Source organism: Oncorhynchus mykiss, chromosome 20 (assembly GCF_013265735.2).
Source record: "Oncorhynchus mykiss isolate Arlee chromosome 20, USDA_OmykA_1.1, whole genome shotgun sequence".
Taxonomy (NCBI): Eukaryota; Metazoa; Chordata; class Actinopteri; order Salmoniformes; family Salmonidae; genus Oncorhynchus; species Oncorhynchus mykiss.
In genome coordinates this window covers 5,626,349-5,698,437 of record NC_048584.1, presented here as the reverse complement: position 1 = coordinate 5,698,437, position 72,089 = coordinate 5,626,349, and the positions used below count along the sequence as shown (strand labels likewise).

The window sequence follows — 72,089 nt, the reverse complement described above, 5'->3', positions numbered from 1 at the left end:
GTGGCCATGCATTAACATAACCTTCCACCATTGCTCCCACATAGAAAATATCTGTGTTGTGAAATGACCCTAAACGCTGGCAGTAGTCTACTTATAAGGTCTGACTAATCAATCCACCAACCGTCAGCGAGATGGATCATGAAGACAAATGTGATCAAACTGAGGTCACAGATCAACATCTTCGTTGCTGCGTTGACCAAATGCCTGGAGGGACCAGGGGAATTTTGGGCCCCCAGGGACCCCAGGAACCAGAACTGGAGGCCAGCCAGAGACAGATGTAAAGAGAGAGATCAATGGAGGATTAATGTTACAGCATGTAAAGGGTGCACTCGCACGACATGGGAGAATGTAAGCTCTTCTGTCACTAAGACTAGTGAGACCAGGGTTACTTTAATCTCAGATATGTCCGAAACATGCCACTATGCAACACACTGACCTAAAAAACCTGTTCATAGATAATGTGTCCAAGCATTTGGAAGGGTTACAAATATACTTAAATGATACAGTGTATTTCCTGAGCGCTCTGGAGCAGGTTTTCATCTCTGTACTTTGCTCCGTTCATCTTTGCCTCGATCCTGACTAGTCTCCCAGTCCCTGCTGCTAAATAACATCCCCACAGCATGATGCTGCCACCACCATGCTTCGGAACGGTGCCTGGTTTCCTCCAGACGTGACGCTTCATCAGACCAGACAATCTTGTTTCTCATGGCCTGAGAGTCTTTATGTGCCTTTTGCCAAACTCCAAGTGGGCTGTCATATTTATTTTACTGAGGAGTGGCTTCTGTCTGGCCATTCTACCATAAAGGCCTTATTGGTGGAGTGCTGCAGAGATGGTTGTCCTTCTGGAAGGTTCTCCCATCTCCACAGAGGAATTCTAGATCTCTGTCAGAGGCCCTTCTCCCCCTCCCCTCAGTTTCATCTTATTTTCAATGATGGCCTAGGAACAGTGGGTTAACTGCCTGTTCAGGGGCAGAACGACAGATTTGTACCTTGTCAGCTCAGGGGTTTGAACTTGCAACCTTCCGGTTACTAGTCCAACGCTCTAACCACTGCCACCCTGCCGCCCCCCAAAAATTCCTACCAACGGGATATTAAAAACTGTAATATCTTATGTTTCACCGAGTTGTGGCTGAACGACATAGATAAGATACAGCTGGCCTTTTTTACGCTTCATCGGTAAGATAGAACAGCTGCCTCCGGTAAGACAAGGGGTGATGCTCTGTGTATATTTGTAAACAACAGCTGGTGCTGAAATCTAATATCTAATATTAAGGAAGTCTCAAGGTCTTACTCGCCTGAGGTAGAGTATCTCATGATAAGCTGTAGACCACACTATTTACCAAGATAGTTTTTATCGATAAACCACAAACCAATACTGGCACTAATACCGCACTCAATGAGCTGTATAAGGCCTTAAGCAAACAAGAAAACACTCACCCAGAGGCGGCACTACTAGCGGCCGGGGACATTAATGCAGGGAAACTTAACTCCATTTGACCTAATTTCTACCAGCATGTTAAATGTGCAACCAGAGCGGAAAAAACTCTAGATCACCTTTACTCCACACACAGAGACACGTACAAAGCTCTCCCTCACCCTCCATTTGGCAAATCTGACCATAATATGATCCTCCTGATTCCTGCTTACAAGCAAAGACTAAAGCAGGAAGTACCAGTGACTCGCTCAATAAACAAGTGGTCAGATGACGCAGATGCTAAGCTACAGGAGTGTTTTTCTAGCACAGACTGGAATATGTTCCGGGATTCTTACGATGGCATTGAGGAGTACAACACATAAGTCACTGGCTACATCAATAAGTGCATCGATGACGTCGCCCCAACAGTGACTGTACTTACATACCCCAACCAGAACCAATGGATTACAGGCAACAAGCTGCCGCTTTCAGGGAGCAAGACTCTAACCTGGACGCATATAAGAAATCCCGCTACGCCCTCCGACAAACCATCAAACAGGCAAAGCGTTAAAACAGGACTAAGACTGAATCGTACTACACCGGCTCTGACCCTCGTCGGATGTGGCAGGGCATGCAAACAATTGCAGACTACAAAGGGAAGCACAGCAGCGAGCTGCCCAGTGACACAAGCCTACCAGAGAAGCTAAATTACTTCTATGCTCGCTTCGAGGCAAGCAACACTGAAGAATGCATGAGAGTATCAGCTGTTCCGGACGGCTGTGTGATCACGCTCTCTTTAAAAAGGTACAAATTCAGGGAATAATTATTCATTTTGTGTTAGTCACATGTCTGTAGCCATGAAGTGCTTTGAAAAGCTGGTCATGGCTCACATCAACACCATCATCCTAGAAACCATAGGCCCACTCCAACTTGGATAACGCCCCAACAGATCCACAGATGTTGCAATCTCTGTTTTACTCCACACTGCCCTTTCACACCTAGACAAAAGGAACACCTACATGAGAATGCTATTTATTGACTATTTCTCAGAGTTCAACAACATAGTGCCCGCAAAGCTCATCACTAAGCTAAGGACCCTGGGACTAAACACCTCCCTCTGCAACCGGATCGTGGACTTCCTGATGGGCCGCCCCAAGATGTTAAGGGTAGGGTAATAACACATCTGCCACGCTGATCCTCAACACGGGGGCCGCTCATGGGTGCGTGTTCAGTCCCCTCCTGTACTCCCTGTGCACCCATGACTGCATGACCAGGCACGACTTCAACACCTTCATTAAGTTTGCCAACAACACAATAGTGGTGGGCCTGATCACCGACAACGATGAGACAGCCTGTAGGGAGGAGGTCAGAGACTTGGCGTTGTGGTGCCAGGATAACAACTTCTCACTCAACATGATCAAGACAAAGGAGATGATTGTGGACTACCGGAAACGGAGGACCGAGCACGCCCCCATTCTCATCAACGGGGCTGTGGTGGAGCAGGTTGAGAGCTTCAAGTTCCTTGGTGTCCACATCACCAACAAACTATCATGGTCCAAAGACACCAAGACCATCGCGAAGAGAGCACAACAAAGCATATTCCCCTCTGGAGAATGACAAGATTTGGCATGGCTCCTCAGATCCTCAAGAAGTTCTACAGCTGCACCATCGAGAGCATGGTTGCATCACTGCCTGGTAAGGCAACTGTTCGGCCTCTGACAGCAAGGCACTACAGAGGGTAGTGCGTACGGCCAGTACATCACTGAGGCCAAGCTTCCTGCCATCCAGGAAGTCTATACCAGGCGATGTAAGAGGAAGACCCTAAAAATTATCAAAGACTCCAGCCACCCTAGTCAAAGACTGTTCTCTCTGCTACTGCAGGGCAAGCGGTACCGGAGCGCCAACTCTAGGTCCAAAAGGCTTCTTAACAGCTTCTACCCCCAAGACAAAACACTTATTTTTTCTTAAAACTGCACTGTTGGTTAAGGGCTAAGGACTTGTAAGTAAGATTTTACACCTGTTGTATTTGACGCATGTGACAAATTCAATTTGATTAGAATTCCTTCGACCTCATGGTTTTTGACATGCACTGTCAACTGTGGGACCTTATATAGACAGGTGTTTGCCTTTCCAAATCATGTCCAATCAATTGAATTTACCACAGGTGGGCTCCAATCAAGTTGTATAAACATCTCAAGGATGATCAATGGAAACAGGATGCACCTGAGCTCAATTTTGAGTGTCATAGCAAAGGGTCTGAATACTTACAAAAATATGCTTTCAAATCAAATCAAATCAAATTTATTTATATAGCCCTTCGTACATCAGCTGATATCTCAAAGTGCTGTACAGAAACCCAGCCTAAAACCCCAAACAGCAATCAATGCAGGTGTAGAAGCACGGTGGCTAGGAAAAACTCCCTAGAAAGGCCAAAACCTAGGAAGAAACCTAGAGAGGAACCAGGCTATGTGGGGTGGCCAGTCCTCTTCTGGCTGTGCCGGGTGGAGATTATAACAAAACATGGCCAAGATGTTCAAATGTTCATAAATGACCAGCATGGTCTAATAATAATAAGGCAGAACAGTTGAAACTGGAGCAGCAGCACAGTCAGGTGGACTGGGGACAGCAAGGAGTCATCATGTCAGGTATTCCTGGGGCATGGTCCTAGGGCTCAGGTCCTTCGAGAGAGAGAAAGAAAGAGAGAATTAGAGAACGCACACTTAGATTCACACAGGACACCGAATAGGACAGGAGAAGTACTCCAGATATAACAAACTGACCCTAGCCCCCCGACACATAAGCTACTGCAGCATAAATACTGGAGGCTGAGACAGGATGGGTCAGGAGACACTGTGGCCCCATCCGAGGACACCCCCGGACAGGGCCAAACAGGAAGGATATAACCCCACCCCCTTTGCCAAAGCACAGCCCCCACACCACTAGAGGGATATCTTCAACCACCAACTTACCATCCTGAGACAAGGCTGAGTATAGCCCACAAAGACCTCCGCCAAGGCACAACCCAAGGGGGGGGGGGGCAACCCAGACAGGATGACCACATCAGTGAATCAACCCGCTCAGGTGACGCACCCCCTCCAGGGACGGCATGAGAGAGCCCCAGTAAGCCAGTGACTCAGCCCCTGTAATAGGGTTAGAGGCAGAGAATCCCAGTGGAAAGAGGGGAACCGGCCAGGCAGAGACAGCAAGGGCGGTTCGTTGCTCCAGAGCCTTTCCGTTCACCCTCCCACTCCTGGGCCAGACTACACTCAATCATATGACACACTGAAGAGATGAGTCTTCAGTAGAGACTTGAAGGTTGAGACCGAGTTTGCGTCTCTGACAGGAGCAAGCCCATGTAATGCTTTGTAAGTTAGCAGTAAAACCTTGAAATCAGCCCTTGCTTTGACAGGAAGCCAGTGTAGAGAGGCTAGCACTGGAGTAATATGATATTTTTTTTTGGTTCTAGTCAGGATGGCTGATAAGCACTAACTGAAGTTTATTTAGTGCTTTATCCGGGTAGCCGGAAAGTAGAGCATTGCAGTAGTCTAACCTAGAAGTGACAAAAGCATGGATACATTTTTCTGCATCTTTTTTGGACAGAAAGTTTCTGATTTTTGCAATGTTACGTAGATGGAAAAAAGCTGTCCTTGAAATGGTCTTGATATGTTCTTCAAAAGAGAGATCAGGGTCCAGAGTAACGCCGAGGTCCTTCACAGTTTTATTTGAGACGACTGTACAACCATTAAGATTAATTGTCAGATTCAACAGAAGATCTCTTTGTTTCTTGGGACCTAGAACAAGCATCTCTGTTTTGTCTGAGTTTAAAAGTAGAACGTTTGCAGCCATCCACTTCCTTATGTCTGAAACACATGCTTCTAGCAAGGGCAATTTTGGGGCTTCACCATGTTTCATTGAAATGTACAGCTGTGTGTCATCCGCATAGCAGTGAAAGTTAACATTATGTTTTCGAATAACATCCCCAAGAGGTAAAATATGTAGTGAAAACAATAGTGGTCCTAAAACGGAACCTTGAGGAACACCGAAATTTACAGTTGATTTGTCAGAGGACAAACCATTCACAGAGACAAACTGATATCTTTCCGACAGATAAGATCTAAACCAGGCCAGAACTTGTCCGTGTAGACCAATTTGGGTTGCCAATCTCTCCAAAAGAATGTGGTGATCGATGGTATCAAAAGCAGCACTAAGGTCTAGGAGCACGAGGACAGATGCAGAGCCTCGGTCCGATGCCATTAAAATGTCATTTACCACCTTCACAAGTGCCGTCTCAGTGCTATGATGGGGTCTAAAACCAGACTGAAGCATTTCGTATACATTGTTTGTCTTCAGGAAGGCAGTGAGTTGTTACGCAACAGCCTTTTCTAAAATGTTTGAGAGGAATGGAAGATTCGATATAGGCCGATAGTTTTTTATATTTTCTGGGTCAAGGTTTGGCTTTTTCAAGAGAGGCTTTATTACTGCCACTTTTAGTGAGTTTGGTACACATCCGGTGGATAGAGAGCCGTTTATTATGTTCAACATAGGAGGGCCAAGCACAGGAAGCAGCTCTTTCAGTAGTTTAGTTGGAATAGGGTCCAGTATGCAGCTTGAAGGTTTAGAGGCCATGATTATTTTCATCATTGTGTCAAGAGATATAGTACTAAAACACCTTAGCGTCTCTCATGATCCTAGGTCCTGGCAGAGTTGTGCAGACTCAGGACAACTGAGCTTTGAAGGAATACGCAGATTTAAGGAGGAGTCCGTAATTTGCTTTCTAATAATCATAATCTTTTCCTCAAAGAAGTTCATGAATTTATCACTGCTAAAGTGAAAGTCATCCTCTCTTGGGGAATGCTGCTTTTTAGTTAGCTTTGCGACAGTATCAAAAAGGAATTTCGGATTGTTCTTATTTTCCTCAATTAAGTTAGAAAAATAGGATGATCGAGCAGCAGTAAGGGCTCTTCGGTACTGCACAGTACTGTCTTTCCAAGCTAGTCGGAAGACTTCCAGTTTGGTGTGGCGCCATTTCCGTTCCAATTTTCTGGAAGCTTGCTTCAGAGCTCGGGTATTTTCTGTGTACCAGGGAGCTAGTTTCTTATGAGAAATGTTTTTAGTTTTTAGGGGTGCAACTGCATCTAGGGTATTGCGCAAGGTTAAATTGAGTTCCTCAGTTAGGTGGTTAACTGATTTTTGTCCTCTGGCGTCCTTGGGTAGACAGAGGGAATCTGGAAGGACATCAAGGAATCTTTGTGTTGTCTGTGAATTTATAGCACGACTTTTGATGATCCTTGGTTGGTGTCTGAGCAGATTATTTGTTGTAATTGCAAACGTAATAAAATGGTGGTCCGATAGTCCAGGATTATGAGGAAAAACATTAAGATCCACAACATTTATTCCATGGTACAAAACTAGGTCCAGCGTATGACTGTGACAGTAAGTGGGTCCAGAGACATGTTGGACAAAACCCACTGAGTCGATGATGGCTCCGAAAGCCTTTTGGAGTGGGTCTGTGGACTTTTCCATGTGAATATTAAAGTCACCAAAGATTAGAATATTATCTGCTATGACTACAAGGTCCGATAGGAATTCAGGAAACTCAGTGAGGAACGCTGTATATGGCCCAGGAGGCCTGTAAACAGTAGCTATAAAAAGTGATTGAGTAGGCTGCATAGATTTCATGACTAGAAGCTCAAAAGACGAAAACGTCATCATTTTTTTTTTTGTAAATTGAAATTTGCTATCGTAAATGTTAGCAACACCTCCGCCTTTGCGGGATGCACGGGGGATATGGTCACTAGTGTAGCCAGGAGGTGAGGCCTCATTTAACACAGTAAATTGATCAGGCTTAAGCCATGTTTCAGTCAGGCCAATCACATCAAGATTATGATCAGTGATTAGTTCATTGACTATAATTGCCTTTGAAGTAAGGGATCTAACATTAAGTAGCCCTATTTTGAGATGTGAGGTATCATGATCTCTTTCAATAATGACAGGAATGGAGGTGGTCTTTATCCTAGTGAGATTGCTAAGGCGAACACCGCCATGTTTAGTTTTGCCCAACCTAGGTCGAGGCACAGACACGGTCTCAATGGTGATAGCTGAGCTGACTACACTGACTGTGCTAGTGGCAGACTCCACTATGCTGGCAGGCTGGCTAACAGCCTGCTGCCTGGCCTGCACCCTATTTCATTGTGGAGCTAGAGGAGTTAGAGCCCTGTCTATGTTGGTAGATAAAATGAGAGCACCCCTCCAGCTAGGATGGAGTCCGTCACTCCTCAGCAGGTCAGGCTTGGTCCTGTTTGCGGGTGAGTCCCAGAAAGAGGGCCAATTATCTACAAATTCTATCTTTTGGGAGGGGCAGAAAACAGTTTTCAACCAGCGATTGAGTTGTGAGACTCTGCTGTAGAGCTCATCACTCCCCCTAACTGGGAGGGGGCCAGAGACAATTACTCGATGCCGACACATCTTTCTAGCTGATTTACACGCAGAAGCTATGTTGCGCTTGGTGATCTCTGACTGTTTCATCCTAACATCGTTGGTGCCGACGTGGATAACAATATCTCTATACTCTCTACACTCGCCAGTTTTAGCTTTAGCCAGCACCATCTTCAGATTAGCCTTAACGTCGGTAGCCCTGCCCCCCGGTAAACAGTGTATGATCGCTGGATGATTCGTTTTAAGTCTAATACTGCGGGTAATGGAGTCGCCAATGACTAGAGTTTTCAATTTGTCAGAGCTAATGGTGGGAAGCTTCGGCGTCTCAGATCCCGTAACGGGAGGAGTAGAGACCAGAGAAGACTCGGCCTCTGACTCCGACCCGCTGCTTAATGGGGAAAACCAGTTGAAAGTTTCTGTCGGCTGAATGAGCGACACCGGTTGAGCGTTCCTACAGCATTTCCTTCCAGAAACCGTGAGAAAATGTGCCGTGAGAAAATGTGCCCCCAAACTGCTAAGTCAGTCAACGGAGTGGACATGGCAAGTTCAAACAAACATATACAGTGCCTTCGTGCTGGGAACCAAACATATACAGTGCCTTCGTGCTGGGAACCAAACATATACAGTGCCTTCGTGCTGGGAACCAAACATATACAGTGCCTTCGTGCTGGGAACCAAACATAGCAGAATATTACAAGGAAAAAAGGTTGAATGTCTTCTATTTGTTCTTAATAGTTGGCAAAAGGTAAGTAAAAAAAATGAAACTACGGAAACCGTTCTTCAGATTCCAGCATGTTCCTAGCTGTACACCCTGTAGCTGAAAAGGCTTGAATTCAATAATGACCTATTAGCAGCAGTCTGAGCCCCTCGGCTGAGTGTCACCACTGCTCCGGCCTGCTCCCCTCGGCTGAGTGTCACCACTGCTCCGGCCTGCTCCCCTCGGCTGAGTGTCACCACTGCTCCGGCCTGCTCCCCTCGGCTGAGTGTCACCACTGCTCCGGCCTGCTCCCCTCGGCTGAGTGTCACCACTGCTCCGGCCTGCTCCCCTCAGCTGAGTGTCACCACTGCTCCGGCCTGCTCCCCTCGGCTGAGTGTCACCACTGCTCCGGCCTGCTCCCCTCGACTGAGTGTCACCACTGCTCCGGCCTGCTCCCTTGACACCCATGCCACGGTCCCTGCAAATCAGACCGGTTAACTACCATATGGAGGCTGCTCCCTTGACACCCATGCCACGGTCCCTGCAAATCAGACCGGTTAACTACCATACGGAGGCTGCTCCCTGCCACGTGACACGCGGGCCCCCAAAATATTGCCCGCAGCTGGAGAACCAAACACAACCCAAACACTGAGGCCCACTCACCAATTTGTGCCTTCCTGGCCCTACCCTTTATACATGTTTCTACTGCTTTTTGAGGCAACCAGAAAATATATTGTCAAATAACTACATATATATATATTTTTTTACAGTAGTTGTCATATCATCAGGTTTGGACCACTTTTTAGAGTGAGGAAGAGACCCATGACACCCAAGGGAATGGCTGCCCTTCTGTAGTCCAAGTTAGTATGTCCACACACGCCCCGGCCAGCAGTGGGCTTTGTTTCAAATGCTATGAAATAAGGAACAACACAACAACACAAAAATGGGACTGACTATGGGTGCCAGAGTGTGTGGTACAGTACTGTATAGCCAGCCACGCTCTCTGTGAGTCTGCCTATATCAAATCAAATCAAATCAAATTTATTTATATAGCCCTTCGTACATCAGCTGATATCTCAAAGTGCTGTACATAAACCCAGCCTAAAACCCCAAACAGCAAGCAATGCAGGTGTAGAAGCACGGTGGCTAGGAAAAACTCCCTAGAAAGGCCAAAACCTAGGAAGAAACCTAGAGAGGAACCAGGCTATGTGGGGTGGCCAGTCCTCTTCTGGCTGTGCCGGGTGGAGATTATAACAGAACATGGCCAAGATGTTCAAATGTTCATAAATGACCAGCATGGTCGAATAATAATAAGGCAGAACAGTTGAAACTGGAGCAGCAGCACAGCCAGGTGGACTGGGGACAGCAAGGAGTCATCATGTCAGGTAGTCCTGGGGCATGGTCCTAGGGCTCAGGTCCTCCGAGAGAGAGAAAGAGAGAAGGAGAGAATTAGAGAACGCACACTTAGATTCACACAGGACACCGAATAGGACAGGAGAAGTACTCCAGATATAACAAACTGACCCTAGCCCCCCGACACAAACTACTGCAGCATAAATACTGGAGGCTGAGACAGGAGGGGTCAGGAGACACTGTGGCCCCATCCGAGGACACCCCCGGACAGGGCCAAACAGGAAGGATATAACCCCACCCACTTTGCCAAAGCACAGCCCCCACAACACTAGAGGGATATCTTCAACCACCAACTTACCATCCTGAGACAAGGCTGAGTATAGCCCACAAAGACCTCCGCCACGGCACAACCCAAGGGGGGGGGGGGGGGGGGCGCCAACCCAGACAGGATGACCACATCAGTGACTCAGCCCACTCAGGTGACGCACCCCCTCCAGGGACGGCATGAGAGAGCCCCAGTAAAGCCAGTGACTCAGCCCCTGAATAGGGTTAGAGGCAGAGAATCCCAGTGGAAAGAGGGGAACCGGCCAGGCAGAGACAGCAAGGGCGGTTCGTTGCTCCAGAGCCTTTCCGTTCACCCTCCCACTCCTGGGCCAGACTACACTCAATCATATGACCCACTGAAGAGATGAGTCTTCAGTAGAGACTTAAAGGTTGAGACCGAGTTTGCGTCTCTGACATGGGTAGGCAGACCGTTCCATAAAAATTGAGCTCTATAGGAGAAAGCCCTGCCTCCAGCTGTTTGCTTAAAAATTCTAGGGACAATTAGGAGGCCTGCGTCTTGTGACCGTAGCGTACGTGTAGGTATGTACGGCAGGACCAAATCAGAGAGATAGGTAGGAGCAAGCCCATGTAATGCTTTGTAGGTTAGCAGTAAAACCTTGAAATCAGCCCTTGCTTTGACAGGAAGCCAGTGTAGAGAGGCTAGCACTGGAGTAATATGATCAAATTTTTTGGTTCTAGTCAGGATTCTAGCAGCCGTATTTAGCACTAACTGAAGTTTATTTAGTGCTTTATCCGGGTAGCCGGAAAGTAGAGCATTGCAGTAGTCTAACCTGGAAGTGACAAAAGCATGGATTAATTTTTCTGCATCATTTTTGGACAGAAAGTTTCTGATTTTTGCAATGTTACGTAGATGGAAAAAAGCTGTCCTTGAAATGGTCTTGATATGTTCTTCAAAAGAGAGATCAGGGTCCAGAGTAACGCCGAGGTCCTTCACAGTTTTATTTGAGACGACTGTACAACCATTAAGATTAATTGTCAGATTCAACAGAAGATCTCTTTGTTTCTTGGGACCTAGAACAAGCATCTCTGTTTTGTCCGAGTTTAAAAGTAGAAAGTTTGCAGCCATCCACTTCCTTATGTCTGAAACACATTCTTCTAGCAAGGGCAATTTTGGGGCTTCACCATGTTTAATTGAAATGTACAGCTGTGTGTCATCCGCATAGCAGTGAAAGTTAACATTATGTTTTCGAATGACATCCCCAAGAGGTAAAATATATAGTGAAAACAATAGTGGTCCTAAAACGGAACCTTGAGGAACACCGAAATTTACAGTTGATTTGTCAGAGGACAAACCATTCACAGAGACAAACTGATATCTTTCCGACAGATAAGATCTAAACCAGGCCAGAACTTGTCCGTGTAGACCAATTTGGGTTTCCAATCTCTCCAAAAGAATGTGGTGATCGATGGTATCAAAAGCAGCACTAAGGTCTAGGAGCACGAGGACAGATGCAGAGCCTCGGTCCGATGCCATTAAAATGTCATTTACCACCTTCACAAGTGCCGTCTCAGTGCTATGATGGGGTCTAAAACCAGACTGAAGCATTTCGTATACATTGTTTGTCTTCAGGAAGGCAGTGAGTTGTTGCGCAACAGCCTTTTCTAAAATTTTTGAGAGGAATGGAAGATTCGATATAGGCCGATAGTTTTTTATATTTTCTGGGTCAAGGTTTGGCTTTTTCAAGAGAGGCTTTATTACTGCCACTTTTAGTGAGTTTGGTACACATCCGGTGGATAGAGAGCCGTTTATTATGTTCAACATAGGAGGGCCAAGCACAGGAAGCAGCTCTTTCAGTAGTTTAGTTGGAATAGGGTCCAGTATGCAGCTTGAAGGTTTAGAGGCCATGATTATTTTCATCATTGTGTCAAGAGATATAGTACTAAAACACTTGAGCGTCTCTCTTGATCCTAGGTCCTGGCAGAGTTGTGCAGACTCAGGACAACTGAGCTTTGAAGGAATACGCAGATTTAAGGAGGAGTCCGTAATTTGCTTTCTAATAATCATAATCTTTTCCTCAAAGAAGTTCATGAATTTATCACTGCTAAAGTGAAAGTCATCCTCTCTTGGGGAATGCTGCTTTTTAGTTAGCTTTGCGACAGTATCAAAAAGGAATTTCGGATTGTTCTTATTTTCCTCAATTAAGTTAGAAAAATAGGATGATCGAGCAGCAGTAAGGGCTCTTCGGTACTGCACAGTACTGTCTTTCCAAGCTAGTCGGAAGACTTCCAGTTTGGTGTGGCGCCATTTCCGTTCCAATTTTCTGGAAGCTTGCTTCAGAGCTCGGGTATTTTCTGTGTACCAGGGAGCTAGTTTCTTATGAGAAATGTTTTTAGTTTTTAGGGGTGCAACTGCATCTAGGGTATTGCGCAAGGTTAAATTGAGTTCCTCAGTTAAGTGGTTAACTGATTTTTGTCCTCTGGCGTCCTTGGGTAGACAGAGGGAATCTGGAAGGACATCAAGGAATCTTTGTGTTGTCTGTGAATTTATAGCACGACTTTTGATGATCCTTGGTTGGGGTCTGAGCAGATTATTTGTTGCAATTGCAAACGTAATAAAATGGTGGTCCGATAGTCCAGGATTATGAGGAAAAACATTAAGATCCACAACATTTATTCCATGGGACAAAACTAGGTCCAGCGTATGACTGTGACAGTGAGTGGGTCCAGAGACATGTTGGACAAAACCCACTGAGTCGATGATGGCTCCGAAAGCCTTTTGGAGTGGGTCTGTGGACTTTTCCATGTGAATATTAAAGTCACCAAAGATTAGAATATTATCCGCTATGACTACAAGGTCCGATAGGAATTCAGGAACTCAGTGAGGAACGCTGTATATGGCCCAGGAGGCCTGTAAACAGTAGCTATAAAAAGTGATTGAGTAGGCTGCATAGATTTCATGACTAGAAGCTCAAAAGACGAAAACGTCATTTTTTTTTTTGTAAATTGAAATTTGCTATCGTAAATGTTAGCAACACCTCCGCCTTTGCGGGATGCACGGGGGATATGGTCACTAGTGTAGCCAGGAGGTGAGGCCTCATTTAACACAGTAAATTCATCAGGCTTAAGCCATGTTTCAGTCAGGCCAATCACATCAAGATTATGATCAGTGATTAGTTCATTGACTATAATTGCCTTTGAAGTAAGGGATCTAACATTAAGTAGCCCTATTTTGAGATGTGAGGTATCATGATCTCTTTCAATAATGACAGGAATGGAGGTGGTCTTTATCCTAGTGAGATTGCTAAGGCGAACACCGCCATGTTTAGTTTTGCCCAACCCAGGTCGAGGCACAGACACGGTCTCAATGGTGATAGCTGAGCTGACTACACTGACTGTGCTAACAGCCTGCTGCCTGGCCTGCACCCTATTTCATTGTGGAGCTAGAGGAGTTAGAGCCCTATCTATGTTGGTAGATAAAATGAGAGCACCCCTCCAGCTAGGATGGAGTCCGTCACTCCTCAGCAGGTCAGGCTTGGTCCTGTTTGTGGGTGAGTCCCAGAAAGAGGGCCAATTATCTACAAATTCTATCTTTTGGGAGGGGCAGAAAACAGTTTTCAACCAGCGATTGAGTTGTGAGACTCTGCTGTAGAGCTCATCACTCCCCCTAACTGGGAGGGGGCCAGAGACAATTACTCGATGCCGACACATCTTTCTAGCTGATTTACACGCAGAAGCTATGTTGCGCTTGGTGATCTCTGACTGTTTCATCCTAACATCGTTGGTGCCGACGTGGATAACAATATCTCTATACTCTCTACACTCGCCAGTTTTAGCTTTAGCCAGCACCATCTTCAGATTAGCCTTAACGTCGGTAGCCCTGCCCCCCGGTAAACAGTGTATGATCGCTGGATGATTCTCAAGTCTAATACTGCGGGTAATGGAGTCGCCAATGACTAGAGTTTTCAATTTGTCAGAGCTAATGGTGGGAAGCTTCGGCGTCTCAGACCCCGTAACGGGAGGAGTAGAGACCAGAGAAGACTCGGCCTCTGACTCCGACCCGCTGCTTAATGGGGAAAACCGGTTGAAAGTTTCTGTCGGCTGAATGAGCGACACCGGTTGAGCGTTCCTACAGCATTTCCTTCCAGAAACCGTGAGAAAGTTGTCCGGCTGCGGGGACTGTGCCAGGGGATTTATACTACTATCTGTACTTACTGGTGGCACAGACGCGGTCTCATCCTTTCCTACACTGAAATTACCCTTGCCTAGCGATTGCGTCTGAAGCTGGGCTTGTAGCACAGCTATCCTCGCCGTAAGGCGAGTACAGCGACTGCAATTAGAAGGCATCATGTTAATGTTACTACTTAGCTTCGGATGTTGGAGGTCCTTTCGAACCGTGTACAGATAAAGCGTCCGGAGTGAAAAAGTTGAGTAGGAAAAAACAAAAATATGAACGGTAATTAAAAAGTAAAAACCGTAAATTTGTCAGGTAGCAAAACAGGTTGGCAACAAAACGCACAGCAACTCAAAAACAAGTCTGCAAGTCGTGACCGGAAATGACGTAGATAGATCCCCTCTCATCTGAGCTCAAACACACCAATCTCCAATGTTTCTTGCACAGTGCTCCTGCAAACAGATGGTGAATACTAAAAATATATATAGCTAAGTTAAGCCGCACATCACACTCCCCAGTGGCTGTGGCCCTGGTATGGCCTTTTGGTGACAGTTAAACAATGGGCAGTCGGGTTGAAGGGGCTGCTGTCAAGCTGGGAAGGCTCTCTGGTCTCAAATATTCTTACTATTAGTTATTGAGATTATAATTATTTAACCAGGTAAGTCAGTTAAGAACAAATTCTTCTTTTCAATGACAGCCTAGGAACAGTGGGTTAACTGCCTGTTCAGGGGCAGAACGACAGATTTGTACCTTGTAAGCTCAGGGGTTTGAACTTGTAACCTTCCAATTACTAGTCCAACGCTCTAACCACTAACCACTGCCGCCCCAAATATCACTCAGCGATAGACTTTTAGCTTTGAGGTCTTTAGTTATTGAATCAGCATACCTCTGCTTTGAAAGTAATACAGTAAAAAAAATGATTCAACTGCAAATCCTTGTGAGGAGTATTTGATGCCACAAGGCAAAGTGGATGATTATAATTATGTAAATAGTTTCTCGAGTCAAATTTGTATCACATCCAACCTTGATACAGGAAACATTACTAAGTGGTAAACACACAGCAGCCCTGAATCCAGTGGCTTTGCACCAAGGTAGAAAAACATGAGTCATTTCTTCCAACATGAGAAGCATTGGCCAACTTCATCACAATGAAATCCAGTATCAATGGCTTCCTGAGTAACCTCAGTTAGCTCTATTAGAGCCTAGAATAGTGCCCTGTGTGGTGAAGTCCTGAGAAAAGACCGGAAGCTTTTTGGTCTGTCTGGTGAGTGGACTGGCCTCTGTCATCACCTGCTCTAATAGCCCTTTTACTGGGAGAGAGCAAGGATGGGTTTCTCATCTCTCTATCCCTCCTTCCACCCTCCGGTCACTCCATCCATGCCAGCAAGAGTACTGTCTCTTTATAACCATCCTCTGCAGGGTCTGAAACAACCGGATGCATCCGTTTTTCAGGGGAAATGGAACGCAAGCCTGGGGCACTTTTGGATGTTAAAACCTCTCTAGGGGGTGTGGGACGGTAGCGTCCCACCTGGCCAACATCCAGTGAAATTGCAGTGTGCCAAATTCAAAAACAGAAATACTCATTATAAAAATTCATAAAACATACAAGTGTTATACATCGGTTTAAGGATGAACTTCTTGTTAATGTGTGAAAGGGAAGGGTTCTGACTGACCTGTTTTAAAGTGGGAGATGTTAGTTGGTTTGTGGCTGTCTGTTAAAATGTATAGTCTTATGCTAATACCTCTAGTGCAGTTTAACTATATTGTGAATGCTATTTTTTTCGCTGCTTTACGGCAAAAGGCTTTACGGCAAAAGCATACCATGCGATTATCTGAGAACAGCGCCCAGCAGACAAATCATTACAAACAGTTACCAGTCAAGTAGAGGAGTTACAAAAGTCAGAAATAGCAATAAAATGAATCACTTACCTTTGATGATCTCATATGGTTGCACTCACAAGACTCCCATTTACTCAATAAATGTTTGTTTTGTTAGAAAAAGTCCCTCTTTAAATCCAAAAACCTCAATTTTGTTTGCGCGTTTTGTTCAGTAATCCACAGGCTCAAAGGCAGTCACAACAGACAGTCGAAAAATCTGAAAAGTATCAGTAAGGTTCGTAGAAACATGTCAAACGATGTTTATAATCAATCCTCAGGTTGTTTTTAGTCATAATATCCAATAATATTTCAACTGGACAAAAGCTTCGTCAATATAAAAGGAAAACAAGAAAGGCGCGCGAAAATCCTCTGGGACACTGCAGTGTCCACTCATTCAGGGGTCTTACTCCCTACTTTTTCAGAATACAAGCCTGAAACAATTTCTAATGACTGTTGATATCTAGTGGAAGCCATAGGAAGTGCAAGTTGAGTCCTAAGTCAATGGATACTGTAATGGCATTCAATAGAAAACTACAAACAGAAAAAAATCCCAATTACTGGATGGATTTTTCTCAGATTTTCGCCTAACATATCAGTTCTGTTATACTCACAGACATTATTTTAACAGTTTTGGAAACGTTAGAGTGTTTTCTATCCAAATCTACCAATGCATATCCTAGCTTCTGGGCCTGAGTAGCAGGCAGTTTATTTTGGGCACGCTTTTCATCCAGAGGTGAAAATAGTGACCCTACCCTAGTGAAGTTTTCACAAGGTGACACTATATCTTAACTCCTCCTCCACATTTACTGGATTAGTTCAACAGTGCAGAAGAGAACCTCCACCGGCCATTTTCTTATTTCGTCAAGACCAGAAAGGAAGAAACGCTGCTCTGGCGTTGCTTTTACGGCTGATAACTTAGGTTACTCTATCACTGACATCACTGTGTCCCCAGTGGACACAGGCCCTGCTCCGGCCCAGACAGAGTCTCCTGTGTCAGGCAGAATGGAAGCCATTGTGGCCCTGGGGAACAGAACATCCACACAAAGACAGGCTGGGTTGGAGGCGTGGGGTGTTAGGGGGAGACAGCATCTCGCCCAACCTGACATTGTCTATGGCTATGCCACTTTATGTCAGGCACAACAATAACCGAAGAGTCCTGCATTTAACCAGGGAATTCTGCATTTAATGCAATGCACTACACTACCTCTCAACTCCACTGGTTTGTATGGTAACTACGGGCTCTTAGGGATGGGCCACTGACAGAACTAATATGGCGTCTGAGATGGGCACACAGAGGACAGAGGACATTGCTGCTGACAAAGACAAGTGAAACTGGAGACACACAGTGACAGGTCCCCACTACTACAGACAAGGACCTTACTTGAGAACCCCGAAAATGAATGTCCCTATTACATAAGAAGTCCATTCTTTCCCATGTCATTCATTCACTCTTTGGTAATCTACTGTGGTAAATTAAATAGTTACATTATGTAAGATATAAGTAAATAACATGTATGGTTTTACATATACCTAAATATCAAAAGTATCAAAAGTAAATGTAATTGCTAAAATATAAGTATTGAAAGTAAAGTAAAAGTAGAAATCATTTCATATTCCATATACTAAACAAACCAGATGGCACCCTTTTTAAATATGTTTTATTATTTAGGGATAACCAGGGGAACACTCCAACATTCAGACATAATTTACAAACAAAGCATTTGGGTTTAGTGAGTCCACCAGATCAGAGGCAATAGGGATGACCAGGGATGTTCTCTTGATAAGTGGGTGAATTGGACCATTTTTCTGTACTTTGAGTGTCAGGGAAAATCTATGTAGTAAAAAGTACATTGTATTTCTTCACGAATGTAGTGAAGTAAAATTAAAAGTTGTCAAAAATATAAATAATAAAGTACAGCACAGATACCCCCAAAAACGACTTAAGTAGTTCTTTAAAGTATTGTTACTTAAGTTCTTTACACCACTGTCATTATGTGGGTGTACTGCTGTAACAACACAGAATAAAAAAATATATTCAAGTCCCATGATGGTAGTGACTCTGCTTATCACTTATTAACCATCATTTATTCACGTTACTTTACGTTCATAAAACATTTCAGTTGTTGGGTATATTACATTTGTTTTATTGGATGACTTTATTATTTCATTCCATGTCATCATCTCATCTCTATAGAGCTGCAGCCTATGCTTTCTGACAAAAGTCACTATTTTGAAGTAAATAAGGTATACTTTTATGATTGTTGAATACCAACTATCAATCACTTGGATCATGTATTTTCAGGTATAGATACCTTGTGAACAGTGGAGGCTGGTGGGAGGAGCTATAGGAGGATGGGCTCATTGTAACGGCTGGAGTGGAATCAATGGAACGGAGTCAAACGTGGTTTCCATATGTTTGATGTGTTTGATACCGTTCCATTTATTCCATTCCAGCCATTACAATGAGCCCATCCTCCTATAGCTCCTCCCATTAGCCTACACATTCACGAAGCAACAGCTGCTCTCTACATCCCCCTTCATAATACTCCATTCTTCTGACTCTTCTGGAGCAGGTGTAAAAGAAACACAGACCGGACAAGTAGATGCTTAATGGATTATGGTCATTGTAGTTAATTACCAAGTTTTAAGCATTACACTATGTACAATATTGGTCCTGTTGGAAACTACAACTCCATACTACATCGCACAGTTCAGGCTGGTATCTGGTATCTGATTTATCTCTTGAGAAACGATGCAAAGCTCAGAAAAAACAGAACAACATGGAATTCAAATAATTGAATCGGTCTGTCTATTAGTTGTTTAAAAAACCAAAAATAACCAACATTTCAGTTAATGGCTCAGAACTAGTAGGCCTATTGTGGCCTTTTTAGTGTGATATGTTACCATTAAATTAGTAATTGTTTATCCATATCATATTTTTTTGTTAATCTACACCTAACCCACTGTATTCTCTGTGAGGATTTGTCATAGACACAGACAGATAACACATCTCTGTATATTTCCTATTATGGCATCTGTGAGAGCATGTGCAGCCCCATTGAGCCCATCTCCATTTTGAAGTAGTCCATTTTCTTCCTCTACTACTGCTATGAGTTGGTAAACAAACTGAAAGGGTGCCTACTGCCACCTGCAGTGTGTTGTTTGAACATGTATAAAGCCAAGGTTGGCGATTTACTGCGACCTGCAGTTATGGTTGGAATGTTTGTTCACAAGTATAATTCATTGGCTGACCCCTCCTGGTGAACACCTTGTGAACTGGATGGAATTATGAAATCCTTTCTTTAACCCATAGGAAGTCCCACCCAGTTGACTACTTCAACATGTGAAATTCCTCAATGGCGCTGCCCATGCAAAAATGGGTTTCTGGCACTAGAATTGTCTAAGTCTATGTGATTTGTTACTCTAAGCTCTCAGCCAAACCAAAACATGTAATTGTTCTGTGGCAAGGAGCTCATCCAACATACAGTACCAGTCAAAAGTTTGGACACACCTACTCATTCAAGGGTTTTTCTTTATTTTTACTATTTTCTACATTGTAGAAAAATAGTGAAGACATCAAAACTATGAAATAACACATATGGAATCATGTAGTAACCAAAAAAGTGTTAAACAAATCAAAATATATTTTAGATTCTTCAAAGTAGCCAACCTTTGTCTTGATGACAGCTTTCCACACTCTTGGTATTCTTTCAGCTTCACCTGGAATGCTTTTCCAACAGTCTTGAAGGAGTTCCCACATATGCTGAACACTTGTTGGCTGCTTTTCCTTCACTCTGCGGTCCAACTCATCCAAAACTATCTCAGTTGTGTTGAGGTCGGGTGACGTTGGAGGCCAGGTCATCTGATTCAGCACACCACCACTCTCCTTCTTGGTCAAATAGCCCTTACATAGCCTGGAGGTGTGTTGGGTCATTGTCCTATTGAAAAACAAATGATAGTCCCACTAATCGCAAACCAGATGGGATGGCGTATCGCTGCAGAATGTTGTGGTAGCCATACTGGTTAAGTGTGCCTTGAATTCTAAATAAATCCCTGACAGTGTCACTAGCAAAGCACCCCCACACCATCACACCTCCTCCTCCATGCTTCATGGTGGGAAATACACATGCGGAGATCATCTGTTCACCTACTCTGCGTCTCACAAAGACACGGCGGTTGGAACCAAAAATCCAAATTTGGACTCATTAGACCAAAGGAGAGATTTCCACAGGTCTAATGCCCATTGCTCATGTTTCTTGGCCCAAGTAAGTCTCTTCTTCTTATTGGTGTCCTTTATTAGTTGTTTCTTTGCAGCAATTCAACCATGAAGGCTTGATTCACGCAGTCTCCTCTGAACACTTGATGTTGAAATGTGTCTTTTACTTGAACTCGTTTATTTGGGCTGGAATTTCTGAGGCAGGTAACTCTAATGAACTTATCCTCTGCAGCAGAGGTTACTCTGGGTCTTCCTTTCATGTGGCGGTCCTTATAAGAGCCAGTTTCATCATTGCGCTTGATGGTTTTTGCAACTGCACTTGAAGAAATGTTCAATGTTCTTGAAATGTTCCACATTGACTGACCTTCATGTCTTAAAGTAATGATGGACTGTCATTTCTCTTTGCTTATTTGAGCTGTTCTTGCCATAATATGGACTTGGCTATCTCTTGTATCACCATGCCTATATTGTCACAATACAACAGATTGGCTCAAACACATTAGAAATTGAAATAAATTCCACAAATGAACTTTTAATGAGGCATTTAAATGCATTCCAGGTGACTACCTCATCATACTGGTTGAGAGAATGCCAAGAGTGTGCAAAACTGTCATCAAGGCAAAGGGTGGCTGCTTTGAAGAATCTAAAATCTAAAATATATTTTGATTTGTTTAACAGATTTTTTTTCTTTCACCTTTATTTAACCAGGTAGGCCAGTTGAGAACAAGTTCTCATTTACAAATGCGACCTGGCCATGATAAAGCAAAGCAGTGCGACAAAAACAACAACACAAAGTTACACATGGGATAAACAAACGCACAGTCAATAACTCAATAGAAAATATGTATAGTGTGTGCAAATGAAGTAAGGAGGTAAAGCAATAAATAGGCCATAGTGGCGAAGTAATTACAATTTAGCAAATAGCACTGGAGTGATAGATGTGCAGATAAAGATGTGCAACTAGAAATACTGGTGTGCAAAAGAGCATGATTCCATGTGTTATTTCATAGTTTTTATGTCTTATTTATGTCTTAATGTCTTATTATACATTGTAGAAAATAGTAAAAAATGAAGAAAAACCCTTGAATGACTCGGTGTGTCCAAAATTTTGACTGGTACTGTAAGTGGGAATGTGGTGTCCTCTAGTGGCAAAAAGTGGTAATGACAGGTTTGAACGAAAAGAAACCAATGGGCTTGCTGTTTACTCAGAGCTGTTTCTCTTGACCAATCAATGCTAACGATGTTGTTATAGTAGGAAAAAAATAGAAAAAGATGGCGTTCATTGTCTTGTAAATCTGACTGAGTACCACGTTAGGCTAACGTTACATTTATACATTCTCGACATTTCATGTGAGTATAAATTGAACTGGTAGTTTATCTATCTAACGTTACGTATATCATAGTATTCATTTTGAATACGCCAGGGCTCTCGTTCAACTTCACCCTACCTGCACAGACAGACAGCTAGCTGTAGCTAGCTAGCCACTTTGCGGAGGAAGACCGATTGCTAGCGTGTCATGTTTTTGGTAGATAATTATATTTCTCAAATGCACATTGTAATATGTGAACAACTGTCTTGCGAACATAGTCTACACGGGGGAAAACAATAAACGAGCTAGAAAGTCTCATCCGGTACGGTAAAGTGTGTATGTAGTAGTTATGCCTGGTTCATGGGCATAGCGACGCGTTACGTGCGCCCGAGCTTTCTCCTTCGCAGATTTCTTCAATACTTTTGTTACTTCTCACCAAAGCAACGATGTTGTTTGAGCGCAGATACATTCTGTGTGGGCAGTGTGTAATTTCTCCAAAATACGAATTAACAACTTTTTAACACTTTGTTTACAAGTGTCTGGTTACTGTCTCTGGTTCATGCATGCGTGTTGGATCTGCACTACAAGCGTCATTGCGGTCCGACGCATAGCGCATGAACCAGAGGTACATGCATAGCATCTAAGTCGTGAGCCAGCAGTGTCGACTAGGCACAACTTTGTCGCTAGTTTCACCAAGAAAAACGTACATCATGGAGCTTATACATCGTATGACATTGATATGTGCAAAAAACGAACTCTTGAATTCCATGTAAGGCATGTGGTTGATAGATAATGTGTGTGGCACTTGTCAGTATGAAGGTGGTCAATTTGAAACAAGCCATCCTCCAGGCTTGGAAGGAGCGCTGGAGCGACTATCAATGGGCCATCAACATCAAAAAGAACTTCCCAAAGGGAGCCACATGGGACTACCTCAACTTGGCAGGTCAGCTGATTTATGTTGATCATCCATATCAATGTTTGGGAAATGGAAAGTCAACAATGAATGTGTATGATTTCATTATTGTTGTATTTCCCTATGTTCCAGAGGCTCTCATGGAGCAGGCAATGATTGGCCCTTCTCCCAACCCGCTCATCTTGTCCTACCTCAAGTATGCCATCAGTTCCCAGGTAAGGTTTACATTTTGAAACCCATATTTTACCATATACATAACCTCAAAATACACACATATTCCAGGCCATACGTGAAAATAAGCATGAATAATAAGCTTGATAAAAAGCATGAAACTTAATTCACTTGTACAGTTTGAGGCCCTGAACATTTTCAGATATGGATCACAAAAACCATCACAAAAAACCATCACAAAAACGACTCATGGCAGCCATTTTCCATTCCACCATAACTAAATCATGTATTTTGCGTCATGTCTCCTGAACCAAACATGAAAACATAGGGTTAGACATTACACATTCTATGTTTTGATGGTCAAGGATTACAATGGTGCCATGTACAACAACATAAACAGTTCAGATTATTATATAATGGTGGAGTACTGGAATACCTTGAAAATCAGACGTTTTCTCAAGTTGGTACTTAAAAAGTACTTGAAATGAGAGGAGAACAGAAAATGAGGTAATATGTTAATATGAAAAATATTAGTAAAATGCCTTGGTGTAGCGAATTCATTTCCATGCAGACTACCGAGTTATATTTCGTCATGTGCTTCACGTTCTGGTTGCCAGGCGCGCTCGCTCTTTCCACCCACATTGCCACTCAGACAGGCAGGTACAGAACTGACTGATTAGCTGCCAAACGTCACATTGATAGCTAAAATGCCATATATAGATGTATAGATTCATGTATAGATTCAATCTTGCCTGGCGGGATATTGATGTTTATGAATGGGTTTTGCCAGACCCAACCAGGGATGTAGTGGAGGATAAATGCCGTTTATGCACCTTTGTTATTTTGTTCATTAGCATTTACGCACTTTTTGCATTTCCAGTGTTGCTCAAGGCTTCTCGATCTGAGTTCTAATCGCGCCTAACTCTGAACGAGTGACGGATTCATGTATGCTTGTCATATTCGCCAGCTCCCCCGGTTTTACCTTGTTACCAGTGCATTCATTCACCACTTTGTCTTTGGAAACTTTGCCGTGTCAACAGAAATCCCCCAAACAAAAACCCTCTGACTCACGGAGAATGAGTAAATAGTCTGTGATATTTCAATCAGATGTCTAGCCAGCTAGATAGATCAAGGGCTCTGTAGGAAAAAAACTCAGAAAGGCTCGAACCTAGAAAGAAACCTAGAGGTGAACCAGACTCTGAGGTGTGGCCTGTCCTCTTCTGGCTGTGCCGGGTGGAGGTTATTAGAGTACATGGCCATTTTATGCCCAGATTGTTCTTCAAGATGTTCATAGATGACCGGGAGGGTCAAATAATAATCACAGTGGTTGTAGAGGGCAACCGGTCAGTACCTCAGGAGTAAATGTCAATTGGCTTTTCATAGCCGAGCAGAGAGTCGGAGAGACTCCGGGACAAGGTGGCACATCCGGTGAACAGGTCAGGGTTCTCTCGCCGCAGGCAGAACAGTTGAAACTGGAGCAGCAGCACGACCAGGTGGACTGGGGACAGCAAGGAGTCATCAGGCCAGGTAGTCCTGAGCCATGATCCTAGGGCTCATGTCCTCCGGGAGGGAGAGAGACAAAATTAGAGGGAGCATACTTAAATTCACACAGGACACCAGATAAGGAGAATTACACCAGATATAACAGACTGACCCTAGCCCCCCGGCACATAGACTATTGCAGCATAGATACTGGAGACTTGCAGTGGGTCAAGGGACACTGTGGCCCCGTCCGACGATACCCCCGGACAGGGCCAACCAGGCAGGATAAAACCACACCCACTTTGCCAAAGCACAGCCCCCACACCATTAGAGGGATATCAACGGGCCACGAACCGACTACCCTGAGACAAGGCTGAGTATAGCCCACAAAGATCTCCTCCACCACACAAGCCCGAGGGGGCGCAATACCTGACAGGAAGATCACGTCTGTGACTCAACTCACTCAAGTGATGCACCCCTCCTAGGGACGACATGGAAGAGCACTAGTCAGCCAGTGACTCAGCCCCCGTAATATGGTCAGATGCAGAGAATCCCAGTGGAGAGAGGAGCCGGCCAGGCAGAAACAGCAAGGGCAGTTTGTCACTCCAGTGTCTCGCCATTCACCTTCGCAACCCTGGGCCAGACTACACTCAATCATAGGACCTACTGAAGAGATGAGTCTTCAGTAAGGACTTTAAGGTCGAGACCTAGTCTGCGTCTTTCACATGGATAGGCAGCTCATTCCATAGAAATTGAGCTCTATAGGAGAGAACCCTGGCTCCAGCTGTTTGCTCAGAAATTCTTGTGACTGAAACATTTTGTATACATTATTTGTCTTCAGGAACGCAGTTAGTTGCTGCTCAACAGCTTTTTCCAAAAATAGTGAGAGGAATGGGAGATTCGATAAAGGCCGATTAATTTTTAAAAAGATTTTCCGGGTCAAGGTTTGGCTTTTTCAAGAGAGGCTTTAATACTGGATAGGGAGCCATTTGTATTGTTCAACAGGAGGGCCAAGCACCGGAAGTAGCTCTTTCGGTTCAACTGAGCTTTGGAGAAATATGCAGATTCAAAGTGGAGTCTGTAATTATTTTTTTAATGATCATGATCTTTTCATCAAAGTTTGAATTTATCACTTCTGAAGTTAAAGCTAACATCTGTTGAATGCTGCTTTTTAGTTCGCTTTGCGACAGGATTAAAAATACATTTTGGATTGTTCTTGTTCTTCTCAATTAGGTTGTAGAAATAGGATGATCGAGCAGCAGTGAGGGCTCTTCGATATTGCACGGTACTGTCTTTCCAAGTTAGTTGCAACGGAAATGATAGAGCGCCATTTCCGTTCCAATTTTTTTGGAAGCTTTCTTCAGGGCTCGGGTATTTTCTGTTTACCAGGGAGCAAATTTCTTGTGCCCAATGTTTTGTTTTTAGGGATTTGACTGCATCCTAGGGTATTAGGCAAGGTTAAATTAAGATTCTCAGTTAAGTGGTTAACCGATTTTTGTACACCAATGTCCTTGGGTACGTGGAGGGAGTCTGGAAGGGCATCTAGGAATCTTTGGGTTGTCTGAGAATTTATAGCACCGCTTTTGATGATCCTTGGTTGGGGTCTGAGCAGATTATTTGTTGTGATTGCAAACGTAATAAAATGGTGGTCCGATAGTCCAGGATTATGAGGAAAAACATTAAGATCCACAACATTTATTCTACGGGACAAAACTAGGTCCAGAGTATGACTCTGGCAGTGAGTAGGTCCGGAGACACGTTGGACAAAACCCACTGAGTCGATGCTGGCTCCGAAAGCCTTTTGAAGTGGGTCTGTGGACTTTTCCACGTGACTATTGAAGTCACCAAAAATGTGTATCTGCCATGACTACAAGGTCTGATTAGTTATTCAGGGAACTCCGTGAGGAACGTTGTATACGGCCCAGGAGTCCAGTAAAGAGTAGCTATAAAAAGTGATTGACTGGGCTGCATATATTTCATGACTAGAAGCTCAAAAGACAGTCTTTTTCTGTAAATTGCAATTTGCTCTCATAAGTGTTAGCAACACCTCCACCTTTGCGGGATGCACAGGGCTATGGTCACTAGTGTAACCAGGAGGTGAGGCCTCATTTTAACACAGTACGTTCATCAGGCTTGTGCCATGTTTCAGTCAGGCCGATCACTTCAAGATTATGATGTTTCGGTACCCTTTCCCAGATCTGTGCTTCGACACAATCCTTTCTCCGAGCTCTGCGGACAATTTCTTCGACCTCATGGCTTGGTTTTTCCAATCAAGTTGTAGAAACATCTCAAGGATGATCATTGGAAACAGGATGCATCTGAGCTCAATTTCAAGTCTCATAGCAAATGGTCTGAATACATATGTTAAGGTATCAGTTTTTATTTTTAATACATTAGTAAATGTTTCTAAACCACTGTCATTATGGGGTATAGTGTGTAGATTGATGAGGGAGGGGGAAAACGATTTAATCAATTTTAGAATAAGGTAACAAAATGTAGAAAAAAAGTTGATCTGAATATTTTCCGAACGTTCTGTGGGTGTCCCTGAGTAGGATGATACACCATTTCATGGAGCCACAATCTATAGGTTAGGCCAGGGTTTCGCAAACCCGGTCCTGGGCCTCCCCCCTGGGTGCACATTTTTTGACCTAGCACTACACAGCTGAATCAAATAATCATTGCTTGATGTTGAGTTGGTTATTTGAATCAGCTGTGTGTAGTACTAGGGCAAAAACCAAAACGTACACTTAGGTTGGGCCCCAGGACTGAGTACACCTAGGGTCGGCCCCAGGACCGAGTACACCTAGGGTGGGCCCCAGGACCGAGTGGGAAACCCTGGGTTAGACTGTACAGTGCAATATGATTGCCCAATGCACACAATAGACTGACTTTGACTGTGGAAAATCCCCTTCAATGTCCTGCAATAAGAGCCAAGACGCTAATACTTGTTTATACTCTTGAGAATTGTTTTCTGTTGGTGTCACTGAGTACGCTGATACCCCATTTCATGGGTGCACAATCCGTAGCTAAGGCTTTATAGTGCATAGAAGTATGCCCCCAATGCAATTATGCAGTCTAATACTTCCACAGTTGGATTTCAACAGTTTTTTTGTCAAACTAATGAATCATTGTATTTCATTTTAAATGATGTAACAACATTCCAATCTAGTCCAAATTGGCATGATTTCCCTGTGTGTATTTGTTTGCTTTGCTTTCAATGAGGGAGTTTTTTTTTAAGGCAAACTGCAAATTCTACTTTTGTGACTAATCGTTATTGTGGCTAGATTTCAGCAGGAGGAAGGACACAACTATAGCAAACGTATAGATATGTATTATGTAGAACAAACATGCCTCTGATTCTAAGGAATCATGTCAGTTCTGTTAATGGCATTTCTATCTGCACTGTACCAAAACGTTTTTTGTACTAAACATGCCCACTGAGCTGTAGAAGATCCCCCGCTCTGCCCATCGCTTGTCTGTCTGGAAAGCTTCCTCAACTGAAAACGTGTGGTGGGCAGGGTCGGCCCAGGCTGACCCCACCCACAGCCCATACCGCCCGTTCCGGGGCGAGGGGTTTCTCTAGCGGTTAGAGCGTTTGGCCAGTAACTGAAAGGTCGCTAGTTCAAATCCCCGAGTTGACAAGGTGCAAAATCGGTTGATGTGCCCTTGAGCAAGGCAATTAACCTTAATTGCCCCAGAGTCACTGTTGATAATTGCAGACCCTGGCCGTTACCCCATTCTCCAAGGTTGTCTCATGGAGAGTGAGAGATGCAAAAAACACATTGTGAAATAGGACAAACACAAACACCTACCCAAATGAATATTAGAAAATCTGTGTTGAGATATTTTCAAAGGCCTTCCTGTGTTCCATGAATTTACACAGTATACACTTTCACAACCAGCGGCAAGACGACAGCTGAAATAATATTATTTTGCATACGTTGTCAGAAAGTGATTTTATTGGAGTTCTTCCCATTGTTTCCCATGGTACTTGACCATTTTATATAATAATCAGAACTGTTTCTGGTGTACATGGCACCGTTGTAATCATTGACCAGCAAAACATAGTTGCAAACCTCACCCTTTCTGTGTTATCATGTTTGGTTCAGGAGATATGACACAAAATAAATGTTTTTGTTATGACGGGGTGGAAAATGGTCAGCAGGAGGCGTTTCTGCGATGGCTCCATATCTGAAAATGTTTCCGGGCCCCAAACAGTACAAGTGTACTAAGTTTCATGCTTTTATGAAAAGGTGAACATCACGTTTCATATTGCTTGGACTTATATAAGATCTGTCTTTGGTTGTTGTCATATTGAAGGGTTAATCTGCATATTCTTCTCATGGTAGGCAAGACAGTGTAGGAGACTTGCTGGTGAAAAAAAGGTGCTTGATTTATGCACAATTATTATTAATGGTAGCCATTGTATTTCCTCAGATGGTCTCTTATTCAAGTGTTCTCTTAGCCATCAGTAAGGTGAGTTGAGTTCCTCTTTCTGTCACTCTGGCCAATAACAACTGTCTGACTGCTACCAGACATGCATGCTTTCATCGGATGACAACTTGTCTGACATGCTCCTTTTTGTTTCTGAAGTTTGATGACTTCTCCAGAGAGCTCTGCGTCAAGTCCCTGTTGGAGATCATGGACATGTTCTGCCACCGTCTCAGGTACTTCACACTTGCTTTATCCCGTCCCACGCCCATCCTGTTATATTCTTCCTTCCTTTAAATTTGACAATGGTGTTAGCCCTAGAAAATGTTTCATCCTGGCTCTGCTGAGAAAGAGAACTTTCTTTTTTTGTGTTAAATATGGTTGAAGCACTAATAGTTATGAGTCTGCTGGTTGAATGATTCTCAGAGCGTCAGAGAGCGAGTGCATTTCTGACATCAAGTCATCTTTCACATTGAAAAATAATACCCCAGAATAATCCCAAACATCAATTCTAACCCCACCCATCCGCCATCCCAGCTGCCACGGGAAGGCGGAGGAGTGCATCGGGCTGTGCCGGGCCCTTCTGGGTGTGGTAGTGTGGCTCCTGACGGGCTGCGCCTGCTACTGCGAGAGGCTCAGGGAGCTGGGGCCGTCGGCCAGCACAGAAGCCAACCTGAGGGCCTGCCTGGAGAGGCTAAGGGAGTTGGTGAACAGCCAGAAGAACAGGGCCCTAGTCCACATCGCTCGCCTGGAGGACCAAGGTCAGTTGGGGGATACAGAATCTTCTAAGAGGTTTTCCTATAACTAAACTCAGCAAAAAAAGTGTCCCTTTTTCAGGACCCTTTCAAAGATAATTCATAAAAATCCAAATAACTTCACAGATCTTCATTGTAAAGGGTTTAAACACTGTTTCCCATGCTTGTTCAATGAACCATGAACAATTAATGAACATGCACCTGTGGAACGGTTGTTAAGACACTAACAGCTTACAGACAGTAGGGAATTAAGGTCACAGTTATGAAAACGTAGGACACTAAAGAGGCCTTTCTACTGACTCTGAAAAAGACCAAAAGAAAGATACCCAGGGTCCCTGCTCATCTGCATGAAGGTGCCTTAGGCATGCTGCAAGGAGGCATGAGGACTGCAGATGTGGCCAGGGCAATAAATTGCAATGTCTGTACTGTGAGATGCCTAAGACAGCGCTACAGGGAGACAGGACGGACAGCTGATCGTCCTCGCAGTGGCAGACCACGTGTAACAACACCTGCACAAGATTGGTACATCCGAACATCACACCTGCGGGACAGGTACAGGATGGCAACAACAACTGCCCGAGTTACACCAGGAACGCACAATCCCTCCATCAGTGCTCAGACTGTCCGCAGTAGGCTGAGAGGCTGGACTGAGGGCTTTTAGGCCTGTTGTAAGGCAGGTCCTCACCAGACATCACCAGCAACAACGTCGCCTATGGGCACAAACCCACCGTCGCTGGACCAGACAGGACTGGCAAAAAGTGCTCTTCACTGACGAGTCGCGGTTTTGTCTCACCAGGGGTGTTGGTCGGATTCGCATTTATCGTCAAAGGAATGCGCGTTACATCGAGGCCTGTACTCTGGAGCGGGATTGATTTGGAGGTGGAGGGTCCGTCATGGTCTGGGGCGGTGTGTCACAGCATCATCGGACTGAGCATGTCATTGCCTGCAATCTCAATGCTGTGCGTTACAGGGAAGACCTCCTCCCTCATGTGGTACCCTTCCTGCAGGCTCATCCTGACATGACCCTCCAGCATGACAATGCCACTAGCCATAATGCTCGTTCTGTGTGTGATTTCCTGCAAGACAGGAATGTCGGTGTTCTGGTGAGTCTGAGGAGGAGATGCACTGCAGTACTTAATGCAGCTGGTGGCCACACCAGATACTGACTGTTACTTTTGATTTTGACCCCCCTTTGTTCAGGGACACATTATTCAATTTCTGTTAGTCACATGTCTGTGTAACTTGTTCAGTTTATGTCTGTTGTTGAATCTTGTTACCTATATTTACACATGTTAAGTCTGAAAATAAAAGCAGTTGACAGTGAGAGGACGTTTCTTTTTTTGCTGAGTTTACATGTAGTTAGCTGCATATTATTTTGATAAAACTGAAATAACAATGTATTCATATTGTTGTAGCATTTGATTTGAATGAATTTCATTGGTATGTGTGACTCCACATCATATGATATGTTTCCAAAGCTTCCTGGACCAATGTGGAGCAAGCTTTGATCAAAGTGACAGAGGGGCTCAACAGTCTGACCAATCAGACACTGAGAGGCAAGCTGGAGGAGTGCATTTCATTGGTGAAGAGGTGAGAATGTAGCACTTATGGGGTACAAGCCAATGGCCTTTGTAAACAATAATTTAATGGCTGTTTTTATAATCATCTGACCAATCTTCCCCCTCAGTATTCCTACGATTCTGTCTGAACAGTCAGACCCCCCGCACCAGTCGTTGTTCCCGTCGGTCCACGCCTTCATCATGCTGGAAGGAACCATGAACCTGACAGGGGAGACTCAGCCACTGGTGGAGCAGCTCATGATGATCAAGAGGATGCAGGTGAGCCTTAATTGGTCTAGAGTTAACGTATGCAACTTTCACTTTGAGTTTCGCTTTTAGTTGAGGGAAGTCGTAAATCCGTTTACTTCCTGAATTGACTGAATTGAAATGGAATATTGACCCCCAAGCCCGGTGCATTCCCCTGTGCAGCGTATCCCTGCGCCGCTCTTTGTGTTGGAGATCTGGAAGGCGTGTTTCACTGGCCTCATCGAGTCACCAGAGGGCACCGAGGAGCTCAAGTGGACCGCCTTCACCTTCCTTAAGGTACTTCTCACAATGAATGCCAGATAGTTACAGTATATAAATGTTTCATGGTCCTTGGAGCAAGCATTTGAATGTTTTTCTTTTCATTGAACCCATATGAGATGTCACCATCTTACTGACCATCCTCTCATCTCTAGATCCCCCAGGTTCTCCTCAGGCTAAAGAAGTATCCCCAGGGTGAGAAGGTACAGGTATAGTACTGAGTTATTCTCTTTACATCCAAAACAATCCATGGTTATAAGATCTGTTTCAAGTGTATTTACTAGTAATATACATTGGAAATATGAAAGGGGTAATCGAGGGGCTGCATTCTGTGGAAAATAGACGACAACTAACCATGCACGGAGTTGCATTATTTTCCTGAGAACGCACAGAGCCCCGAGTTGGTTATCCCTTTTATACCAAGGCTGTAATTGAACACATTTGCTGATAGAAATGCGTTCCAAAGCTCACTGAAGTAGCTAGCAAGTTTATGGGATAGCTGCAGTAGTTGCCTTGGTAACCAAACAGACTTGCTAGCTTGGTTAACCAAGCCGTCCGTCCTAGCTTGCTATTATGAAAATCGAATTAAGCAATGCCAGTAATATTTTCAATTTGACTTTTTTTGCTTTCATAAGCAGCTCAAACATAGAACATGTAAGAATGAACTTCATAGCCATTGAATTATGCCGTGTATTATAGGGCAATAATGCACGCTCTAGAACAGGGGAGGTACTGCAGGGAGTCTGCAGACAGATAGATAAGTAAATGAAACCACAAACGTTATTGAATACAGGGCTGACCACTTTTGAAGATACCTTGGAGTGAGATCTCTCCTGAATGTGGGAGTATGGGCGTCCCGTCCTTAAATACAGTTTTAAAGCTAATTTCCTGCAATTCATATTTTCACATGGCCCATGACCAGGGTGGACACAAATGTTTTAAAAATCACAGGTCAAGTGTTTTTAGGATTCTTTTAAAGTTGAATAAACACTTAAAACACACTGACTTGGTTTGAAGTTACTTTGAAATGATTTGGGCGTGAAATTTAGAGTATGCTCTCTGGGGAACATATAATTATGTTGGTTTTTGGTCTCTGTCTTGACATGCATTATGGTCCATCTGCAGCAGGACTTCATGGATGACGTGAACATTGCCTTTGAGTACCTGCTGAAGCTCACACCACTGCTGGACAAGGCGGACCAGAGATGCAAGTGAGTGATAATGGAAAACTGAACGGAGGAAGCATTATGTTATAAGCATGTTTATAACTGTCGGACAGGTTATACAGGGTCTGACAAGCTTTTTACTCCGTGTCTGTTTTTTTTTACAGCTGCGACTGTCTAAGTATGCTACTGCAGGAGTGCAACAAGCTGTCTCTCCTGTCAGACTCCAACACGACCAACCTCACTTCTAAACGGTACGGGTAGCCATCATGCCCCTTCATATGTGTAGCATCACTGAAAGAGAATGATACAGTATAAATGCATCAAGTTTGCCACTAATATCTTTCATTCTGTCTCCTCCTCTCTTTCCTATCACTACATTATTCTTTCTCTCTTTGCTTGTCTGTCAGTGTCTGGCTCTCCTTCTTTCACTCTCCTCTGTTTCCCCCTTTCTCTATCTCTTGTGTGTAACTTTTTCTTGAGGGCTGAGGACAGGGAGTATGCTCCACGGCTAAAGACTGCAGAAAACGCCAACATCCAGCCCAACCCAGGCCTCATCCTGCGAGCCGAGCCCACTGTCACCAACATCCTCAAGGTCCTCGTTCTCCCCATGCCAACCCTACCTAGCTTTACAGTCAGCGGGAGGTTCTATTTCAACTTGTCTAATAGAAACGCTTGTTGTCGTTTTCCATTTCAAAATGTTTAGCTACAGTGTGCCCTAATGAACACGATGCTGACTTTTATCCCGTACTATATCCCTGAATAATTACTGATGTAAAGACAGTTAGTTCACCTCATCATAAAGCTATCCCAGAGCTCCAACTTTTACTAAACAACTTCCAGGTCACCCATATCACACTCTCATTACTGTGTTCTATGTCTGTCTTCTCCTTTTGTGTTAGACGGTGGACGCAGACCACTCCAAGTCTCCAGAGGGCCTTCTGGGGGTGCTGGGACACATGCTCTCTGGGAAGAGCCTGGACCTCCTCCTGGCTGCTGCCGCAGCCACGGGAAAACTCAAGTCCTTCGCCCGGAAGTTCATCAAGTGAGACACACATCAAGCCACTAATAGTCCATCAGGACTGTTCAATACAATTTATTGACAGACTCAAACCATATTACTGTGGAGTCTTTTTATTTTATTTTTAAAGGGCAAAATGGGAAAATATACATGAAGTAAGAGGGGGACAGTGTTTAAGGAGATTATTTATTGATGCTCGGTCTTTGCTTCTCAGGCTGAATGAGTTTCCGAAGCACATCAGTGGAGAAGGATGTGAGTACATGAGTCTTGCTGAGCATGGGACTTTCTGAATAACATTTAACATTACGAGTGTGGGAGTTTTTAAAACGGATTTGATTTTGACATGGAGTCTCTTTTTCTACCTTGTTGTAGCCAAGTCGGCCTCAGTGCGAGCCCTGCTGTTCGACATCTCCTTCCTCATGCTGTGTCACGTGGTGCAGACCTACGGATCAGAGGTTGGTCTCACACCTAGTACTCACGCCATCTATGTAAGTGATCTAGGTCCATATTCAGAAAGTGTCTCAGAGCAGGAGAGCTGAACTAGGGTCAGCCCCCCCCCCCCCCCCGTTCACTTCTCCTGTAGATGTTGCATTATTGTCCAGCTTTTTCAGCACAGCTCCACTAGGTGGCCAAAACACGCAATCGCTTTCTCCTTGTGCTATCTGAATGGCACAGCTGTGATGTCCTTGCCACATTTCTATGATGGGTAATATGACTCATGTTACATAAGTTTCATGGTCGGAACCTGTCCCTGGTAGATTTATATTATATCATAGTTAAATAAAACAACCAAATTATTAAACAATATCCCCGCTCCATATTATTATACCATATGACTCTGTTGTGACCCCTCCAGGTGATCCTGTCGGATCCCAGCCCCTCGGGGGAGACCCCGTTCTTTGAGACGTGGCTGCAGACCTGCATGCCAGAAGAGGGCAAGACCCTGAACCCAGACCACCCCTGCTTCAGGCCCGAGTCTGGCAAGGTGGAGAGCCTGGTGGCCCTCCTCAACAACTCCTCTGAGATGAAGCTAGTGTGAGTGATGGGGTTCTATCTTTTCACTCTAGGGTCAGAATCAGACTGGAATTCAGTGTTTCTCTACTGCTGGGTTAAAAAAGAACAGAGGAAGAAGTCCAGGCTATGGTTGAAATGTTGTCCGCCAAGTTCAAATTTATCTTTTTGAGGAGCATAATTTAAACCAGTGGGGGGGGGGACATTATTTAAACTGGAGCCCATGTGCACCATCTCTTATCCTTCCTTAAATCTATTTATTGGCATTGTTTTCTTGAAGCTGTACCGATTTATCTACCACTGTGTGTCAGTCAGATGAAGTGGCACGAGATTTGCCTCAGCACACCGGCAGCCATCTTGGAGGTGTTGAATGCCTGGGAGAATGGCGTGCTCTCTGTGGAGGCTGTACAGGTGAGTCCCGTCTTATGTGTCGTCTATTTTGTCCTATTTTGAGCTCAATACTACGTAGACAGTGAACCGTTGAATCACAGAAGTGAACTTGCTCTTGACATAGTGGAAATAGTAGCGTGTAGGTCTAAATTACTCTGTTGACATAATGGTTAGAGCTTGCATGTATTTAATTTTTGGTCTCTTCCTCATTTAAACCATTCATAAAGTGAATTAATTTGTCGTACAAGTGGCCCGGAAGCATGCACAGAGTTCACACACACTCACTCGTCGTCTTCCCCTCTTGCTCTCTCTCGCCCCCCCCCCCCTCCCGAGTGTAGAAGATAACAGACAACATCAAGGGCAAGGTATGCAGCATGGCTATCTGTGCTGTGGCCTGGCTGGTAGCCCATGTGAGGATGCTGGGCCTGGATGAGAGGGAGAAGCCCCAGACCATGATCCGCCAGCTCATGACCCCGCTGTATGGGGAGAATACTCTGCAGTTCTACAATGAACGGTACACACACTAGACTTGGGTGTCAAATACAGTGCCTTCGGAAAGTATTCAGACCCATTGACTTTTTCCACATTTTGTTACGTTACAGCCTTATTCTAAAATTAAATAAATAAAAATCATCAGCAATCTACACACTTCCCCATAATGACAAAGAAAACTTTGCACACAAAAAAGCCTATTTACGTAAGTATTCAGACTCCTTGCTATGAGAGTCGAAATTGAGCTCAGGTGCATCCTGTTTCCATTGATCATCCTTTCTACAACTTGATTGGAGTCCACCTGTGGTAAATTCAATTGATTGGACATGATTTGGAAAGGCACACACCGGTCTATATAAGGTCCTGCAGTTGACAGTGCATGTCAAGATCAAAAACCAAGCCACGAGGTCGAAGGAATTGTCCGTAGAGCTCTGAGACAGGATTTTGTCGAGGCACAGATCTGGGGAAGGGTACCAGAACATTTCTGGAGCATTGAAGGTCCCCAAGAACACAGTGGTCTCCATCACCACCAAGACTCTTCCTAGAGCTGGCCTCCCGGCCAAATTGAGCAATCAGGGTAGAAGGGCCTTGGTCAGGGATGGTCACTCTGACAGAGTTCTAGAGTTCTTCTGTGGAGTTGGGAGAACCTTCCAGAAGGACAACCATCTGCAGCACTCCAACAATCAGGCCTTTATGGTAGAGTAGCCAGACGGAAGCCAATCCTCATAAAAAGGTGCATGACAGCCCCTTGGAGTTTGTCAAAATTCACCCAAAGACTGACCATGAGAAACAAGATTCTCTGGTCTGATGAAACCAAGATTGAACTCTGGCCTGAATGACAAGCGTCACGTCTGGAGAAAACCCAGCATCATCCCTACGGTGAATCATGGTGGTGGCAGCAGCATCATGCTGTGGGTATGTTTTCAGCGGCAGGGACTGGGAGACTAGTCAGGATCGAGGGAAAGATGAACAGAGCAAAGTACAGAGAGATCCTTGATGAAAACCTGCTCGAGAGCATTCAGGACCTCAGACTGGGGTGAAGGTTCATCTTCCAACAGGACAACGACCCGAAGCACACAGCCAAGACAATGCAGGAGTGGCTTCGGGACCATGTCTTTGAGTGGCCCAGCCAGAGCCCGAACTTGAACCCGATCGAACATCTCTGGAGAGACCTGAAAACAGCTGTGCAGCAACGCTCCCCATCCAACCTGACAGAGCTTGAGAGGATCTGCAGAAGAGAATGGGAGAAACTCCCCAAATACAGGTGTGCCAAGCTTGTAGAGTCATACCCAAGAAGACTCGAGGGTGTAATCACTGCCAAAGGTGCTTCAACAAAGTACTAAGTAAAGGGTCTGAGTACTTCTTTCTTTTTAATAAATTAGCAAACATTCCTAAAAAAGTTGTTTTGCTTTATCATTAAGGACTATTGTGTGTCGATTGATGAGGGGGGAAAAACTATTTAATCCATTTTAGAATAAGGCAGTAACGTAACAATGTGGAAAAGTCAAGGGGTCTGAATACTTTCCAAAGGCACTGTACATTGATTATTTGTTATTTAAATACTACTTTTCTGTGTATTAGTATTTTCTTATGTGGCCTGAATCAACCACTTCTATTGGAAGTATTTTCAAATGTCCTATAAATAGCCTACTATTTTCAAAACCTTTGTTAAATATGTGGGAGTGTATTTGAGTATTTTCAAATACATGCCAATACTGTCCAAGTGTATTTCCAAATGTATTCCAATACTCAACTACTTGTCTTTTCAAATATAACATCACAATACTTTGAAAAGTATGTGAAAGTAATTGATATATTTGAAATAGTATTTGAACCGAGGCCTGACACGCTCACTCTACACATGCACTGCCACTGGACAATGTTTGTGAACAACCAAAGCATTAGCCTGATTATTTAGCCACTGAGCAGATGTCTAATTAACCAGACAAATTGTAGTTAACACTGACGTTTTAAAAGGGGGTCAGCCGATGATGACGGGAACTGATTGAATGATTTGTATCACCTTCCTTAGTGTTCAACCCGTTTCACATTGTAATCAGGCAACTCCCATAATTCACCACCAATGTACATTAACCAGACTGAAAATCACGGAAGCACAAGCTCATTAACCCTTCATCTCTCCCTCCCTCCCCCAGGGTGGTGATCATGAGTTCCATCCTGGAGAACATGTGTGCTGACGTCTTCCAGCAGACAGGCCTGGCCCTGCGGCCGCCCATGGAGGGCCAGGAGCCCATCCCCTACCGCAACCTGCTCTCGGCCAAGGAGCCCATCCATGAGGCCCTCCGCAAGCAATTCCGCTCGGTGCTGTGGAAGGGCTGGGTGGACAGCGGCGCGCTACACCTATTTGAGAGCCTGCTGCACACAGGAGGGGTGTTCTGGTTCACCAACAACCTGATCAAGGTTAGTGAATGTTATGAGATGGGGTGGGGGTAAAGGGGCGGTTGACCTGTACAACAGTGGAGTTACTGTACTTTGGTCTTTTGGAAACCTTGCAAGGTGACAATGGGCTACGATTTCTTTTGATGTGTTTTCACGCCTACTAGATTTATCAAAGATCGAGCACTAGTTAAACATTGTTATGCTTAATGTCTTATAGCACAATATGAATTACACATCTCTTTTTTTCTATACAAAGGTATAAAGTCATTCCCTGGTAATCAAATAGCCTATTAGCAAGCATAGCTAAACTAGTTTTGACTAATGCAGATGCACTTAATTTACATATCAAATGGAAAGAACAGGGATGCAAACTAGTCACCTTTCTGCAATTTGCCGTTTTGAATCCAAAATAGGTGACATACGTGATTCATGTAGATCCTATGAGAAGTTTGGGGGGGGGGGCTTTGGATCACTACTGGCTGTAAGTGTAGTGATGCACATTGGGAGTAATACTGGCTGTATCCAAGGTTCAGCCAATCGTTCAAATAACAGAATGCAGCACAGCACACAACTGAAGAGAGAAGAGACAGCTTGCTAGTTACAGCATCAGCACGCAACCGAGGAGAGAAGAGAAAGCTTGCTAGTTACAGCATCAGCACGCAACCGAGGAGAGAAGAGAAAGCTTGCTAGTTACAGCATCAGCACGCAACCGAGGACAGAAGAGACAGCTTGCTAGTTACAACATCAGCACACAACTGAGGAGAGAAGAGACAGCTTGCTAGTTACAGCATCAGCACACAACTGAGAGAAGAGACAGCTTGCTATTTACAGCATCAGCACGCAACTGAGGAGAGAAGAGACAGCTTGCTATTTACAGCATCAGCACGCAACTGAGGAGAGAAGAGACAGCTTGCTAGTTACAGCATCAGCACGCAACTGAGGAGAGAAGAGAAAGCTTGCTAGTTACAGCATCAGCACGCAACCGAGGAGAGAAGAGAAAGCTTGCTAGTTACAGCATCAGCACGCAACCGAGGAGAGAAGAGAAAGCTTGCTAGTTACAGCATCAGCACGCAACCGAGGAGAGAAGAGAAAGCTTGCTAGTTACAGCATCAGCACGCAACCGAGGACAGAAGAGACAGCTTGCTAGTTACAACATCAGCACACAACTGTGGAGAGAAGAGACGGCTTGCTAGTTACAGCATCAGCACACAACTGAGAGAAGAGACAGCTTGCTATTTACAGCATCAGCACGCAACTGAGGAGAGAAGAGAAAGCTTGCTAGTTACAGCATCAGCACGCAACCGAGGAGAGAAGAGAAAGGTTGCTAGTTACAGCATCAGCACGCAACCGAGGAGAGAAGAGAAAGCTTGCTAGTTACAGCATCAGCACGCAACCGAGGACAGAAGAGACAGCTTGCTAGTTACAACATCAGCACACAACTGAGGAGAGAAGAGAGCTTGCTAGTTACAGCATCAGCACACAACTGAGAGAAGAGACAGCTTGCTAGTTACAGCATCAGCACGCAACCGAGGAGAGAAGACAGCTTGCTAGTTACAGCATCAGCACGCAACCGAGGAGAGAAGAGACAGCTTGCTAGTTACAGCATCAGCACGCAACCGAGGAGAGAAGAGACAGCTTGCTAGTTACAGCATCAGCACGCAACCGAGGAGAGAAGAGACAGCTTGCTAGTTACAGCATCAGCACGCAATCGAGGAGAGAAGAGCCAGCTTGCTAGTTACAGCATCAGCACGCAACCGAGGAGAGAAGACAGCTTGCTAGTTACAGCATCAGCACGCAACCGAGGAGAGAAGAGACAGCTTGCTAGTTACAGCATCAGCACGCAACCGAGGACAGAAGAGACAGCTTGCTAGTTACAGCATCAGCACGCAACCGAGGAGAGAAGAGACAGCTTGCTAGTTACAGCATCAGCACGCAATCGAGGAGAGAAGAGCCAGCTTGCTAGTTACAGCATCAGCACGCAACCGAGGAGAGAAGAGACAGCTTGCTAGTTACAGCATCAGCACGCAATCGAGGAGAGAAGAGCCAGCTTGCTAGTTACAGCATCAGCACGCAACCGAGGACAGAAGAGACAGCTTGCTAGTTACAGCATCAGCACGCAACCGAGGACAGAAGAGACAGCTTGCTAGTTACAGCATCAGCACGCAACTGAGAGACAGCTTGCTAGTTACAGCATCAGCACGCAACTGAGAGAGACAGCTTGCTAGTTACACTATCATTACGCAACTGAGAGAGACCGCTTGCTAGTTACAGCATCAGCACACAAATGAGGAGAGAAGAGACAGCTTGCTAGTTACAGCATCAGCACGCAACTGAGAGACAGCTTGCTAGTTACAGCATCAGCACGCAACTGAGAGACAGCTTGCTAGTTACAGCATCAGCACGCAACTGAGACAGCTTGCTAGTTACATCATCAGCACGCAACAGAGAGACAGCTTGCTAGTTACAGCATCAGCACACAAATGAGGAGAGAAGAGACAGCTTGCTAGTTACAGCATCAGCACGCAACTGAGAGAAGAGACAGCTTGCTAGTTACAGCATCAGCACGCAATCGAGGAGAGAAGAGACAGCTTGCTAGTTACAGCATCAGCACGCAACCGAAGACAGAAGAGACAGCTTGCTAGTTACAGCATCAGCACGCAACCGAGGACAGAAGAGACAGCTTGCTAGTTACAGCACCAGCACGCAACTGAGACAGCTTGCTAGTTACAGCATCAGCACGCAACTGAGAGACAGCTTGCTAGTTACAGCATCAGCACGCAACCGAGGAGAGAAGAGAAAGCTTGCTAGTTACAGCATCAGCACGCAACCGAGGAGAGAAGAGAAAGCTTGCTAGTTACAGCATCAGCACGCAACCGAGGACAGAAGAGACAGCTTGCTAGTTACAACATCAGCACACAACTGAGGAGAGAAGAGACAGCTTGCTAGTTACAGCATCAGCACACAACTGAGAGAAGAGACAGCTTGCTATTTACAGCATCAGCACGCAACTGAGGAGAGAAGAGACAGCTTGCTATTTACAGCATCAGCACACAACTGAGAGAAGAGACAGCTTGCTATTTACAGCATCAGCACGCAACTGAGGAGAGAAGAGAAAGCTTGCTAGTTACAGCATCAGCACGCAACCGAGGAGAGAAGAGAAAGCTTGCTAGTTACAGCATCAGCACGCAACCGAGGAGAGAAGAGAAAGCTTGCTAGTTACAGCATCAGCACGCAACCGAGGACAGAAGAGACAGCTTGCTAGTTACAACATCAGCACACAACTGAGAGAAGAGAGCTTGCTAGTTACAGCATCAGCACACAACTGAGAGAAGAGACAGCTTGCTAGTTACAGCATCAGCACGCAACCGAGGAGAGAAGACAGCTTGCTAGTTACAGCATCAGCACGCAACCGAGGAGAGAAGAGACAGCTTGCTAGTTACAGCATCAGCACGCAACCGAGGAGAGAAGAGACAGCTTGCTAGTTACAGCATCAGCACGCAATCGAGGAGAGAAGAGCCAGCTTGCTAGTTACAGCATCAGCACGCAACCGAGGAGAGAAGACAGCTTGCTAGTTACAGCATCAGCACGCAACCGAGGAGAGAAGAGACAGCTTGCTAGTTACAGCATCAGCACGCAACCGAGGAGAGAAGAGACAGCTTGCTAGTTACAGCATCAGCACGCAACCGAGGAGAGAAGAGACAGCTTGCTAGTTACAGCATCAGCACGCAATCGAGGAGAGAAGAGCCAGCTTGCTAGTTACAGCATCAGCACGCAACCGAGGACAGAAGAGACAGCTTGCTAGTTACAGCATCAGCACGCAACCGAGGACAGAAGAGACAGCTTGCTAGTTACAGCATCAGCACACAAATGAGGAGAGAAGAGACAGCTTGCTAGTTACAGCATCAGCACGCAACTGAGAGACAGCTTGCTAGTTACAGCATCAGCGCGCAACTGAGAGAGACAGCTTGCTAGTTACACTATCATTACGCAACTGAGAGAGACCGCTTGCTAGTTACAGCATCAGCACACAAATGAGGAGAGAAGAGACAGCTTGCTAGTTACAGCATCAGCACACAACTGAAGAGAGAAGACAGCTTGCTAGTTACAGCATCAGCACTCAACCGAGGAGAGAAGAGACAGCTTGCTAGTTACAGCATCAGCACGCAACTGAGGAGAGAAGAGACAGCTTGCTAGTTACAGCATCAGCACGCAACTGAGAGAAGAGACAGCTTGCTAGTTACAGCATCAGCACGCAATCGAGGAGAGAAGAGACAGCTTGCTAGTTACAGCATCAGCACGCAACCGAAGACAGAAGAGACAGCTTGCTAGTTACAGCATCAGCACGCAACCGAGGACAGAAGAGACAGCTTGCTAGTTACAGCATCAGCACGCAACTGAGACAGCTTGCTAGTTACAGCATCAGCACGCAACTGAGACAGCTTGCTAGTTACAGCATCAGCACGCAACTGAGAGACAGCTTGCTAGTTACAGCATCAGCACGCAACTGAGAGAGACAGCTTGCTAGTTACAGCATCAGTACGCAACCGAGGAGAGAAGACCGCTTGCTAGTTACAGCATCAGCACGCAATCGAGGAGAGAAGACAGCTTGCTAGTTACAGCATCAGCACGCAACCGAGGAGAGAAGACAGCTTGCTAGTTACAGCATCAGCACGCAACCGAGGACAGAAGAGACAGCTTGCTAGTTACAACATCAGCACACAACTGAGGAGAGAAGAGACGGCTTGCTAGTTACAGCATCAGCACGCAACTGAGGACAGAAGAGACAGCTTGCTAGTTACAGCATCCGCACGCAACTAAGGAGAGAAGAGAAAGCTTTCTAGTTACAGCATCAGCACGCAACCGAGGAGAGAAGAGAAAGCTTGCTAGTTACAGCATCAGCACGCAACCGAGGAGAGAAGAGAAAGCTTGCTAGTTACAGCATCAGCACGCAACCGAGGAGAGAAGAGAAAGCTTGCTAGTTACAGCATCAGCACGCAACCGAGGACAGAAGAGACAGCTTGCTAGTTACAACATCAGCACACAACTGAGGAGAGAAGAGACAGCTTGCTAGTTACAGCATCAGCACACAACTGAGAGAAGAGACAGCTTGCTAGTTACAGCATCAGCACGCAACCGAGGAGAGAAGACAGCTTGCTAGTTACAGCATCAGCACGCAACCGAGGAGAGAAGAGACAGCTTGCTAGTTACAGCATCAGCACGCAACCGAGGAGAGAAGAGACAGCTTGCTAGTTACAGCATCAGCACGCAATCAAGGAGAGAAGAGACAGCTTGCTAGTTACAGCATCAGCACGCAACCGAAGACAGAAGAGACAGCTTGCTAGTTACAGCATCAGCACGCAACCGAGGACAGAAGAGACAGCTTGCTAGTTACAGCATCAGCACGCAACTGAGACAGCTTGCTAGTTACAGCATCAGCACGCAACCGAGGACAGAAGAGACAGCTTGCTAGTTACAGCATCAGCACACAAATGAGGAGAGAAGAGACAGCTTGCTAGTTACAGCATCAGCACGCAACTGAGAGACAGCTTGCTAGTTACAGCATCAGCGCGCAACTGAGAGAGACAGCTTGCTAGTTACACTATCATTACGCAACTGAGAGAGACCGCTTGCTAGTTACAGCATCAGCACACAAATGAGGAGAGAAGAGACAGCTTGCTAGTTACAGCATCAGCACACAACTGAAGAGAGAAGACAGCTTGCTAGTTACAGCATCAGCACTCAACCGAGGAGAGAAGAGACAGCTTGCTAGTTACAGCATCAGCACGCAACTGAGGAGAGAAGAGACAGCTTGCTAGTTACAGCATCAGCACGCAACTGAGAGAAGAGACAGCTTGCTAGTTACAGCATCAGCACGCAATCGAGGAGAGAAGAGACAGCTTGCTAGTTACAGCATCAGCACGCAACCGAAGACAGAAGAGACAGCTTGCTAGTTACAGCATCAGCACGCAACCGAGGACAGAAGAGACAGCTTGCTAGTTACAGCATCAGCACGCAACTGAGACAGCTTGCTAGTTACAGCATCAGCACGCAACTGAGACAGCTTGCTAGTTACAGCATCAGCACGCAACTGAGAGACAGCTTGCTAGTTACAGCATCAGCACGCAACTGAGAGAGACAGCTTGCTAGTTACAGCATCAGTACGCAACCGAGGAGAGAAGACCGCTTGCTAGTTACAGCATCAGCACGCAATCGAGGAGAGAAGACAGCTTGCTAGTTACAGCATCAGCACGCAACCGAGGAGAGAAGACAGCTTGCTAGTTACAGCATCAGCACGCAACCGAGGACAGAAGAGACAGCTTGCTAGTTACAACATCAGCACACAACTGAGGAGAGAAGAGACGGCTTGCTAGTTACAGCATCAGCACGCAACTGAGGACAGAAGAGACAGCTTGCTAGTTACAGCATCCGCACGCAACTAAGGAGAGAAGAGAAAGCTTTCTAGTTACAGCATCAGCACGCAACCGAGGAGAGAAGAGAAAGCTTGCTAGTTACAGCATCAGCACGCAACCGAGGAGAGAAGAGAAAGCTTGCTAGTTACAGCATCAGCACGCAACCGAGGAGAGAAGAGAAAGCTTGCTAGTTACAGCATCAGCACGCAACCGAGGACAGAAGAGACAGCTTGCTAGTTACAACATCAGCACACAACTGAGGAGAGAAGAGACAGCTTGCTAGTTACAGCATCAGCACACAACTGAGAGAAGAGACAGCTTGCTAGTTACAGCATCAGCACGCAACCGAGGAGAGAAGACAGCTTGCTAGTTACAGCATCAGCACGCAACCGAGGAGAGAAGAGACAGCTTGCTAGTTACAGCATCAGCACGCAACCGAGGAGAGAAGAGACAGCTTGCTAGTTACAGCATCAGCACGCAATCAAGGAGAGAAGAGACAGCTTGCTAGTTACAGCATCAGCACGCAACCGAAGACAGAAGAGACAGCTTGCTAGTTACAGCATCAGCACGCAACCGAGGACAGAAGAGACAGCTTGCTAGTTACAGCATCAGCACGCAACTGAGACAGCTTGCTAGTTACAGCATCAGCACGCAACTGAGAGACAGCTTGCTAGTTACAGCATCAGCACGCAACTGAGAGAGACAGCTTGCTAGTTACAGCATCAGCACGCAACTGAGAGAGACAGCTTGCTAGTTACAGCATCAGCACACAAATGAGGAGAGAAGAGACAGCTTGCTAGTTACAGCATCAGCACGCAACTGAGAGACAGCTTGCTAGTTACAGCATCAGCACGCAACTGAAGAGAGAAGACGGCTTGCTAGTTACAGCATCAGCACTCAACCGAGGAGAGAAGAGACAGCTTGCTAGTTACAGCATCAGCACGCAACTGAGAGAGACAGCTTGCTAGTTACAGCATCAGCACGCAACTGAGAGAGACAGCTTGCTAGTTACAGCATCAGCACACAAATGAGGAGAGAAGAGACAGCTTGCTAGTTACAGCATCAGCACACAACTGAAGAGAGAAGACAGCTTGCTAGTTACAGCATCAGCACACAACCGAGGGAAGCGACAGCTTGCTCGTTGCATGCATCAGCATGCAACTGAAGAGACAGCTTGCTCGTTACCGCACACGCTCTGGAAAGACAGTGGAGAGTGGCAATCTGCCTTTTCAGTTACAGTTGCGCGTCCCCTGAATGATAATTAAGAGGTAACGTTAGGTGAGAAGCCTGACCACGGAGACGGGAGTGACAAGGTGATGAAGTGTACTTCATGAGCTATAACTGAAAACTGGCATTTGTAAAGTTTGAGGGGAGGAAGAAAGTGTGGTGGAACAAGTATTGTTAGCATTGTTAAGTATCTTGCAGGATCGAATTCTCCATTAGCTAGCCAGATAAATGTTGAGCAACATTTGCCAACTTAACTGATTTTAAATAATTTAGTTCATGGTGTGAAAATTAGCTTGCTAATAGTCAGACAGCTAACGTTACAACATCAGATGAGCTAACGTTGAGTAAGCGGCTCATTTTCTTTCTGGCTCTTTGGAAGAAATAATGCAGGTCCGTGCTCATCTCGAGCATGTTGGCACTCATTAGGTTGATGATGGACAGGCAGCGCTCCCAGAAGATATCCCTGGACCTCTCCACCAGGAAGGGTCTGAGTGGGGAGGTCTTGTTGCCCAAGTAAGGTCAGGTCAGGTAGAGGCAGGTGATCACCATGGCCTCCAACTGGTGCTCGTGGCTGCCTCGGAGGAGACCACCTTGCGGCAAAGCATGTAGACAAGCACCACGTTGGCTGGGGTGAGGATGCTCTGATTCCCCCAATTGTGATGGAGCAGGAAGCGGTCCATGCTCTGCAGCCACAGCCCTATGTCGTTAGGAACAAGAAGCGCAGCAGCTCGCCGGTGAAGGCCTGGACCTCTTGGGCGTGTCGGGGGCGTTCTTGTCCGGCTAGGAGGCGTTGTCAGAGCTCCGGTCCCAGGTCTGGGGTGCTCTGGTCCTGGTTGTGTGTGTACAGATTGGTGCGGGACTTGGACTTCCCCAGGTTCTCATTGTTGAGGTGGGTCACATTGTTCTGGTTGTTCCCATTAGGCTGCGCTGCCTTGGAGCCCTTCTTTCGCTTTATGTTGATGAGCGAGCGATGCTTCAGGTTCTTCTCTTTGGCGTTCCTGCTGTTCTGAACTGTTGTCGTTGCCCAACATTGCGGCAACATTAAGGCTGTTATTGCTGTGTACATCTACCGCTGTCCAGGGTTCTGAAATCGAGCGTCCCGTCGTAATAAATGAGCATGGGATAGCGTTGCTGTGAAAGATGAAGCCGATGTTCGCCATGATAAAAAAACCTTTTAACGTCATGTCGCACTGTCTGAAAATAATACTTTTTGTACGCCATATGTTCTTGCCTCATTTTGCTATGTTCCTGTTTTGGTTAACTAAATTACTTTTGGGTGGCTGCCAGTGCTAGCAAGCCTATAGCGTTGCATTTCAGTCGACAGCGTATGAATAAAATGTTGGCCACAGTTTCTAAACCCAGTGGCGCAACTTTGAGACTTCTGGGAACGCATGCGAAGCAGCCTCGTCCGACCAGACCTGGGTTTGGAAATTGAAACATTTTCCTTAGATGTTAATTTTCTCAGTCTAAATGCAAAACCTAGATTTGAGCCAATCTCTTAATTAGCTGAAATTGTCATTGTCACAAGGTTGTAACTGAGAGGTTTTCATTTTCATCAAAAACAGCTTTATATCGAAGAGGTGCCTTGATTTAATGCCCTGCACATGCGCAGTTTGCGCGACAGACCGGTATACCTGATGACGTTTTTCTGCGGATGAGCTTAGCTAGCTAACGTGGCCATGACATCGCATACATGCGTGATCGGGGATTTCTATTGGTGCAGCAGTTTCTGTGTATCCTCATACTGTACTATAATTGGTTTGCTGAATTTCGATTTGTGTCAGACAACCGCTCTATTTGAATTGGGGAAAATGCAAACAGTTGTGTGTCAGGCCGGAGAGGGATAAATGCGCGCTACCAAAGTACATTTGCCTTTTCATGTGAAACGCAACATGAGAGAGAGAAAATGACAATCACATGGTGTGCACTAAAACCACCAAAAGATGCAGCCTTATTGTAAACAAAGCCACGTGTTGTCTAAAGCTGCAGTTGCTCAATCTCAAATAACTACATTTCAATGTGTTTTCATTTAAAAACAATTTGTAATGTGATTGTACATCCTTGCATGTAACAAAAGTCACATGGATATGTTTTTTTTTAAAATTTAGACAACTTTTACTTAAAAATAAACTGCACTTTCCCCCAAAAAAATCTGACTACTCAATAGTGATTTTTGAATATTGTGTATGTGAGCATTTACTCTAACTATATAGGGCAGGGGTACTCGACTACTATTTGAGAAGGTCCGGTCACACGCATTTCCTAGGTGGCAAAGTCCAGATGGATAATGTCATTTATCGGCGTAATAACAAACCCCACCTCGCAACCCATGTGACCCCAAACTGTTCACACCCCTCTTGTTGACAGAGATTTTTGCGGTTTTCAAGCTAATTTCCCACAATTCTACACATTTCGCATAAGCAGAGATTTGTTTTGCTCTTATTTTAAAGTTTATTTCCTGCAATTATATACATTCTTCATGTCTTATGTGTGTTTATATGATACCAGGGGTCGAAGCCCGACCGAGTCCAGATCCAGTCCGCCAGCTGAGTATGGAGGGTATAGGGTGTGTATTAATCCATTCCTAATTTCTGTGTGTTACTTAGGAGCTGCTGAAGGAGACTCGCCAGGAGTGGGCCAACCGGGTGGTGGAACTGCTCTACAGCATCTTCTGCCTGGACACCCAGCAGATCACTCTCACCCTGCTGGGCCACATCCTGCCCAACCTGCTCACAGACTCAGCCCACTGGCACAGCCTGGCAGACCCACCCGGCAAGGCCTTGGCCAAGTAAGACAGTCCTCCTAGTGTAGTCTCTCAGGTTCTCAGTGATGTGATGTCTGTGCCGTGTGCTAGCTAGCTGCCTGTCTTAATAGGTGACTGTAGGGGCCAGTTTCCAGAACACCGATTTTAAGCCTAGTCCTGAACAAAAAAATCACTTTCAATTGAGATTCCCCATTGAGCATGCTTTTTAGACCTCATGAGCTGCCCTAACCACTTAAGTGTTACCACCAGGTAACTTGTTAATGATAAAGGGCAGTGGTTAAGTGGTTCCTGTGCCACATGCAGTTTGCTTTGGAGTTGTTGAATGACTGTTTTGATATTTCTATACGATCAATCCATAAATTGGGTCTCCCGAGTGGCGCAGCGGTCTAAGGCACTGCATCTTAGTGCGAGAGGCGTCACTACAGTCCCTGATTCGAATCCAGGCAGTATCACATCCGGCCGTGATTGTGAGTCCCATAGGGCGGCGCATAATTGGCCCAGCATCGTCCGTGTTTAACCGGGGTAGGCCGTCATTGTAAATAATAATTTGTTCTTAACTGACTTGCCTAGATAACTAAATCTAGACCTACATTCAACATTCAGCGCTTTTGATAATTTCACATGAGGTGCCTATATAGACTTCTAACCACTATGCTAATAAATAATCACGTTGTTATTTTCTTTAATTAACCTACATCTTGGTATTTCAAAAAGATGCCTAAATTGGCCATTCCAATAAATTAAGCAATTGAAGGTATCTAGGGCCTATGTTAACGTTGATTGTGTTCGATGAAAATGATAGACCTTTCAAATGTTTTATGCAACATTTGTGACTTGACGCCTACTGTGCCAAAGCGATTTAGTGGTTAAACGGGAATGACGAGTGTGATAGTAGCAAAACCAAAGCAGTAATAGTAGCAAAACCAAAGCAATTCAGGCATTCTTGAAAGTCAGGAAAAGTCTTGTCCTACAGAGAAACCTTAATATTTTCTATCTTGCAAGACCGGCCTCTAGAAATAATTGTGGAGTGGAGCTTTCTAGTTACACGGTGATATCACGTGCCCCACATTCCTTCAAAAATGATTAGGCAATAATGATTTATTCGGGAAAAACAGTTTCCATCATCACTTGTCGCCAATAAAGTCTGACAGCAGAAAAATCCACCCTGCAAATTGACGATCTTTAGAACATTTCTCCTATATCTGCCGATTCCATTACACGTCGGAATTATTATTATTTTTTGCGTCATTGCTTTGGTTGAATAAACCTGGGTCAATGGAAACCTGCCTAGTGACCTCCATCGCGGTCAAAACTACTCTTTCCCATTGTACAAGCCTATCTATAGTATGACAGCATCAGCAGTTAGCAGTCAGGCTTACATTTGAGTTTTTTTATCAGTGTTATTTAGAAGGAAGACATGAGCTAAATGCGCTATAGCTAGCTATAGTTAGCATAGAGATGGCAAGCTAGCTCTTTCATTTACCCGCTTCACTTCCATGCTCACTGAAGGCCATGATAATGCTCAGTCTCTGCTGGTGCTTCTGGCTGTTTGGGATGTTTGATGAGTAGATGCCCAATTCGCCTGCCTCATTCTCACATGTATTCTGTGATGCTGTCGGCTGGGTGTTGGATTGTTTCCGAAGCTGGAAAATCTCAAACCCAACTTTTAGAACATCATTATGATATAGAACAAATGATTGTAATTTGAGAATGTTTTCTTGCGGTGCTCTAAGTTACTATTAGATGTGTTTCTGGCATTGAGACATGGGTGCTACACTCCCTTTTTAAGTACCTTACTATGATTGTTTTAAATTAAAATGGTCAGTCACTAAGCAAGAATTTAGATAGGACTGTATGAGAGTGGTCTTTAGTGAGGAAGGGAACTGTTATGGGCAGAGGTTCGAAACTCTTTCTTATTGGCTTATTATCTAATTTACCGCCTGGTGATGTCACCAAAACAGGTCAATTTAATCCCACCAAACTGGCGCAAATTTCAGGCTGTCTTTTCTAATAGCTTTTACACTAAAAGGGCATTATCCAGATTTTTCACAGCATTATTCCAACCTCCACAGTATGGAATACTATATAAAAAACAGGGAATTCACAATTTTGACTGAAATTAAACCTACTCTGAGCTGGGAGTTTTTGTTATGGTCTTAAAACAGGTTTTAACAGTATTCCTAGGACCTTTTCTAAGATGCTTTGTGGATACGGTGCCAGGACTAGGCTTAATCTTTGCCTGTGAAGCAGGCCCTAGTTATGTATCTTCCCTGTACAGTATATATGTAATGAATTACTGAATAAATTGGTTATTTTCCTGAATCTTATTTTAACAAATATATTCCTCATCTCTGCATCTTTACTGTTGGTTTTGGCAGTGTTCCATTGTTGACAGTCTTGTCCTCTTGTTCTCCAGGCTGTCTGTATGGTGTGCTCTCAGTTCCTTCTCCACTCACCACAAAGGCCAGGCCTCAGCTCGACAACGCAAGAGGCAACGGGAGGATATCGAGGTAACAACACAGGCAAAAATCAAATCACAATTTATTTAAAGTGCATTTAATGAAGTTACAACACACTTTATGCGCACACAAAATATATTGTCGTGTTTCCTCAGTGCTATGGGTAATGTAGTCTAACATGCCTCTTGTTAACCCCAGGACTACAGTAGCTTGTTCCCTCTAGACGACACGCAGCCTTCCAAGCTCATGCGTCTCCTCAGCTCCAACGAGGACGAGCCGGTGGTCCTTTCTAGTCCAGGTCAGTTTGCTGTTTTCTGGTGTCAAAGAAAGTACATCAGCGGCAGGTTCAGTGGACAAACGTTGTAAATAAAAATGTTATGAATAGAGCTCATATGGTTCCTTATTCTAGTCAGAGGCATGTTTGTTCCCAGCATCATATATTTCTGTCTGAAATGTTCCACAACGTTGTGCCTGCTGAATGCAGCCCTGCATATAACAATAATAGTTGATAGTATTATTGTTTAATTCTGCTCACTGCAGGAGAGCTCAAGTTTCAAGTTTTTTTTTATTTTTCTTACGTGGCTTTTTACTCTGACATTGTGAATATACGATCTTTTCATGTGACATCCCAATTGCCTCGGGATGAATGCCTCCACCCAGATTCTATGAAGGTTAAAACTGAGTAAGGTTTTGAACCCCCGTCAACAGCAAGTAGACACAAGTTCTCTCAACCAAATGACAGGCAAATGAGCTTGTGCCTGAGCCTTCCAAGCAGTGTAAGACTTTTGTGAAATACTGTCTTCGGAACCTCACTTTGTCAGCAAGATGACGCTTGCATGGCTCATGGTTCATCAAGGCTTTTGTTACTTTGAAACAATTCATGTCACTAGGGCATTAGTAAAAACACCACTAGTGTAATTAAACTAATTAGTGTCTGGTAGAAACCCAATGTGCAAAAAGGGGGTGTAGAGGGACATTTTGGGCAAGCACACACTAAGTGAAGTGAGATGTAATGTGTAGAGTAGTGGATGGAAAACAGTTATTTAGACATTTGTCTTCCTCTGCCATTTCCCTGAAATAGGAAGGAGTGTCCTTAGACTCACTTCAGTAATTAGCATTTCAGCAGTCCTTTTTACCCTTCGTCTCCTACACCAGGGCGGCAGGTAGCCTAGTGGTTAGAGTATTGGGCCATAACCAAAAGGTTGCTGGATCGACTCCCCGAGCTGACAAGGTAAAAATTAGTCGTTCTGCCCCTGAGCAAGGCAGTTAACCCACTGTTCCCCGGGCGCCGAAGACGAGGATGTTGATTAATGCAGCCCCCGCATCTCTCTGATTCAGAGGGTTAAATGCTGAAGACACATTTCAGTTGAAGGCGTTCAGTTGTACAACTGACTAGGTATCCCCATTTCCCCTCCCCCAGTCCTTCTTCCTTTCTTTTCTTTTACACCCTCCTTTTCTGACGCCGGCCCTTTTACACCCTCCTTTTCTGACGCCGGCCCTTTTACACCCTCCTTTTCTGACGCCGGCCCTTTTACACCCTCCTTTTCTGACGCCGGCCCTTTTACACCCTCCTTTTCTGACGCCGGCCCTTTTACACCCTCCTTTTCTGACGCCGGCCCTTTTACACCCTCCTTTTCTGACGCCGGCCCTTTCCTTTGAAATCCATTAAGGGAAGTGGACCAGTGCCAACTTAGAGCAGGATGTTATGGATTTGAGACATAAGGAGAGTCTTTGAATAAGGAAGTTATCAGAGCAGTGACATGTATTGACAAAACTTCCCTATGGGGTCTTTAACCTTGGCTGCCTATAACCCCCTACTCTCTTGTCTTTGCTATCGAAGACCTTTTCCCCTTCTCCTTTCCTATTGATTGTCACTATAATGATCTTTACCTTGTCTCCTGTGGTTGTGTTAGGTGACCGGTCCATGTCCACCTCCCTGTCGGCTTCCCAGCTCCACACGGTCAACATGAGGGACCCTCTCAACCGTGTCCTAGGTTAGAACCACGTACCTGTCTTAAACCTTTAGCACCTCACAGGCATCATGGTTTACCAGTATGGCTTACCAAGGCATGTTCTCTTACTAAGCAATTGACAGTTTTCCCCACTTTTGATATTTTCATAATTTTAAATGTGCCTTTGTTGTATTGCTTCTCATAATGATCATTTTACGATTTAATTCTAACTTCTGTTTAATTTAAAAAATGCTTAATAAATCTGTCTCCTTGTCTCTAATTGACCTCTCTTACATCTGCCATGCTCTTTTCCTCTGAAGCCAACCTCTTCCTGCTGATCTCATCCATCCTGGGCTCCAAGACGGCAGGGCCACACACCCAGTTCGTTCAGAGCTTCATGGAGGAGTGTGTGGAGTGTCTGGAGCAGGGCAGCCGCGGAAGCATTCTGCAGTTCATGCCTTTCACCATGGTGAGTAGTGTCACAGGCGGGCTCATAGCCTGTGGCAAAAATGAGGGGACACGAACAACCGGTATAGGCCAATCAAAAAGGTTCTTTATATAACCAAAACTATTAACTTTAAACAAAGAAAAAGGAATGAGGTGTGAAAGTATCATAATGTAAGGTGTATGTAAAGTGCATGGATGTGTGAGTGTGTGTGTGTGAATATGACTGAGTGAAAACTAAGTAAAACTACAAAGGAACAAACAAACAGGATCATACCTGGAGGAGCAGAGAGAGACGAGTGATTCGTTAAGCAGTTTAAATACCCTGAGCCCAGGTGACTCCAATCACTAGCGACCCTCCTCTGCCTGCAGGAAGAACCGCCCCTGCACTGCAGAGGAGGGGCCGTGACAGTAGTGAGAGGGAAGCTAGGGTTATCCATGTGATAGCAGTTGATGATTAACAACTTTGATAGTAATTGTGCATGAGACCTCCAGCATGAGATATTTACGTAATACAAGTTTGATTACTGCCATGATGGGTTTTAGAGTGGTGGTGAAGAATGCCACAGCTGTTTACGTGTGTGTGTGTGTGTCTCCTTCCCCAGGTCTCGGAGCTGGTGAAACTTCCTGCGCTGGCCAAGCCCAGGGTGGTCTTGGGAATCACAGACTTGACTCTGCCCCTGGGGAGGAGGGTGGCAGCCAAGGCCATCTCAGCCTTATAGACCCCTAATGGTGTCCACTGCACGGCAACCCACCACCGCCTTCTCCATGGATTCTATTCCACCAGTCACTCAGGGCCGAACCCAACTTCTTAGTTTCATCACCCTGGCATAGACATGCCAGTTTCGGCATACTCCTGAGTTGGTGACCAAATAGTAATTTTATTAAACCATGGTTGCATCCATCATTCATTTGAAGGTAGTTTGTCTTTCATTTTGATCTCCTTGGTTAGCTATATCGGTGTTTTACTCCCCTGGCATCCTATCGATACAATGTACATAATGTCTTTTTATAATAAAGAATCATGTCAAATCTTGTTAATTTATGCTGATATCTTTCAGATTTCTATCATTTTCACTTAAACACACAGTTGAATACAAGTTAATTGACCTTCAGCACTGTAAGAGAGTAATAGGTTACCAGTATCATTGTTTACAGTGACGTCCTGCCTTGACTGGCTTTGAATTTTGTCGTAAAAAATATGGCTGGTGAATGTCATGATCACATGACATTGATATGTAGTTCTCGAAATTAACACTGTTGAGACACAGGGCCATATTCATTAGGGCACATTGTAGCAAAACATTTTACCACAGAAATATAAACGAGTTTCTTATTGGGCAAGTTTAGTTAATCCCTCCCTGTTTCAGTCCGTTTGGTAACTATTGAATTATCTGTCCCTGCTGGTCTTCTATGGACGTTTGAACATCTTGATAAATTATCTGGCCTTAAAGGCCACATGTACAGTTGAAGTCGGAAGTTTACATACACCTTAGCCAAATACATTTAAACTCAGTTTTTCATAATTCCTGACATTTAATCCTAGTAAACATTCCCTGTTTTAGGTTAGTTAGGATCAGCACTTTATTTTAAGAATGTGAAATGTCAGAATAATAGTAGAGAGAATTATTTAAGCTTTTCTTTCTTTCATCACATTCCCAGTGGGTCAGAAGTTTACAGACACTCAATTAGTATTTGGTAGCATTGCCTTTACATTGTTTAACTTGGGTCAAATGTTTCGGGTAGCCTTCCACAAGCGTCCCGCAATAAGTTGGGTGCATTTTGGCCCATTCCTCCTGACAGAGCTGGTGTAACTGAGTCAGGTTTGTAGGCCTCCTTGCTCGCACACGTTTTTTCAGTTCTGCTAACAAATTTTCCATTTGATTGAGGTCAGGGCTTTGTGATGGCCACGCCAATACCTTGACTTTGTTGTCCTTAAGCCATTTTGTCACAACTTTGGAAGTATGCTTGGGGTCATTGTCAATTTGGAAGAACTATTTGCGACCAAGCTTTAACTTCCTGACTGTCTTGAGATGTTGCTTCAATATCTCCACATAATCTTCCTCTCTCATGATTAGCTACGAGACAGGATTTTGTCAAGGATCAGATCTGGGGAATTTTTTTTATCAAAAAATATCTGCAGCATTGAAGGTCCCCCCCAAACAACAGTGGCCTCCATCATTCCTCCATCAGGGAGGTGACCAAGTACCCGATGGTCACTCAAATTTCTAAAAATCAGTTTTTGTTTTGTCATTATGGGTTTGCTAGGAAAATTGTACTGGTACATTGTGTTATTACATTCGTGGAGGTAGCTGAGGTGAGAACAGCTCATAATGTCTGGAAAGGAGTGAATGGAATGGCATCAAACACATGGGAACCACGTGTTTCGTGTATATGATACCATTCCACTTCAGCCATTACCACGATCCTGTCCTCCCCAATTAAGGTGCCACCAACCTATGTATTACATTAACTGGAAACCTAATGAGATCTTTTGGGGAATGTTCTCTGTGGGTTGTTACAGATGTTGTGCACAATATTTTTGTGAATGTTAGAACATTCCAAGGATATTTCATTTAAAACCAAAGCAATTTGGGGGGGGGGATGTTCTCATCCTAATGTTAGATAAAACCCTAACTAAAAATTCATGGGAATCTTAGCTAATGTTCTGGGAATATTCCCGGTTTGCTGGGGAGGCATGGAGGAGTTGAGCAAGAAGAATTGGTTACTGTGGAGTGTATTCAGCAAAACGATGACATCAACTTCTTGAAATGGGCGACAACACGGCAGGCACTACCCATGGGCTTCGCTATTCTGATAAAATGTCATCCTTTTAGTAGACCTTGAATCGGTCTGTTCTAAAGCAGATGGTTTATCCCCACTCTTCCTTCCTCTTTCCCTCAAAAACATTAAACTGACCCATATTTTTCATGCATTTAAACTGTGTACTGTATGTATCACTTCATCTGAGTAGACTGGGCATAACCTGGCAAAAGCCTTGTTGAAACTGATCAAAATGAACTGCTATCTATCTAGTTGCAAAATTCACCCTGCTGTGACCAACATGACTGGTATAGTTGTAAGTGTCGGTATTTGGCTTAGATAATCACCCAGTTGGGGTTTGGAAATGTTGATCAAAACTGGGGAAGCCTTTTTACTCAGCCCTCATTTTACACATACTTGGGGACAGGGGGAGCTGTTGTCTACCAATAGAACAGGGAGAGAGACTAAGGAAATTGGAAGAGAAAATAGTGTCATGGTTCCACCTGTCACCAGAGGGCAGAGACCGTCCTAGAGACATTAACCACTGATTCCTAGTCTGTCTCTTCTCTGCACCTGGGTCCAACCTTACCACGTCACAGCAAGCTTCTGCCTAAACATGGATCCAGCAGAGATGGCCCAGATCAAGAATGTTGTAACCCACCAAGGAGCACTGCTGGAGCGGCAGCAAGAACAACTCTCCAAAATATCAGAGACCCTCCAGGCACTTGCCGACTCCCTCCAACCACAGTTCAACCTCGCCCAGTGGCCGTTGCCGTATAGCCGTTGCCGTAGTTCCTCCAGGGAACCTGCACCAGGAACCCAAGATCCCTGCCCCCGAGTGGTATGACTGCCATCCGGGAGGATGCAAAGGGTTCCTCACAAGTGTTCGAGCTACAGTCCGATGATCGCCTACATCATCTCTCTACTCTTGGTCAAGGCCTTGGCATGGGCAACGGCGGTGTGGTACAGCAGTCACCATCCTGTAGCTCCATATTAGCCTTCATTGCCGAGCTGCGACGAGTCTTCGACCAGCCAGTCGACAGACGAGAAGCGGCCAGCCGACTGTTCAACATCCGCCAAGGGGCCAGACCAGAGGCTGACTTCGCCATTGAGTTCCGCACCATCTCCACCGAAAACGGGCGGAATACGTAGTGTGACGGCCCTGAATTTTTCTGAACCGTCTCAGTGCAGCTCCTTCCAATAGGGCGCTTTTCCTTTAATTCCCAATTAAATAGCCAGCATCAGCTGCGCAAAAGTGGGGTTGTGATGGAGACGGGAATGAGGATGTGTTCAACTCTCAGTTCCCGACGCTTCTCTATTCTGTTGTTTTGTTGCCGTTAAACGTGTGTTTGGTAGCCTAAGAGAGTTTACCCAGGATCGGATCCACTCTTTGCGTCCGTGGACTACACCTCTCATTTCTTCGTGGCCTTTCTCCGCTGGAGATCTATTGGCGGATTGGATTGTCTGACTGACCGACTGACTACCTCCTTTTGGTATACGGTATTTCATTTGTTTTGATATGATGTATACGGTGATGATTTATGTAGTTAGATGTAGTTGAGGACTTAGTAAGAGCTGATACGCTTTAAAGTTCTGTGGTAAAATTATTGTTATATTGATTGTATGATTGAGACTGGGTTTACGCTACACTTGAATGAACGGACAAACATTGCGTGACAAAAGTCACTTGAGTTCACTGAACTCCTTTACAGGGCTGGAATCTTTTTAGGCCCGAGGTACAGGACATTTCTGGAGGAACCAGAACTCATTGTGTTATATGTGTGTGTAATCATTGATGTTGCTAATACAACCCACGCAAAATAATATAGTTGTTTTTGAAGTTCTTTACAATGTTTTAAGGGTTTATGAAAAGTTTATTTCCATCCTGACTTTTACATAAGTCCTTTGTATTGGTGTAGACTTGACGGACCAGATGGGACTCATTCCCTCCCAAACTAAAAGGAGAAACCAATGTTTTCTCTGGTAGGCACAACCTACCTGGCACCCCTATAAATAATAACCTCAAGTCAAAACCGTTACAGTAGGCCCTGGTCACCGCTTTCCACCAGGGTTTATCTTACTCCATCAAGGATGAACTGGCCTCTTGGGAACAGGGAGAGGACCTCAAGTCCCTGATAACGCTTGCAATCAGGATCGACAACCGCCTCCGAGAACGTGTGAGACAGTTCCTTTTTGACACCACTCCAGGAACCCCCTGACCCTAGCATTGAGAAGCACATGCAGCTGGGACACACACGTCTGAGCCCACAGGTACAAGACAGGCACATGAACGAAGGCTGATGCCTCTACTGCGGAGGTCTATGCCATCTCTGTGCTATTTGCCCAGAGCTGATGGGGAACGCCAGGACAAGGGGAGACCCTGACGAGCTGTGCAGTTACCTCCCAGCTACCCTGTCACCGTCTGTCATTACCCGCAATCATCCACTGGTACAATCGTCAGCACCAGATTTAAGCCTTTGTCGACTCCGGGGCTGCAGATAATTTCATATATCAGGACTTCGCCAGAGAATTACAAATCCCCTGCAGATTCGAGCCCTCTACGGATGTCCCATTGGCTCCGGGGGTCGGTGTGAACCACTCAGACTCTTAGTTTTCTTTTGATCAATGCTCCCGAGAACCCCCTCATTCTAGGGTACGCCTGGCTAGCGCTACATAACCCATTATTCTCCTGGTCTACAGGACACCTACTAGACTGGGGCAAGGACTGCCAGACTAAATGTCTAAGATCCAAGAGCCTTGCTGGCTCCTCCTGCATCCATTAAAGACCAAGACTTCCCTGCTATCCCTCCCAAATACTTCGACCTCAGGGGGACCTTCAGTAAGAGGCAAGCCACCACTCTTCCCCACCAACGTCCATACAACTGTGCCATAGAACTCCTACCCGGCTCCACACCTCCCCGAGACCGTCTGTACTCCCTCTCGACCCCTGAAACAGCAGTCATGGACAATTGCACCTGGGAGTCGCTGGAGGCAGCTTTCATTCGCCCCTCTACATCCCCAGCTGGTGCTGGGTTCTTCGTGGGGAAGAAGGATGGAGGCCTGCATCCTTGCATCGATTTACAGAGGGCTGAACCGGATTACGATCAAGAATTGTTACTCCCTACCCCTGATGTCCTCGACCTTGGAGTTGGCTCAAGGGGCCAAATTCTTCACCAAACTGGACCTCCGCAATGCTTATAATCTGGTGAGAATCAGGGAGGGAGATGAGTGGAAAACTGCCTTTAACATCCCTAGTGGTCACTATGAGTATTTACTCATGCCCTTCGGATTATCGAACTCACCAGCAGTCTTTCAAGCATTGGTCAATAACACTTACGGATGTGTTGAATCTATTCATCTTTGTTTACCTCGATGACATCCTGGACTTCTCCAAAATCATTCCGGAACACATACTGCTTGTCCGCCAAGTCCTGAGACGCCTCCTGCAGAGCCAACTATATGTCAAGGTAAAGAAGTGTGAGTTCCACGTATCCCAAGTTTCCTTCCTGGACCACATTATCTCTACCGTAGCCATCCAAATGGACCCCGTAAAGGTTGAGGAGATCGCCGACTGGCCCTATCCCACCTCACTCAGAGCAGACGTGGACGTCAGAGCAGACGCTTCTACTCACCCCGGCCTGCTAACTTTAAGCGCTGTGTCTCCCGCATGCTAGCGTAGCAACGACTATCCGCGGCTTATGATGCCTGCTGGACTGTTCATTTATCACGATACTCCACTTGACTTTTTACATGTCGGCCCTAGCCCCAAACTCGGGCCCTGTGTGTAGTTAACCAACCCTCTCTGCCCATTCATCGCCATTTTACCTGTTGTTGTCTCAGCTAGCTCTCCCAATCAACACCTGTGATTGCTTTATGCCTCGCTTTATGTCTCTCTCAAATGTCAATATGCCTTGTATACTGTTGTTTAGAATAGTTATCATTGCTTTAGTTTACAGTGGAGCCCCGAGTCTCACTCTACATTTCTCAGATTCCTCCTTTGTCCCCCCCCCCCCCACCCCCCCACACACATGCGGTGACCTCACCCAATATAAACAGCACATCCAGAGATGCAACCTCTCGTATCATCACTCAGTGCCTGGGCTTACCTCCACTGTACCCGCACCCCACCATACCCCTGTCTGCACATTATGCCCTGAATCTATTCTACCACGACCAGAAATCTGCTCCTTTTATTCTCCATCCCCAACGCACTAGACGACCAGTTTTGAGAGCCAAGGCCATACCCTCATCCTACTCCGCCTCTGTTCCTTCGGGTGATGTGGAGGTTAACTCAGGCCCTGCGTGTCCACAGGCACTCTCATTTGTTGACTTCTGTAATCGAAAAAGCCTTGGTCTCATGCATGTTGACATCAGAAGCCTCCTCCCTAAGTTTGTTTTACTCACTGCTTTAGCACACTCCGCCAACCCTGATGTCCTAGCCGTGTCTGAATCCTGGCTTAGGAAGGCCCCCAAAATTCTGAGATTTCCATACACAACTACAACATTTTCCATCAAGATAGAACTGCCAAAGGGGGAGGAGTTAGCTTGCAAAGTTCTGTCATACTTTCTAGGTCTATGCCCAAACAGTTCGAGCTTCTAATTTTAAAAATGTATCTCTCCAGAAATAAGTCTCTCACTATTGCCACCTGTTATAGACCCTCTTCAGCTCCCAGCTGTGCCCTGGACACCATATGTGAATTGATTGCCCCCCCATCTATCTTCAGAGTTCGTTCTGTTAGGTGACCTAAACTGGGATATGCTTAACACCCCAGCAGTCCTACAATCTAAGCTAGATGCCCTCGATCTCACACAAATTATCAAGGAAACCACCAGGTACAACCCTAAGTCCGTAAACACGTGAACCCTCATAGATATTATCCTGACCAACTTGCACTCCAAATACACCTCTGCTGTTTTCAATCCGGATCTCAGCTATCACTGCCTCATTGCCTGCATCCGCTATGGGTCCGTGGTCAAACGACCACCCCTCATCACTGTCAAACACTCCCTAAAACACTTCTGCAAGCAGGCCTTTCTAATCGACCTGGCCCGGGTACCCTGGAAGGATATTGACCTCATCCCGCAAGTCGATGGGTCCTGGTCGTTCTTTAAAGTAATTTCCTCACCATCTTAAATAAATGCCCCTTTCAAAAAATGTAGAACTAAGAACAGATATAGCACTTGGTTCACTCCAGACCTGACTGCCCTCGACCAGCACAAAAACTTCCTGTGGCAGACTGCAAAAGCATTGAATAGTCCCCACGATATGCAACTTTTCAGGGAAGTTAGGAACCAATACATGCAGTCAGACATGAAAGCAAAGGTTAGCTTCTTCAAACAGAAATGTGTATCCTGTAGCTCTAACTCCAAGTTTTGGGACACTGTAATGTCCATGGAGAACAATAGCACCTCCTCCCATCTGCCCACTGCACTGAGGCTAGGTAATACCACTGATAAATCCATGATAATTAAACATTTCCATAAGCATTTCTCTACGGCTGGCCATGCTTTCCTCCTGGCTACCCCAACCCCGGCCAACAGCTCCGCACCCCCCGCAGCTACTTACTCAATAATCCCCAGCTTGTCCTTCACCAGATAGCAGATGTTCTGAAAGAGCTGCAAAACCTGGATCTGTACAAATCAGCTGGACTAGACAATCTGGACCCTCTCTTTCTAAAATTATCCGCCACCATTGTTGCAACCCCTATTACCAGTCTGTTCAATCTCTCCTTCAGTATCGTCCGAGATCCCTAAAGATTGGAAAGCTCTCAAAGGGGTTGACACTCTAGACCCAAACTGTTATAGACCTATATCCATCCTGCCCTGCCTTTCTAAAGTCTGTAAAAGCCAAGTAAATAAACAGATCACTGACCATTTCGAATCCCACCGTACCTTCTCCGCTGTGCAATCCGGTTTCCGAGCTGGTCATGTCACGTTCTGATCTTAGTTCCTTTATTTTGTCTTTTTTTAGCATGGTCAGGGCGTGAGTTGGGTGGGTTGTCTATGTTAGTTTGTCTATGATTTTCTATTTCTGTGTTTGGCCTGGTATGGTTCTCAATCAGAGGCAGCTGTCAATCGTTGTCCCTGATTGAGAACCATATTTAGGTAGCCTGTTTTCCATTGTGTTTGTTGGGTGGTTATTTTCTGTTTAGTGTTGTGTTGCACCTTACAGAACTGTTTGTTGGTTGTTTATTGTTTTGTTTTCAGTGTTTTATTAAAATATTTAAAATATGAACACTTACCACACTGTACCTTGGTCCTCCTCTCCTTCCCCAGGCGACAAGCGTGACATCATGGGTGCACCTCAGCCACGCTCAAGGTACTAAATTATATCATAACCGCCATCGATAAAAGACAGTACTGTGCAGTTGTCTTCATCGACCTGGCCAAGGATTTCGACTCTGTCAATCACTGCATTCTTATCAGCAGACTCAATAGCCTTGGTTTCTTAACTTCTTGGTGACAGGGGGCAGTATTTTCAAGTCCGGATTGAAATGCATGCCCAAATTCAACTGCCTGCTACTCATCCCCAGAAGATATGCAAATTATTAGTAGATTTGAATAGAACACTCTGAAGTTTCTAAAACTGTTTGAATCATGTCTGTGAGTATAACATAACTTATTTAGCAGGCGAAACCCTGAGGACAAACCATACAGATTCTTTTTTTTGAGGTCACTCTCTTTTCAATGAATTTTCATTGGGAATCCAGATTTCTAAGGGACCTTCTTATAGTTCCTATCGCTTCCACTGGATGTCAACAGTCTTTAGAAATTGGTTGAGGTTTGTCCTTTGTGTAATGAAGAAGTACGGCCATCATCCCGTCTTCAATTTTATCGATTATTTACGTTTAAAAAAATACCTAAAGTTGTATTACAAAAGTAGTTTGAAATGTTTGGCAAAGTTTACAGGTAACTTTTGAGATATTTTGTAGTCATGTTGCGCAAGTTGGAACTGGTGTTTTTCTGGATCAAACATGCCAAATAAAGGGACATTTTGGATATATATGGACAGAATTAATCGAACAAAAGGACCATTTGTGATGTTTATGGGACATATTGGAATGCCAACAAAGAAGCTCGTCAAAGGTAAGGCATGAATTATATTTTTATTTCTGCATTTTGTGTCGAGCCTGCAGGGTTGAAATATGCTTCTGTATCTTTGTTTACTATGGTGCCATCCTCAGATAATAGCATCGTTTGCTTTCGCCAAAAATACTTTTTGAAATCTGATATGTTGGCTGGATTCACAACAAGTGTAGCTTTAATTTGATATCTTGCATGTGTGATTTAGTAATTAATTTGAATTTGGCCCTCTGCATTTTCACTGGCTTTTGGCCAGGTGGGACGCTAGCGTCACCAACTACTTCGCAGACAGAGTTCAGTGTGTCAAATTGGAGGGCCTGTTGTCCGGACCTCTGACAGTCTCTACGGCAATACCACAGGGTTCAATTCTCGAGCTGACTCTTTTCTCTGTATACATCAATGATGCCGCTCTTGCTGCTGGTGAGTCTCTGATCCACCTCTACGCAGACGACACCATTCTGTATACTTCCGGCCCTTCTTTGGACACTGTGTTAACAACCCTCCAGGCAAGCTTCAATGCCATACAACGCTCCTTCCATGGCCTCCAACTGCTCTTAAACGCTAGTAAAACCAAATGCATGCTTTTCAACCGTTCGCTGCCTGCAACCGCCCGCCTGACTAGCATCACCACCCTGGACGGTTCTGACCTAGAATACGTGGACAACTACAAATACCTAGGTGTCTGGCTAGACTGTAAACTCCTTTCAGAGTCCTATTAAACTCTCTCCAATCCAAAATTAAATCTAGAATCGGCTTCCTAATTCACAACAAAGTCTCCTTCACTCACGCTGCCAAACATACCCTCGTAAAACTGACTATCCTACCGATCCTCGACTTCGTTGATGTCATTTACAAAATAGCTTCCAACACTCTACTCAGCAAACTGGGTGCAGTCAATCACAGCACCATCCGTTTTGTCACCAAAGCCCCATACACCACCCACCACTGCGACCTGTATGCTCTCGTAAAACTGTAGTTAAGTTAAACTGACTATCCTACCGATCCTCGACTTCGGTGATGTCATTTACAAAATAGCTTCCAATACTCTACTCAGCAAACTGGATGCAGTCTATCACAGTGCCATCCGTTTAGTTACCAAAGCCCCTTATACCCTTATCCGACCTGTATGCTCTAGTCGGCTGGCCCTCGCTACAAATTCATCGCCAGACCCACTGGCTCCAGGTCATCTATAAGTCTATGCTAGGTAAAGCTCCGCCTTATGTCAGCTCACTGGTCACGATAACACCCACCTGTAGCACACGCTCCAGCGGGTATATCTCACTGGTCATCCCCAAAGCCAACCCCTCCTTTTGCCGCCTTTCCTTCCAGTTCTCTGCTGCAGGTGACTGGAACGAATTGCAAAAATCGCTGAAGTTGGAGACGTACATTTTCCTCACTAACTTTAAACATCAGCTAACCGAACAGCTAACCGAACGCTGCAGCTGTACATAGTCCATCTGTAAATATCCCACCCAATCTACCCACCTCATCCCCATATTGTTTTTATTTGCTTTTGTGCTCTTTTGCACACCAGTATCACTGCTTGCACATCATCTGCTCATCATCATCTGCCCATCTATCACTCCAGTGGTAATCTGCTAAATTGCAATTACTTTACTACTATGGCCTATTTATTGCCTACCTCATCATGCCAATTGCACACACTGTATATAGACTTTATTTTTTTTCTATTCTATTGACTGTATGCTTGTTTATTCCATGTGTAACTCAGTGTTTGTGTCGTTTTGCTTTATCTTGGCCAGGTCGCAGATGTAAATGAGAACTTCTTCTCAACTAGCTTACCTGGTTAAATAAAGGGGAAATAAATAAATTAAATAAAACTCAAGCAGGTCCAGCAGTTCCTCAGGTTTACCAATTTGTACAGGCGTTTTCTACTCAACTTTGGTGAGAGAATGCCAATAGTGTGCAAAGCTGTCATCAAGGCAAAGGGTGGCTAATTTGAAGAATCTCAAATATAAAATATATTTTGATTTGTTTTGCACTTTTTTTGGTTACTACAGTGCCTTGCGAAAGTATTCGGCCCCCTTGAACTTTGCGACCTTTTGCCACAATTTTGCACGCCCAATTTTTTAGTTTTTGATTTGTTAAAAAAGTTTGAAATATCCAATAAATGTCGTTCCACTTCATGATTGTGTCCCACTTGTTGTTGATTCTTCACAAAAAAATACAGTTTTATATCTATGTTTGAAGCCTGAAATGTGGCAAAAGGTCGCAAAGTTCAAGGGGGCCGAATACTTTCACAAGGCACTGTACATGATTCCATATGTGTTATTTCATAGTTCTGATGTCTTCACTATTACACAATGTAGAAAATAGTAAAAATAAAGAAAAAACCCTTTAAGGATTAGGTGTGTCCAAACTTTTGACTGGTACTGCAGGTGAAGTAAAGTAGACAAGGACAGGAATAAACTTTACACTATTGATTTGTCTCCAGGGACATCCTCACTCACTGTTCATCAATAGTCTTTACTTCAGTCCGGAAGAGGAAACAATCTGGCCTTCCAAGCCCTCACTGTGAGCCCCCATGCTGTCAGGCCCCCATGCTGCTAGGCCCCCATGCTGCCGGCCCCCGCTGGACACTTTTTAATCTGCAACCCAATGCCAAGTGGGGCTGCGGAGCTGCGCTCTGTGGGATTGGATGTGTCACCCAATCCCCCACTTTGTGTCCCATTACCCAGCAGTTGTAATGCTCACACCAGTGTGACGTGTCTGGGGGTAGCGGGCGGGCAAGGTGAGCTGAGCTGGCCTGAAATGTACATTTAAATTAACCACAGCGACAGCTAGGGAACAGGGGGTGTTACATTACATGTGTGCCGCCCCACATACTCACAAAGAAATACATGCAGATACACAAATACACACACGGAACTAATTTGTGTCACACACTCAAACACACACATCATTTCTTTCTTCTCTACCACCCCCCCCCCACACACACACACACACACAGACATGCATGCTTACTGGGGACGGCGGGACAGGCCACCTAGCTGTGTGTGTGGTAAGAAATGTCAGCGAGGGAGGCTTACCATTTATATTTCAGTGCCGTTGAGCCTCCTGCTCATCACGGGAGCCTGCTGTATTTGGGCTTGAGATAAGCTCTGTTAGGATCAATAAAACGGCCCTGTAAAGCAGCCAGGGGGAGCAGTGATGTGGAGAAATGCTGATGCATGAGAGAGCATATCACAACAAACAAATGACAAAGGTACTTATTAAAGAATGTCTTAGAGTGTCCTTGAGATGACCCTCTATAGTAAGAGGAGGTCAAAATGGATGAACAAGCTACCGGAGAGAGAGGACTCTTAAAGCTGAGGTGTTGCCTTAGGGACTAAGGAAGAGTTAGAAGGATGTGACAACGGAAGGCGGCCACTCTGCTGGGCAGCTCAAGGTCACTCGGAGAGAGCTCTACCCAGGCAGGTCACCTCCTGGCCAGGCAACACAGAGAGGGCCAGGTGGTCACACTCTTCCCTCCTCACCACCAGAACTGGGTCACACCGAGTTGATGGATTCCTTTCTTTTTGACTTTCTCTCAAGTCTTTTTATGGCCATCATACATAGTTTATTGGCGTGCTCTGCTCTGGAGGCATTTGGTATTTTTGATGCAGGGATACCCTTGTTGACAAACCCAGTTGTCGGGCATACTGTTCCAACAGCCAATTTCATTATTCATCATCATGTTCTGTGTTAAATCTCACCAATTCATGTAGAATAGACACAAACGCAGCATTGTACGTGTTCCTTTACTTGTTCTAATAAGAGATTAAAGTATGTCCCGTATTGTGTCCAACCTGCATAGTAATAAAAAAGTTATTAAAAGCAAATTGGTCAAATGACCAAATTGACCTTAGGTCAGCTCTGCCTCGAGGGCAGGTCATTTCATTTGATTAAGTTTAGGGTTAGGGGTTGGGGTGGACTTTTAACATCCTTGTGTGTGGCAACCTGTGAGCCTATTGTTTATTTCATTCTCAGTGTGCTGATTGTTGAGCTTTCATTCAACCTGCAGGCAGAGTTGCCCTCAGAACAAGAATGAATAAGGAGTTTTCTCTCTTGGTGTATGTTTTTATTTACCTTTAATTATCTAGGCAAGTCAGTTAAGAACAATGTCTTGTTTACAATGATGGCCTAACCTAGCCAAATCCTCCCCTAACCCGGATGACGCTGAGCCAATTGTGCGCTGCCTTATGCTACTCCCAAGCACGGCTGGTTGTGATACAACCCGGGATCGAACCAGGGTCTGTAGTGACACCTCTAACACTGAGATGCAGTGCCTTAGACCACTGCGCCACTTGGGAGCCCACTGCTGTGTCTTGTTCAATTTTGTTTTATTTCACTCTACTTAACTCCCCTTATCCTATTTCTTCTCTTTCCTCTCCAATCAGAATACACTGAGGAGAAATGGACATGCATTTCCTTGTGCTCGAGTCTTATTAGGCAATTCATATCTACTGCAGCAGCAAATGGACTGGCAGGTCATGGAACCCTGAAATGCAGTTTGAGAAAACCCAGGGGAGTGGCCACGGCAGACAGCTTGGATCCCACCATGACCCCAGGACCTCTCAGAGACACTAGGAGAAAGAAGAGGGCAGGAGGTGTCCCAATAGTCTTAAGCTTCCTATTCCTTTTCTCCTTTCATTTGTGATATGTCTGGGATGTTTTCCTGATCATGTGACACTAATGTCATGGCTGCCAGTAGTGGGAAGTTTGTGGATTTCAGCTACCGGCAGACTGACTGACTGCGCCCTTCACCACTAGGTAAGTCAGTCGTGGTGTTTCCCTCACCACAGAGGGATAGACTACCGCTACCTCAGAGGTTCCCAAACTTTCTCACTAGGACTACCTGAGTGTCCCAGCAGCTTTTTTCCCACCAGGGTATGACAAGCTAATTTCTTTCCTTTGGGGATTAATAAAGTACAATCTCATATCTCATCCCTTTCTGTTTCTTGGAACCCACCATGATGCTAGTTCTGCTGAATATAAAAATCGAAACATTTAATTATTCATTTTCATTTTTTCAGCCTTTGTTTTCAAATATTCTATCTAATGAACGTGAGTATGAGCTCTTTCGGACAATTTTAGTCCCGGCGGACTCGCACCAGAGTTTTTGAAGCATCACGAGGAACGAGAGGAAACACAGTAGGAACACAGTAGGGGTTATTTATGCATGAAGGATCATTGTGTCATAGTACGTAGGGATGGCTGTTTCTTTGTCTTGGTGAGAATAATAAAGGATCTTACAGTACAGCTTGGAGGGGTTTCCTGTATAGACCTTCTACTGCAAAGAAATGCAGCTTGTAGGTGTACTGATTTATGTGTGTGTGTGTGTGTGTGTGTGTGTGTGTGTGTGTGTGTGTGTGCGAGCGAGCAAGCATGAATTGCATGTGTAAAATTATGCACAGTACAGTACATCAATCAGATCTCTGAACCTTTTACCGATATTAGTGTTTCATTGATGAATTATTAATGTGCATCATATTCTAGTACAGTGGCCTGAATACAGTATAGGCAGATTCTAGTACAGTGGCCTGAATACAGTATAGGCAGATTCTAGTACAGTGGCCTGAATACAGTATAGGCAGATTCTAGTACAGTGGCCTGAATACAGTATAGGCAGATTCTAGTACAGTGGCCTGAATACAGTATAGGCAGATTCTAGTACAGTGGCCTGAATACAGTATAGGCAGATTCTAGTACAGTGGCCTGAATACAGTATAGGCAGATTCTAGTACGGTGGCCTGAATACAGTATAGGCAGATTCTAGTACAGTGGCCTGAATACAGTATAGGCAGATTCTAGTACAGTGGCCTGAATACAGTATAGGCAGATTCAATTGATGGTCTAGTTCACACATGCACATACATTTGCTGAATTTCTTGAGGTAGAAATAGACCAATCAAATTTAGAACCAACAATAATAAAACATGAAATACATGATTTCATTGAAAATAACTACATTTCCCTGTTTATAGACTGTATACTGTAAGGATGTTGTACGTAAAACAATAATACTACATGGAAGGATATGAGTGACAGAGTTGTTAATAGAGTTTGTGTTGCTGCTTGTTGCTATACGGTTGTTATTGCTGTTTGACGTGTCCAAAGGACCCATCACAGGCCCCTTGAGTGGCCCCCTTTTGATAAGAGTGCATCAAGGTGCCTGCATCACTGGATGAATCCCATTTAATCCATTTTAAATCCCAGACAGACTATCCACTCAGTCAACAGGAACTCTTAATGGGCCACTTCTGGTTGAATTATTCATCTGGATTACGTACTGTATGGTGCCCAGGTCTGGACAGGCTTCCTGCATACATGGGCACAAATCCTGTAGCCGCTGTGGCACCCACGTAACAGCCAGGCAGAGCTGTCCTTGGCTGGCACTGAATGGCCTGGGGTGTGGGTGCAGCTAGGTTACGGCCCTATAGCTAGGGTGTGGCTCTCCTTTCTTTTTTAAAGTGTTCTACTCTGCTAGCCTGAATACAGTATAGGCAGATTCTAGTACAGTGGCCTCGCCTAAACAGGTGCGCGGTTTCTTTCGCCTCCACATACGGCCCTATAACCACCTGTCTTAGCCCTCCAGGCTTATCCAGCCTTAGCTCCCCTCTGGGTTCTCCTGGCCCTGGGCTATACAACAGTGCTGATGGTAGAAGAGGCCTCGGACTGTTCCTGCTTGGTGGGCAGAGACTTGAGGTACTCCAGGTGGCGGCGGGCGTCCTCTGTGTTGTTCCGGACGTAGTAGACCAGGTAGGAGATGACCATGGTGAACCAGCCGAACATTGTGACCAGCATGGCCACATCTGTGGTCTTTTTCATCACCACGCACAGGTCCAGGTCCTGGGCCAGCAGGAAGGGCACGCCCTCTGCCCCCACGTCGGGCGGCTCTGACGTCTCGCACACGATGCCCGTCAGCGACAGGGGCTCCAGGTGGATGAAGGGCATGGCCAGCTGCAGGCTGCAGTCGCAGTGCCACGGGTTGTTGGTCAGGTTGGCGCGCGCCCGCAGCCCCTCGAAGGCCTCGGGGTTAAAGTTGACCAGTTTGTTGGAGGACAGGTCCAGAAAGGTGAGCGAGGGCCCCAGGCCCCTGAAGGCCCCTGGCTCCAGCTGGGCCAGCTCATTGTTCGAAAGGTCCAGCTCGCTGAGCATGGGCAGGTCCCAGAAGGCGTTGCTGGGGACCACAGTGAGCAGGTTGAAGTCCAGGTAGATGCGTTGCGTGTCATTGGGCAGGTCCTGGGGGATCTCGGTGAGACGCAGGTTGCTGCACCGCACCGTCTTGCCACGGCCGTCGCTCTCGGAGCAGTAGCAGCCCTGGGAGCAGCTGGTGGCGGCGTGGTGGAAGCAGAAGGTCATCAGTACCAGGCTGTGCAGCAGCAGACACATGACCACCGAGTGGCGCAGTAGCCAGCCACTCTCCAGAAGGGGCATAGTGCGATATGGGCATGTTCCAGAGAAGACCAACCTGGGAGAAGGGGCGGAGCCAGTGTCCAACCTGGGAGAAGGGGCGGAGCCAGTGTCAACCTCCCCAATGGCTGTCAAGCCTATAGAGAAACAGGAAGCAGGATTGGTGGAGGGAGACAACACAACCTACTGATAGGAGAGGTACAAATGAACACCCTCCAGTAGCTGCAATTTGTCACCAACCATGCAAAAAATCTATGATAAATAGTGTTTGGCCAGTAACCGAAAGGTTGCTGGTTCGAATCCCGAGCTGACTAGGTGAAAAATCTGTTGACGTGTCCTTGAGCAAGGAACCCTTATTGCTCCTTTAAGTCACTTTGGATAAGAGAATCTGCTAAATGACTAAAATGTAATGTAAATAGTTAAAAGTAGATGTGCTCAAGAAAGTTATTTTATACACAGATGCAGGATAACTAGCCCTGCGGTGAGGAGGCAGAGGGGATCTCGCAGTCTTGTTTCAGCACAGTCGGTTGACTGGACCGTGTTTACACGTCTAGCTTTAGGGAAAGGATGAGGATCCAAATCAAAAATCACACTGGCAAAAACAAGCATCAAGCAAAGATAGCTTTGGTGTCACCGTGAGTCTATGATAATTGACTTCCCTGCAGTGCTGGCCTATTTCAGTGCAGAGCTGCTGATACCATTAACATAATCCATGTCTGCACCACAGTGACAGGGATATGAACAAAATGCTTTCGTCCTTAGACATATTTCACAAAAATACCCGCCACATTATATTATACACAATGTGAATGCCGTTCTGTACTATACCTCTAACATTCTACCAACAAGGACTCCAGAATCTATCATTCTCTTTGAGCTTTGTATATTCTTTGTGCTATTGCGAAATTGTTTACTGTATTTAGTAACATTGCCAGAGCCGCTTGGCCATTTGGTCATTCAGCGCCACCACTGTGTTCAATAGGCTAATCAATAAACTGCTTATGTGCTCAGAACCAGGGTCATTTTGTCTGAAGTGCAAGTAACACTGAGGTAACAACTTGTTTGTGTGTCCTGTAATTTACACTTTTTATTTTGCATGTAAGCCTCTAAAAATAGTCTGTCCTCCAACCTTAACACACTTCATTAATACCTGAACACCAACCATCTGCTATCCCATTACTAATCCTCTTAGGGGAAAAAACAACTTAATGTCAATGGAACGTCATTGTACGTTGGCCATCCAACACCATTGTAAGGCTAAATGCTAAAACAGCATCAAAGTCAATCAAAACAGCATTAGCATGTGGTGCTAGCAGCCATATCCTCTCCTGTAAAAACAATAGAGCTTAAACTCTCTGACTTTGGCTGGTTCTTCAAAATGGCTGGAGACCAGGGCAAGATCCACTTACCCAGATTAAAAAATGAAATCGATCTCTAAGTACCTCTTAGTATCACATGACGGAGGGAGTCGTCTAAGGGACGCATCCTAATAAGACCCA

The 72,089-nt window shown here is 45.0% G+C and overlaps 2 protein-coding genes and 1 pseudogene across 5 annotated transcripts; 1 reads left to right on the top strand and 2 right to left on the bottom strand.

Annotated features, from left to right (window-relative positions):
- The first annotated feature begins 21,644 nt into the window (after positions 1 to 21,644).
- Positions 21,645 to 54,369, top strand: LOC110498725 (mediator of RNA polymerase II transcription subunit 24). 4 transcript variants are annotated; one of them, XM_036955633.1, is made up of 26 exons: positions 21,645 to 21,799; positions 22,572 to 22,702; positions 22,805 to 22,887; positions 28,763 to 28,801; positions 28,919 to 28,992; positions 29,294 to 29,517; positions 30,990 to 31,101; positions 31,199 to 31,349; positions 31,500 to 31,613; positions 31,751 to 31,798; positions 32,724 to 32,806; positions 32,926 to 33,012; positions 33,254 to 33,353; positions 33,661 to 33,803; positions 33,994 to 34,031; positions 34,152 to 34,234; positions 34,636 to 34,814; positions 35,102 to 35,201; positions 35,519 to 35,694; positions 37,829 to 38,093; positions 48,316 to 48,497; positions 50,890 to 50,983; positions 51,131 to 51,230; positions 52,846 to 52,926; positions 53,205 to 53,353; positions 53,934 to 54,369. In XM_036955633.1, exons 2-26 carry the CDS (start codon positions 22,573 to 22,575, stop codon positions 54,048 to 54,050), a joined length of 2,952 nt encoding a protein of 983 aa, XP_036811528.1. In that variant the 5' UTR covers positions 21,645 to 21,799; position 22,572; the 3' UTR covers positions 54,051 to 54,369. The 4 variants fall into 4 exon arrangements, with proteins under 4 accessions (XP_036811528.1, XP_036811527.1, XP_036811526.1 ...); XM_036955632.1 differs by having other exon boundaries at positions 32,721 to 32,806; XM_036955631.1 differs by having other exon boundaries at positions 31,751 to 31,804.
- LOC118942058 lies at positions 46,013 to 46,751 on the bottom strand (annotated as a pseudogene).
- Positions 54,370 to 67,410: 13,041 nt separating the features above from the next.
- Positions 67,411 to 70,721, bottom strand: LOC110498838 (leucine-rich repeat-containing protein 3B-like). Its single transcript, XM_021575488.2, has one exon. It carries the CDS (start codon positions 70,612 to 70,614, stop codon positions 69,817 to 69,819), a length of 798 nt encoding a protein of 265 aa, XP_021431163.1. The 5' UTR covers positions 70,615 to 70,721; the 3' UTR covers positions 67,411 to 69,816.
- Between the last annotated feature and the right edge of the window lie 1,368 nt (positions 70,722 to 72,089).

Excerpts from the sequence above, each read along its gene's own strand:
- LOC110498838 (XM_021575488.2), bottom strand. The coding sequence starts at position 70,614 with ATGCCCCTTCTGGAGAGTGGCTGGCTACTGCGCCACTCGGTGGTCATG.
- LOC110498725 (XM_036955630.1), top strand. The coding sequence starts at position 22,573 with ATGAAGGTGGTCAATTTGAAACAAGCCATCCTCCAGGCTTGGAAGGAG. Across the intron at positions 50,984-51,130 it reads GGCAACGGGAGGATATCGAG|GACTACAGTAGCTTGTTCCC; the intron begins GTAACAACACAG and ends TGTTAACCCCAG. Across the intron at positions 53,354-53,933 it reads AGTTCATGCCTTTCACCATG|GTCTCGGAGCTGGTGAAACT; the intron begins GTGAGTAGTGTC and ends CTCCTTCCCCAG.